Source organism: Mustela lutreola, chromosome 16, assembly GCF_030435805.1.
Source record: "Mustela lutreola isolate mMusLut2 chromosome 16, mMusLut2.pri, whole genome shotgun sequence".
Taxonomy (NCBI): Eukaryota; Metazoa; Chordata; class Mammalia; order Carnivora; family Mustelidae; genus Mustela; species Mustela lutreola.
In genome coordinates this window covers 49,295,315-49,365,839 of record NC_081305.1, presented here as the reverse complement: position 1 = coordinate 49,365,839, position 70,525 = coordinate 49,295,315, and the positions used below count along the sequence as shown (strand labels likewise).

Here is a 70,525-nt window from a genome sequence, read left to right as displayed (position 1 = left end):
GGGACACAGAAATTGTCAATGTGGGGATGAATGTGCAAGAATTTTAACCCTTGACAACATATTGTGTTAAAATGTTTTGTATATTAATATATATTAACACATTATAACATACGTGGTAAAACACAGAAATGGTGACACAGGTGACAAAGGATGAGAAATCAAGAAAGCTCAGCTGTTCCTTGATTCTTGTATTGATCAGTCATGACATCTCAGGCAAACCACTAGTCAGAGATAAATACTGAACTCTCTACAGTAACCACTGTAACAAGAGAATGTAAAAGAGAAAATACTCAATTTCTTCAAAAAACAACAAAGGAAGAGTAAAAACGTGGAAAACAAAGATCAAGAGGACATACCAAAACCCCAAGGTGTTGGCAATCATAGAAACATAAATGGGATAAATACTAACTCAAGAATGTGGTCAAACGGGATTAAAACTGAAAGGCACATGATAAGTATCAGGGCATAAGACATTTAGAGTAAGTTCATGTGGAAAAAATTCAGAGTTCACACCCTACCCAGAACAAGCATAGCTGTAACATTATCTAATTACATTTAGAGACAAAATTATCACTAAACACAGAGGACATTTTATAGTAGGACTAGTCCAGCAGGAAGACAGAGGAGCTCTGAAATTTTATGAAACTGGTAATACAGCTTCAAACTACATAAAGCAAAAATAGAAATAAAATGGGGATTAACTGGAGATTTAAGATTTAAGGGAACAGGTAGGAAAAAAAGTATAAGACATAGAACATTTGAGCCACATCATTAGCAGCTTGACCTAACTGAGGTATACAGAACACGGCCCCCAACAACTGTTACGAAAACATCCTAATTGTACCAATGCTTGGAACACTTCAAGAGGCATATCACACATGAAGTTCTTCAGATGGTGCATGAAGAGGACTCACCAGAAAATTTCCAATAGATCCACAGGGGAAGAGTTCTATACCCCCGCGGGAAGAGCTACAATGGTAAGGGCGGTCATCTAGCATTGTCACCAATATGGAACTAGAAAAACCACACCTTCCCTGGAGGAGTGTGAAAACATACAATCTCTGTGTACAGCTCACTGGCCACAAATCCTAGAGCTACACATGCACAGATCCAGCAATTCCCCTCCCAGGCACACATCCAAAAAGACATGAACAAGAATGTTTATGGCAGCTCTAGCTGATGATAGTCAAACACGAGGAGGCAACCAAATGTCCAGCAATGGGGAAATGGGGAAACACTGGCCTTCTAGACAGAAATAGCTATAAAAACAACCAACCTGTGCAACAGTATGGGTCAACTTCATAATTGTTAGGTCGAGCAGAAGAGACCAGGTCACAACAGTCACCACTGCATAGTATCCTTATATAAAGTTCAGAAATAACCGAACATGATAGAACCTAGAATAGAGGTTAGTGCTGGGGGAGCCTGGGAGAGGCACTGGGAGGCACCCTGAGCACTGGAGATATTAAGGGTCAAACAGGGAGAGGATGCATTTCGATGTATGCAAAAGGCATTAAGCTGCTATCAAGACAAGTCTGAATCAAAAGTTGATAAGGAACTGAGATGTCCTTCAAGAGAGGAATGGATAAAGACAACCTGATGTGACAGGCACTGGGTGTGATACACAACTAATTAAACATTGAACGCAACATCAAAAAATAATGATGCACTATATGTTGGCTAATTGAATTTACATTTTTAAAAGTTTTTTAGGGTGCCTTGATGGCTCAGTTGGTTAAGCAACTGATCCCAGAGACCCGGGATCGAGTCCTGCATCAGGATCCCAGCTCCACGGGGAGTCTGCTTCTCCGTCTGACCTTCTCCCTTCCCATGCTCTCTCTCTCTCTCTCTCTCAAATACATAAATAAAATAAAAAAGTTTTTTTTTTTTAACAATTATTAATTCTCACTCAGGTAAAGGGAGAAAGGATTTTCCTCATTCTAAAATTTGTCTCATTGAGGTATAATTGACAAAACTTTAAGGTATCTCAAGTGTATTTTGTGGTGGTTTGATCAATGTATACATGATGAAGCCCCCCCCCCCCCCACTGAGTGAATTAACACATCCATCCCCTCACTTACTATACACATGTGTGGAAACATTCAAGTTCTACTCAGCAAATTTCAATTATACAGTACAATGTCAGCAAGTATAAGCACCGTGTACATTAGATCCTCAGATCCTATTCATCTTAGAGCTAAAAGTTGTACCCTTCTATCAACCTTTCCCTATCTCCCCCATCTGCCAATCTCCTGCCAGAAGAATTTGCCTGGAAGACATTTTGCTAAGTGAAAGCAAGACAGAGGCAGATTCCACATGGTATCACTTACATGTGTAATCTTAAATTTGTCAATTTTTTTTGTAATTTAAGTTTTATTGAAGAGACTGTCTTTTTTCCCACTGTATACTTTTTCCTGCTTTGTCGAAGATTATTTGCCCATAGAGTTGAGGGTCCATATCTGGGCTCTCTACTCTGTTCCACTGGTCTATGTGCCTGTTTTTATGCCAGTAACATGCTGTCTTGCTGATCACAGCTTTGTAATAAAGCTTGAAATCAGGTAGCGTGATGCCCCCAGTTTTATTTTTGTTTTTCAACATTTCCTTAGCGATTCGGGGTCTCTTCGGATTCCATACAAATTTTTGGATTATTTGCTCCAGCTCTTTGAAGAATACCGGTGGAATTTTGATCGGAATGGCATTAAAAGTATAGATTGCTCTAGGCAGTATAGACATTTTAACAATGTTTATTCTTTTGATCCAAGAGCATGGAATGGTCTTCCATCTTTTTGTGTCTTCAATTTCTTTCATGAGTGTTCTGTAGTTCCTCAAGTACAGATCCTTTACCTCTTTGGTTAGGTTTATTCCCAGGTATCTTAGGGTTCTTGGTGCTATAGCAAATGGAATGGATTCTCTAATTTCCCTTTCTGTATTTTCATTGTTAGTGTATAAGAAAGCCACTGATTTCTGTACATTGACTTTGTATCCTGCCACGTTGCTAAATTGCTGTAGGAGTTCTAGTAGTTTGGGGGTGGAGTATTTTGGGTTTTTCATATAAAGAATCATGTCATCTGCGAATAGAGAGAGCTTGACTTCTTCATTGCCAATTACCTTTTATTTCTCTTTGTTGTTTGATTGCTGTTGCTAGGACTTCTAACCCCAAAGATACAGATGTTGTGAGAAGGGCCATCTGTACCCCCATGTTTATAGCAGCAATGGCCACGGTTGCCAAACTATGGAAAGAACCAAGATGCCCTTCAACAGATGAATGGATAAGGAAAATGTGGTCCATATACACTATGGAGTATTATGCCTCCATCAGAAAGGATGAATACCCAACTTTTGTAGCAACATGGACGGGACTGGGAGAGATTATGCTGAGTGAAATCAGTAAAGCAGAGAGAGTCAATTATCATATATGGTTTCACTTTTTTGTGGAGCATAACAAATAACATGGAGAACATGGGGAGATAGAGAGAAGGGAGTTGGGGTAAATTGGAAGGGGTGGTGAATCATGAGAGACTATGGACTCTGAAAAACAATCTGAGGGTTTTGAAGGGGTGGGGGGTGGGAGGGTGGGGTACCAGGTGGTGGGTATTATAGAGGGCATGGATTACATGGAGGACTGGGTGTGGTGAAAAAATAATGAATACTGTTATGCTGAAAATAAATAAATTAATTTAAAAAATAAAAATAAAAATTTAAAAAGTCAAATATTATAGCAGGAGTGTCCACAATTGCCCAGCTGTGGAAAAAGTCAAGACATCCTTCAACAGATGGATACAGATGTGGTCCATATACACAATGGAATATTACAGAGCCATCAGAAAGGATGAATACCCAACTTTTGTATCAACAAGGATGGTACTGGAAGAGATTATACTGAGTGAAAAAAGTCAAGCAGAGAGATTAAATTACCATATGGTTTCACTTACCTGTGGAGCATAAGGAATAACATGGAGGACATTAGGAGAAGGAGAGAAGTGAATTGGGGGGAAATCAGAGAGGGAGATGAACCATGAGAGACTGTGGACTCTGAGAAACAAACTGAGGGTTTTGGAGGGGAGTGGGGGGTGGAATGGGTGAGCCTGGTGATGGGTATTGAGGAGGGCACGGATTGCGTAGAGCACTGGGTATGGTGCATAAACAATGAATCTTGGAGCACTGAAAAAATAAAATGTAAAAAATTAAAATTCTGGAGAGCTAATATACACCATAGGACCTATGGCTGACAATACTGCATTTGTGCTTACAATATGCTAAGAGGGTGGGTCTTAAGTGTTCTCATCACAAAAATAAGGTGGGAGGATGTTTTGGGCAGGGAAGGACGTTTATGGCCTCAACAGTGGTGCTCATTTCAACATATATACCTACCCCCAAATGCACTGAATTGTGCACATTAAACATGTATTATTTACAAGTCAAAAATGCCAATATACGAGGGTGGTCACAAATCCAAGCAATGAAAAATCATGAGGCATCAAAGCGAAAGGATGATCTACTGAAAAATATCTCTAGTTCTATTTTGTTAATCTTACAAATGGGGTACCTGAGTGGCTCAGTGGGTTAAGACTCTGCCTTCAACTCAGGTCCTGGGACCAAGCCCCACATTGGGCTCTCTGCTCAGCAGAGAACCTGCTTCCCCCTTCTCTCTGCTTACTTGAGATCTCTGTCAAATAAATAAAATTAAAAAAAATAAACCCCCAAATATCTCGAAGCCTATACACAATATTTATACCCCTCCCTACAAAACACCTACTGCTATTCCCCTCGGAGCTTGGTTTAGCCCAGACACTGGTCATTTCAAGTCCCAGGGAGCACTGAAGGCAATAAAGAACAGGCCTGAGGCAACTGGTCTGCAGACTTGCCTCTCTGGCAAGGACATCCTCCAGATCAGGTGGCTATGAAAACCCATTCCAAAAAAAAGCAAAAATGAACTTTGGGGACTTCATCAAGTAAAAAACTTTTGCACAGCAAAGTTAACAGTCAACAAAACTAAAAGGCAGCCCACAGAATGGGAAAAGATATTTGCAAATGACACTACAGACAAAGGGCTGATATCCAAGATCCATAGAGAACTATCAAACTAAAAAAAAAAAAAAAAAAAAAAAAAAAGACTTATCAAACTCAATACCCAAAAAGCAAATAATCAAGCCAAAAAATGTGTAGAAGACATGAACAGACACTTCTCCAAAGACCTACAAATGGCCAACAGACACATGAAAAAGTGCTCAACATTACTCGGCATCGGGGAAATACAAATCACAACCACAGTGAGATCCCACCTCACACCAGTCAGAATGACTAAAATTAACAAGTCAGGAAATGACAGATGTTGGCGAGGATGTGAAGAAAGGGGAACCCTCCTACACTGTTGGTGGGAATGCAAGCTGGTGCAGCCATTCTGGAAAACAGCATGGAGGTTCCTCAAAAAGTTGAAAATAGAGCTACCCTACGACCCAGCAATTGCACTGTGGAGTATTTATCCTAAAGATACAAATGTAGTGATCCGAAGGGACACCTGCACCCCAATGTTTTATAGCAGCAATGTTCACAATAGCCAAACTGTGAAAGGAGATGAAACGTCCTTCAACAGAAGAATGGATAAAGAAGATGTGGTCCATATACACAATGAAATATTACTCAGCTGTCAGAGGGAGGAATACCCACCATTTACATCAACATGGATGGGACTGGACAGGATTATACAGAGTGAAATTAGTCAAGCAGAGAAAGGCAATTATAGGTTTCATTCATATGAATAATAGAAGAAATCAAAGGTCATAGGGGAAGGGAGGGATAAGGGAAGGGAGGGAAAATGGAATGGGAAGAAATCAGAGAGGGAGACAGGATGAGAGACTCGACTCAGGGAGACAAACTGAGGGTTGCTGGAAGGGAGATGAGTGGGGGGATGGGATATCAGGGTGATGGGCATTAAGAAGGGAATGAGAGGGGCACTTGGGTGGCTTGGTTGGTTAAACTTCTGGATCAAGCCCTGAATCAGGCTCTCTGCTTAGCAGGGAGCCTGCTTCCCCCTATCTCTCTCTGCCTGCCTCTCTATTTGTGATCTGTCAAATAAATAAAATCTTAACGAGATCCCAGGAGATGGGATGAACACTGGGTGTTATGTGTATAACAACTGATGAACTGAACAATACACATGAAACAAATAATGTACTAGAAGTTGGCTAATCATATTTAAATTTTTTTTTAAAAATTCCAGCAGCCCAAATTCACAGGACAGCACTGAAAATTGTTGGGAGCTCCTGGGGGAAAGCCCTCTGAGGTATTAAGAGGGAGGAGAAAGATCAGTGGAAAGTCTGAGCTTGGAAGAGCATCAGACTATCATCAAACAACTACAAGAAGCCAGGGCACGCACTGTACTAGAACTGGTGACCCAGCCTTGGCCAAGCAGATTGCATGAGCTTACAAACCAGCCACGAAAATGCATGTTGGTGAAGTCTGTGTGCGTCTTGTTGACTTCTCCACCCACTCTCCTAGTAAATGCATACCATCTGCTGTTGTAGGCACAGTCCATTCTCATTTGCAGTCATTACGTTCTGTAATGTCACCAGGAACACCGAATCAGCGATTACTAAACCAGGGCTGAGGCAGCAAATACAGGGTGAGTGTCCTGTAAGCCTCTGGTCACAGTGTTTTTGTCAACCCATCAATACATAGCCTTGTTTTATGTATGTCTGTTTCGGACATCTTGTTCAACACCAACCGTTGATTCATCTAGACTGACCTCACAGCCCAAAGTCCTATTATGCCTAAAGGAAAAAGCACCGGACACAGGTGTTTCTCTGTAGGGCACAGTACCAGGCTTCTTGAGCTGAAGAACACCAAATAGCATTTCACCAGTACACACAGGGCCCATTAAAGAGTCCTGTTATCTCAAATGAAAAAGCACAAAAATGCAAAAGACATGGCACCAAATGGACCAGCTAGAAGGACATCTGTGTAGAGGAGAGCTGAAGCAAGAATGCAGAGCACTGGCTTGTCCAAGCCCCCAGCTAGGAGCATTTCTCAAATCTTTCATGCTCTGTGCATGTCCAAGAAGGACCAGGAGAAAACATAGCAAGTACTGATTTAGCCGCAGGGGAAGGTTATAAATACATTTTAGCGAGCAGGTGAATTCAACAGATACAGAATCCGTGAATAATGGGGAAAGATTATAATTAATATTACAGTGTGCTGAGTCTGAGACAGGACCCTACAAGGTGCCATGAAATCACACAGTCAATGGAACAAGCAAGTGAGGAGGAAAGGGAATTGTAGGAGACTTGAAGACTGCATCAGATTGAACCAAGGAAGGGAGAAGGAGATATGGAGTCATGGTCAGCAAAAACCACAGGAGCAAAAAGCCCTGGAGATTATACTGAGTGAAATAAGTCAAGCAGAGAGAGTCAATTATCATATGGTTTCACGTATTTGTGGAGCATAACAAATATCATGGAGGACAAGGGGTGTTAGAGAGAAGGGAGTTGGGGTAAATTGGAAGGGGAGGTGAATCATGAGAGACTATGGACTCTGGGAAACAATCTGAGGGGTTTGAAGTGGCAGGGGGTGGGAAGTTGGGGTACCATGTGGTGGGTATTATGGAGGGCACGGATTGCATGGAGCACTGGGTGTGGTGAAAAAATAATGAATACTGTTATGCTGAAAATAAATAAATCAATTTAAAAAAAATCCCTGGAGGGAGAAGGTACAAGAACAGAGGAGCACAGCAGGAAGTTGTCCAAGAACGAAAGCATCTCCTGGGTCTAGAAAGAGAGGCGGGTCAAATCCAAGGACAGAGGTGCTAGAGACTTCGGATTAAGAAAGTGCCCACCGCAAACCCTGCCCAGCTCCCAGTAAACCACCATCCTAATCTCTGCCTAAGTCTGACTCTTCTAGATACTTCTTAGTCGTGGAATCCTGCAGAGCTTGTCCCTCTGGGGCTGGCTACCTTCTCTTAGCGTAACGTCCTCCAGGTTCATCCACTTTGTCCCAAATGGCAGGATTTCCTTTTTTTTTTTTTTTTTTAAGATTGAGTAAAATTCTGTTGCACATATATCCCACAGTCAAGTATCAGTTATGCAAGACTCAGTTCTAGAGGTCTGCTGTAGTCCGCAAAGTACAGTCAACAATTATGCATTGTGCACTTAGAATTTCACTAAGAGAGTACAACTTCAGTGTTCTCACATCATGGGCACACACACCAAAGGGCACACATCTACTACCTTGATTGTGGTGATTGTTTTGAGAGTGTATGCCTCTGTCCAAACTCCTAAAATTGTTAAGTATGTTCAGGGTTTTTTTTGTTGTTGTTGTTCGTTTATCAATCATACCTCAATAAAGCAGATCTTTTAAAAACAAGCATGGGATCCCACAGGAGGAAGAACACTAGACAAGGAGTTTTGGAGCCATGGAGAGAGGAGACATAACTTACCGATCAGACTTGTAATCTCAGGCAACTTCCCAGATGCCTCCGTTCAGAGAACCTCCAAGAAATAGCCAGTTGCACCCACTCCCCAGCCTGTGATTGGCCGCTCCTCAGCCTATCAAGTCTCTCTCCAAGCTCCTAGTTTACGACTTCCTTCTGACTCCCCCTAGCAAGTTCAAGAAGCCACTTAGGACCCAGCTGTCACACATAATCTCCAACGACTTCTCCAGGTGCAAATCATCACTATCTGGGAAAGGGGAGGCACAGGTGTGTTTCTAATTAAAACCTGTGCTATCCTGGCACCTGGGTGACTCAGTGGTTTAAGCCTCTGCCTTTGGCTCAGGTCTTGATCTCAGGGTCCTGGGATTGAGTGTCAGGCTCTTTGCTCAGCGGGTAGCCTGCTTCCTCCTCTCTCTCTCTCTGCCTACTTGTGATCTCTGTCTGTCAAATAAATAAATAAAATCTTTTTAGAAACCTCATGCTATCCTGACATGAATGGAGTCTTCTCCTCCAGCCAAAGGCCATTGACGTACCTCTCCTGCCATCTGAGAGGTCATGTAAAACAATGAGATATAAGGGGAAGAAAGAGCCCATAAGGCCTTAAGATAAAAGCACAGACGCAACCACATCTAGTGACCAATTCTTCTCCCAACACCAGGAAAACCACCAGCGACAACATTCCATCACACACATGAAGGCTCTTCCATGGAGTCGGGAGCACATTGGGACAGGTTGGTTTTATGTCACTGCAATTAACATTGTCTTGGTGGCATTAGATTGAATTCAAGAATTTAGCTAACTATTTTAAATTTGAATTAGCATTTTTAAATTGGAGATTAGGAAGCACTTAGAGGAAGGTGTAAGAATTGGAAAGAAACAGATAAAACCATATGTGCAAATGACTTGACTGCGTATCAGAACACCCGAAAGACTCAATGGGAAAACTACTTGAAGCATGGATATTTATGTCATTTTCCTACATGCTCTGTTTCTGGGTCTCTTTTTGATAGAACCCCGCATTGGGTCCTGGTGAAAGTGAGACCTCCCATTTGCGCAAATTCCTTTCAAGTAGGGGACATGGACAGGTACAAGATCATCCAATAAATTGCTCTAGATGTTTTCTTTCTTTTTTTTTTTTAAGATTTTATCCATTTATTTGACAGAGAGCGAGATCACAAGTAAGCAGAGAGGCATGGGGGAAGCAGGCTCCCCATTAAGCAGAGAGCCCAATGCGGGGCTGGATCCCAAGACCCCAAGATCATGACCTGGGCCAAAGGCAGAGGCTTTAACCCACTGAGCCACCCATTCACCCCTAGATGTTTTCAAATGGGAAGTAAGATGCTAGGACTGTCTCCAGTATCAGCCCTCTCCAAAACCAAAATTTTCTGCAGTGGCTTATTCTTCTGAATCTAAAAGGTTGGGGAGCATTTCCTTCTCAGATTGAAAGCACCTGTGGGGAACAAGTCTTACAGCCCATTACCTGGGACCTGGGATGCTAAACACTTTCCAAGCTGTGCGGTGAAGGGGATGATGGGACATGCCAGCCCCACCCAATGGGAGGGATGATGTTTACCAGCTGAAACCACAGAGCCTATTAGGGCTGGGGGCAGAGCAGACCCAGTGCTTTTCTTTCTGCTTTGGAAGATGGACTTTACAGGAAGGAGCCAGGGAGCCTAATTCCCTTCGGGGTGAGTATTGTGTTTTTTCTCTCCTGTCTCCAACATTGGCACCATCTCACTTTCTCAGTTACAATGACAGACACTCAAGTTCACCAAGTCCAGTTGGCCTGTATCGAAAACGCAAAGCAAAGCTGGAGAGTCGCCTTTGAAAACAACCAGCTCTGTTTCATTGATAAAATCCTTACCACTCTCTGAAACCAGTCTTCCCGTCTCTGAAGTGAAGTCCTAAGTTCTCAGTCTTTATTTTCCCAGTTATTAATAGCTGAGGGCCAAGAGACTGTCAGAGCTAACACAATCCTGAGACCAGAAGGAAATATCAGAAGGTCTCCAGGGACTCCATGGTCTATGATAGCCATTAGCTGATAAGATTAAAAAAAAATAATAATAATAACCCCAAAAAACACAAGAAAGCTGTAGTCACGAAGAGGAGACAGCTTTGACACCACCTCCCCACCTCCCCCCAGGTATTCCTTTTCAATAAAGACTATTATCATTCAGTCACATGGCTTGGTGTATAGGGTTAGGAAGGAGACTTGACTCCAACTGCTGGTTTCTGTCAGTTTTGGCCAATTTAGCTAACCTACGTAAAGCTCATTTTTCTCCTTTGTAAAATGGAGGAGAAAGGATCAACCTGATAGACTACGGTCACCATCTGTACATAAAATTCCCCCAAACTAATTATAACTGAAAGTTTGTACCCTTTGGCCAAAATCTCCCCATTTCCCCAAGCAACCCTTATTCTACTCTCTGGTTTTATGAATTCATCACTTCAGATTCCACAGATGAGTGAGATCACGTAGTATTTGCCTTTCTGTATCCGGTTCATTCATAGTGTTGTATGTTGTAAATGGCAGGCCTTCCTACTTTTTAATGGCTGAATAATAACCCATTGTATATAAACCACCTTTTCTTTACTCATTTGTCCATTGATGGGCACGTAGACTGTTTCCATATCTTGGAATTGCTGCGAATAATGTTTCAGTGAACATGGGGATGCAGATATATCTTCAAGATACTGATTTCATTTCCTTTGGATGCATACCCAGAAGGGGGATTGCTGGATCATAAAACAGTTCTATTTTTTAATTTTTTGAGGAGCCTCCATATTGTTTTCCATATTGGCTGTACCAACTTACATTCCCACCAACAGTGCACCAGGGTTCCCTTTTCTCCACATCCTCACCTGCTGTCTTTTACCTTTCTGGTAATAGTCATCTTAACAGGTGTGATATATCTCCATGGTTTTGTTAGCATTTACCTAATAAGTGGTGATGTTGAGCATCTTTTCATGTATCTTTTGGTCATTTCTACATCTTTGGAGAAATACTGACTTAGGGCCTTTGCCCATTTTAATGGGGTTTTTGCTTCAGTTTTATGTTGTTGCTGTTTGTTGTTTTGTTTTTGTTTTTCATTAGGTTGTATGAGTTCCTTATATATTTTAGATGTTAATCCTTATCACATTTATGATCTGGAAATATTTTAGTCTATCCTGTAGGTTGCCTTTGTTGTGTGTACAAGCCTTTTAGTTTAATATAGTCTCATTGTTTTGTTTTTGCTCTGTTGCCTGAGATTTGCCCAAAATCATTGCCAAGATTAATGTTAAGGAGACTTTCCCATATGTTTTCTTCTCAAAGCTTTACAGTTTCAGGCAATACATTTTAAGTCTTTAATCCCTTTGGAGTTAATTTTTGCATATGGTGTAAGTAATAGTCCAATTTCGTTTCTTTGTACATGAGTATCCAATTTTCCCAATACTTACTGAAGAGATTATCCTTTCCCAATTGTACATTCTTGCTTTCATTTTCTGCCTAGAGCAATATATAATTTTAATGCCATTCCGATCAAAATTCCACCGGTATTCTTCAAAGAGCTGGAGCAAATAATCCAAAAATTTGTATGGAATCAGAAGAGACCCCGAATCGCTAAGGAAATGTTGGAAAACAAAAATAAAGCTGGGGGCATCACGTTACCTGATTTCAAGCTTTATTACAAAGCTGTGATCACGAAGACAGCATGGTACTGGCATAAAAACAGACACATAAACCAGTGGAACAGAGTAGAGAACCCAAATATGGACCCTCAACTCTATGGTCAATTAATCTTCGACAAAGCAGGAAAAAATATACAGTTGGTTTCATTTTCAATTATTAGTTGACCATATATGCATGCATTTATTTCTGGGCTCTAGATTCTGTTCTACTGGTCTGTGTCTGTTTTTATACCAGTACCATACTGTTTTGATTACCATAGCTTCATAATATAGCTTGAAATTAAGAGGTGTGATGCCTCCCAACTTTGTTGTTCTTTCTCAAAATTGTATGTGTGTGTATGTATGTGATATATATATATATATATATATATATATACAAACACACATATATATATCACATATATACACATACATATGTATATATATACACATATATATGATTATGTTAGCTTTTCAGGGTGTTTTGTGGTTCCATACAGTTTTTAGGATTATTATTTCTATTTCTGTGAATAATGCCATTGGAATTGTGATAGGGATTGCACTGAATCCATAAATTGCTTTGGGTAGTTTGGACATTTTGACAATATTGAGTATTCCAATCCAAGAACATGGTATCTTTTAATATATTTGTGTCTTCCATTTTTTAATCAATGTCATATAGTTTTCCACATACAGCTCTTTCACCTCCTTGATGAAATTTATACCCAGATATTTTATTCTTATCTGGTTTTGGTATGAGAGTGATGCTAGTCTCATAAAATCAGTTTGGAAGTGTTCCTTCCTCTTCAATTTTTAGAAGAATTTGAGATTAGTATTACTCTTCTTTCCATATTTGGTGAAATTTACCAGGGAAATCATCTGGCTCTGGGTTTTTCTTTTCTTTTGGGGGAGATTTTTGATTGCTAATTCCATCTCCTTACTTGTTAATGATTTGCACCTGTTTTCCATTTCTTCATGATTCAATCTCAGTAGTTTGTATGCTTCTAGAAATTTATCCATTTCTTTCTCTTTATCCAATTTATTGATGTGTATCTGTTGATAGTGGTCTCTCATGATCCTTTGTATTTATGTGGTACCAGTAGTAATGTCTTCTCTTTTATTTCAGATTTTGAGTCCCCTCTCTCTGTTTTTGCATGGTTAGTCTAGCTAAAGCTTTGCCAACTTTATATTCTTCTTTTTTTTTTTTTTTACTATGTCATGTTAGTCACCATACAGTACATCATTAGTTTTTGACATAGTATTCCATGATCATTGTTTGCATATAACACCGCAACAACTCTTCGTTTCACTGATCTTTTCTAATGTCTTTCCTGCCTTTATTTCTGCTCTGATCTGTATTACTTTCTTCTTTATGCTAACTTGGGGCTCAGTTTGTTCTTCTCTTCCTAGTTCCTTGAGGTGCAAAGTCGGGTTGTTTGAGATGTTTTTTTCTTAATGTAGGTTTTTTTGCTCACCTATCAGGAATGACAGAATCCAAGAGTGGAGGTGAAAATTGAGTGCTTGCTTAAGCATCCGCAGGGGCCTTCAAAGGTTCAAAATCATTGCAGTGAGTCAAAGGAAATAAAAATCGAGTTAGTGCACAATACATGATGACTTAAGGGAAATATACAGGAAGTTCTCAGATGATGGGGATAAGGATTAAAAGATGGTAACAATGGAAATTCAGAGGAGCAATTGTATGTAAGCAGCAGGTTCACTAAGAAGTGAGTCTCTCTCCTGTTGGCAATGTCATTGTTTTCTTTCTTCTCCACATTCCACTTCTTGCTCATAATAATCACGAAGTAAGACAAAGGAAGGATGAGACAGTGGATGGAGAGGAACAACATGCCTTTGATTCCAGACACTTTTTATAAATTCCCGTTGAGTCTTTAAAATCATCATTAGCCATCACGGAAATTCAAATCAAAACCACATTGAGATACCGCCTTACATTAGTTAGAATGGCAAAAATTGACAAGGCAAGAAACCACAAGTTTTGGAGAGGATATGGAGAAAGGGGAACCTTCTTACACTGTTGGTGGGAATGCAAGTTAGTGTAGCCACGTTGGAAAATGTCGCAGACCAGCATGAGAAGTCCAAGGGAAGACCGAGAGAGAATGGTGGGGAATTAAGAAAGACAAGAGTCAGAAAGCTAGGATTGGAAAGTCTTCATGGGCTGATAACCCAGTGGACCCCCAAAATGCATGAGAGACCTTATTTTATGGTTCAATAACAAGGATGTTTATCAAGGAACTTGAGGTCAGATGACCACAAGTCCAATTGGCCGCCTTGCTTTAAAACAAAAGTTTATTCAAGCATATTTACAGAGGAACTCAAGAACCATGTCAGCTTGACCCAGAGTGCTTATGTAAGCCAAATCAAATAGTGAGTGACTTGCAGGGATTGCGAGAGCTAGCCCTTGGTAAAGTTCCTTTGACTGCAAGGACCGTGTCAACTTGCAGTCTGTTCCCCACAGGAAGACAGTGTCGAGTTTCCTCAAAGAATTAAAAATAGAGCTACCCTATGACCCAGCAATTGCACTACTGGGCATTTACCCCAAAGATACAGATAAAGTGAAAAGAAGGGCCATATGCACCCCAGTGTTCATAGCAGCCATGTCCACAATAGCCAAAATGTGGAAAGAGCCAAGATGCCCTTCAACAGATGAATAGATACAGAAGATGTGGTCCATATATACAATGAACTATTACTCAGCCATCAGAAAGGATGATACCCACCATTTGCAACGACATGGACGGGGCTGGAAAAGATTACATTGAGTGAAATAAGTCAAGCAGAGAAAGTCAATTATCATTTGGCTTCACTGTGTTGTGGAATATAAGGAATAACATGGAGGACATTAGAAGAAAGAAGGGGAAAATGAAGGGGAGGAAATCGGAAGAGAAGACCAACCATGAAAGACTTTGGATTCCAAAACACAGAGTTTTAGAGAGGCAGTTGGTGAAGGGATGGGGTTGGTATTAGGGAGGATATTAGTTTTGCATGGAGCACTGGGTATTATACGCAAACAATGAATCTTGGAACACTGCATCAAAAATTAATGACGTACTTATGGTGACTAATGTAACATAATAATAAAATAATAATAATAAAGTAACTGTGGCATACATGTAAGCCCCAAATAATTGTTAGCTATTATGTGCCTGGCACAGCTCCAAGTGTACCTATAGATTTGTCTCTTTCAGAATCCTCACACTCCCATCAACAGGTATGTTCTGGTCCAGGATCAAAGATCAAAAAAGAAGCAGAGAGGTGCTGTGATTTGGCCACTTACCTTGCTAATACATGACATCAAGAATAAAAGCTACAGAATGGATTTAAGTCCAAACCCTAAGCCTGAATACTGGACAGGTCCTTGGGTTTTTCCACAAGCAAAGAACCTTGAGGGGGAAAGGAGCAAAAGAGAATATCTGGTGCATTGTATACTCTACCAGATATGGATTAGATAAATCTGTCTTCTTGAGTGGGTTTTCATTTATTTATATTTTCATGTCTCCACAGGTCTTGTCTGTTGTCTCTTCCGACTGATTGTCGTCATCACTGGCACAAAGGTTCTACGTCTTGAGTGGAGATGAGTGATGTGAATCTGAAGTCTGTCCCTTTTATCTGCTCTTCCTCCAGTTCTTCCTCTCAGTTTTCCCCCTGTTCTTCCTCTTCCTCTTCTAGCACTCCTTCTCCTTGTTATTTAATCTCATCCTTGATGTCCTCTGCCTCCTCCAACTCTCCTTTTGAAAATGGAGTCATGCTGTACATGGCTTATTTAAGCAAGGAGGGGCTGCAAACATTCAAGCAGCTTTTAGTGGATGAGAACCCCAGGCCTGGATCAGTCCAGATCACCTGGGACCAGGTGAAGACAGCCAGATGGGGAGAGATGGTTCATCTCTTGGTGGAGTTCTTCCCTGGACGACTAGCTTGGGATGTGACTCATGACATATTTGCCAAGATGAACCAGACAGAATTGTGTCTTCGGGTACAGATGGAGCTAAATTGTGAGTGGTAATCTGGTATACAAAACGGGGCTGGGGGGATACCTGGGTGGCTCAGTCAGTTAAGCAGCTGCCTTCAGCTCAGGTCATGATCCCAGGGTCCTGGAATCGAGTCCCACATTGGGCTCCTTGCTCAGCAGGGAGCCTGCTTCTCTTTCTGCCTGCCACTCCCCTTGCTTGTATTCTCTCTCACTCTCTCTCTAGCAAATAAATAAATAAAATCTTTTAAAATTTTTTATTATGTTTATTTAGACACTGTATAGTACATCATTAGTTTTTGATATAGTTCAATGATTTATTAGTTACATATAACACCCAGTGCTCATCACAACACATGCCCATCACTCTCTTACCCCCTCCCCCCATTCCCCTCCCCTCTGAAACCCTCAGTTTGTTTCCCAGAGTCTCTCACGGTTTGTCTCCCTCTCTGATTTCTTCCCATCCCTTTCCCTCCCTTCCCTATGATCCTCTGCACTATTCTTTATGTTGCACACCTGAGTGAAACCATATGATAATTGTCTTTCTCGGCTTGACTTACTTCACTCAGTGTAATCCCCTCCAGTCCCGTCCATGTTGATGCAAATGATGGGTATTCTTCCTTTCTGGTGGCTGAATAATATTCCATTTTATATATGCACCACATCTTCTTTATCCATTTGTCTGTTGAAGGGCATTTCTGTTCCTTCTACATTTGGCTATTATGGCCATGGCTGCCATGGCCACAATAAACAAAATCTTTTTAAAAAATGGGAAAGGGTTTGAGTATTAAAGAATTAAATACTTTACTGAGTACCCATACTGGCCACCTGAACAAGAAGGCAAATAGTGGAGTATGATGATGACTGACCCCCAAACCCAAAGACCATCACATTAACATAGTTTTAAAAAACTTAACCAGATACTGCTTATCTGGTATGTGTATATACACTATCTTCATTATTGATGGATTCCATGTTTGTGCATTTGCCTATTCACTGAAACTTATTTTAACTCCAAAATCAGTCATTGTGGCACTTTTATAGTCATTTATGGACATGTAGGTTGGAGAAAAATTGGACACTGATGGTCCCAGCTGCAGCTGAATAAAGCAGTGCTCTGCCTTCTGACCTGTGCCCTCATCCTGTAAATAAGTGTCCTTTCCACAGTCTATTTGGTGTCACTTATTTATGTTTCTGTGTATCTCATTGGTGTTTAACCTGTCCCCCAAGTGTGGTGGTGAAGGGATGTTCATGAATCAATAATACATATTGAATAAGATTTCTTTGAACAAAAACACACGTAGACCATGGTTATCCATTGAAGAGCCGAAATGTTGTAAGCAGAGGCTACAGGAATCTAACCCTGTATTCATGGGGGTGCAGTATTGGTTATTTGAATATTCACAGTAATTTTATAGAACTTAAATAGCCCAAGTAAGAGGAGTTAGTGACTATGTATGTGTGTACACATATGATTATTTTTATATACATCTAAATATGTACATACACAGACACACGCACACATATATGAGCATACTCATAGATTTTAAAGTGTGCATGTATGTCATACACACATATGCATGTATGTTTGTGTATATCACTCCCTCTGTGTTTGGATGACCTATTGGTTTATGTTATTGAATACTTTTTCAGTACATCCTAAAACAGCACCATTTTCTTACTTCCTAGCATCATGGTGGAGCCTAGGCCATTTTCTTCACCCTGGACTAAGGTGGTGAGAGAATGGGACTCTGGGATCCTAACCTGAAAGGGCCTGTTGCTTCCATGTGGCTTTCCCTATCTTGTCAGTCATTCCAGTGTGACAGTCTCCTTTCTTGTCTGTTCCAGACATTCTACCCAACCTGGAGCTCGAGGACTTGAACCCAAGAGAAATGCCAGTGAATGTGGAGGAAGGAGAATCTGGTATGTGCTGGCATTTTGACAAAGCCTGGAGGAAAATGGGCTTTGGGTTGGGGTAAGAAGCTCCTTTCCTGGGGAGAGACTGATAGTAAATTAGTATGTCAGTGTCTGTTCAATGAATCAGAATTTTAAGAAAAAAAGAGTAGTTACAGACACACTTAACTCAGAAGTCCAGCCACTAGCCCAGCGAGAGGCATCGAACGATGTTAAGGAGACATCACTTCTGTCTTTCTCCTGGCTCCCTCTTTTTCCGTGGGACTCAGCCTTGAGTGGTCCCTCCTACTACAGTGGCCATCTTGGCCACAGCTACCTCACCCATACATTGTGCCTGCTTACCACCATTGGCAGAAAGAGGAATATTTTCTCATTTCTCCAAGCACTCATCCCTGAACTGATTCAGCTGAATGAACTGAGGTCATGAGCTCAACAATGAATGAAATGATGAAGCGCCCTGGTTGGTTAAGACTGGCCCACATACTTCAGAGAGAGCTTGGTGGTAGAGCCACCCACAGCCCAACAGAACAGACCAAGAGTGTCAAGGGGTGGTTTTCCAAAGAACCACTGGAGTGCTATTGCCAGATGGGAACGGTTGGTAGGCAAAAAATAAATAAGTAAGTAAGTAAATAAATAAATAAATAAAAATAAATTTAAAAAATACAGCAAATACCTTAAACCCTCCTCTTCTCCACTCCACCATCCTGAAGCATCAAAAGTTGGATTCTAGAAAGAATTATGTTCATGTAAATCAAGTTTGCACTTCCCAGTCAGGTTGTATGAACAGATGAGGTCAAAAGGAACTGAGGGCCCCAGGGCAACACTCTAATCTGTTAGGAAAGCACATGGAAAGTTGGGTATGGGATCCCCAGTCTAGCCATTCAACAATCACTAGAGGGATGATGGTTCTGACACCACAGTCTGAGCCAGAGTTGTGAAGTCTACTTATTTTGGAGATGGCAGGCTTGAGGCTTAGAGCTTCTGTGATTTGCTTACCCTCATAAACCCAATAAGTAAGTAGACCTGAACTTGCAGTAAGCTTCCTCCTATCTGTCAGCTGGAGGTGGAGGGAAGGAAGTCAGAGTCAGACATCATGTATAATTTGTAAAGTTTCCTGTTGATAGGAGGGGAGAGAGAATCACAGGTTGAGATAAAGGCTGTGACAGATCCTATTAACTCCCTACCCCACATCTCATGTGTTGACAGAATCCAATTTATTTAGGGATAAAGTGGACCCATCCCTAAGGGAAATACTTTTTCTCCAGGTTTCCTTAAAGTTGGGGTTATCCATCTGATGGCTCTAGGCCATGCGATACAAGTAGAAGCCTCCTGAGTGTTTCCGTTTGTACCGATGGAAGTATACATGAGCTGCGAACATGTCCCTTCTCCCCACGATTTCTGCTTTGAGTGCAAATATAACTCACAACACAATGATGACATAATTACAATAGCAATCCTCTCATCATGAGGCAAGAGGTGCAGAGGACGTACTTACAGAAATGTGGTGTTACTTGGCCCTGAAGCTACAGAACCACCCCGCCCATTTCAACAGCTTTACACACAGATCCCCCTATTTCTTAAGGAAAAAGCAGTCCTTCTCCGTTTAAGCCACTACGAGTTGACTTTTCTGATTACTCATGGCTTCTTTATTGGTGCAGGGCTGTCAGGAAAAGAGCATGGTGTGTGCAGGTGTGTTATGGGGCTTGATGTAGATGTCAAGGTTAGCTTTCTTCTCATTCAATTGGTTCTCATACACAACTCTGACCCTGTACTCTGTCTCTCTCCCACCCTGCTAATCTAGATAAAATACAGGAGTACAAAGTGCACGTGACGAATGAGTATTCCATGATGCGGACGATGACCACCTGGTCTGGGAGCCATGCAGACTTCTTCTACCAAGACATAGAGAGACACGAGAGGTTCTTACCATGCCTTTTTCTTCCCAAAAGACCTCAAGCCAAACAGCCCAAGACTGTGGTCCTACAGGGAGTCGCCGGGGTTGGAAAAACAAGTTTGGCCAAAAAGGTGATGCTGGAGTGGGCAGAAAACAAGTTCTACTGCCACAAGTTCCGGTGTGCTTTCTACTTCCATTGCCAGGAAATGGCTCAGGTGGATGAGCAGAGCTTCGCAGAGCTGATTGCCCATAAGTGGCCTGGGTCACGGTCTCTCATGTCCAAGATTATGTCCAAACCAGACCAACTTCTGCTCCTCTTTGATGGCTTTGAGGAAGTGTCACTGACCCTCACGGATAGACCAGCTGACCTGAGTGATGACTGGATCCAGAAATTGCCCGGGCCTGTCCTCCTGGCTAGTCTGCTGAGCAAAAGAATGCTTCCTGAAGCCACCTTACTGATCACCTTCAGGTTCACATCTTGGAGGAAGCTCAAGCCCTTCCTGAAACACCCCTCTTTCATAACACTCACGGGGTTTAGTATGGCAGAGAGAGCCAAGTACTTCAGGACATATTTTGGAAACAAGAGGGATGCTGATGAAGCCTTGAGGTTTGTCACGGGAAACACAGTTCTCTTCTCCATGTGTCAGGTCCCTGCAGTTTGCTGGATGGTGTGTTCCTGTCTGAGACAGCAGATGCAGAGAGGAGCAGACCTTGCACAGGCATATCCAAATGCCACAGCTGTTTTTGTCCAGTATCTGTCTGGCTTCTTTGCCACCAAGCCTGGAAGCCCTCCCAGAAACACTCATCAGACACGACTGGCAGGTCTGTGTTATTTGGCCGCAGAGGGCATGTGGAACATGAGATGGGTGTTTGACACGAAAGACCTTGAGCAGGCCAAGCTGGATGAGACCGCTGTTGCTACTTTTCTCCATATGAATATTTTTCAAAGGGTGGCAGGTGATGGAGACCGCTATGCATTTGCCATTCTAAGCTTCCAGGAGTTTTTTGCTGCCTTCTTGTACGTTCTGTGCTTCCCCCAACGACTCAGAAATTTCTGGGTGTTGGACCGTGTTCAGATCATACGCCTGATAGCATATCCCGGGAGAAAGAAAAACTACCTTGCTCAGATGGGGCTCTTCTTATTTGGCCTTTTAAATGAAAAGTGCGCTTCAGCTGCAGAGAAGTCATTTGGATGCAAGCTGTCCCTGGGCAACAAGAAGAAGTTGCTGAAAGTGGCAGCCCTGTTGCATGAATGTAGCCCACCCACACTGCACCACGGTGTCCCGCAGCTGTTCTACTGTCTGCATGAGATCCAGGAGGAGGCATTTGTGCGTCAGACCCTAAGCGATTGTCAGAATGCTACTTTGATCATCAGCAAGAAGAAAGACATGCAAGTGTCTGCCTTTTGTCTTAAGTACTGTCAACGTCTGCGGGCTCTAGAACTGACTATGACCCTGACTATCCCCCACGTGGGCACACTCAGCCTGGATCCCCTCCATTCTGCTGAGTGAGTGCTCTCATCTCTCCTTTGGCAACTTGTGTTTCCCAGGGATCTTGCCTACCATTCCCCAGGCATTCAGGGCGACCAGCTGTCCTGAGGTCATTCCTCACACACGGTGCTGCTAGGATGCAGATTTCCGTGCTAAAACTGGGAGAATCCTGGAAGCAAGATGATTTGTTGACTTTCCTTATCTCTATCCTGCCTGCCCTCCCCTCCCTTATATGTGGGGACCTTATTACACCTGTCATCCCCACTTCTGCATATCACCACCTTGCCAGTCCCTAGGGAAGTGCTGTCCAATGGGACTTTCTATCACGGTGGAAATCCACGAGCTATGTGACACCAGGAAAACTTGGACTACGGCTCTTGGGACTGAGGCAGTGCATTTCAAATCTTATTTAACTTCAATTAATTTAAATTTGAGCAGTCGCATGTAGCTAGTGGCTGCTGTATCAGGCAGTGCAGCTCCAAGGGAGATTTCCTTTCAATGCAAAAACATCACTTCCATCTTTAGATGGTGAAAAAAGAACTGAAAACCACTTGTCCTCATCAGGGGACTGTCACATCTCCCTTCTTATTTTCCTACCAAACACCTTGAAAACACCATTTCTAGTCACTGTTTCTTCCCTACGCCCCACTGTGATTTGGAGTGGGTGTCCTGGCTTCCTGGGCAAGAGTTTGAGTTCTCCATTTCCTCCCAGAACCAACTGTGCGTCTTTGGACAAGTTCACTTAATTTTTCTGGGTCGCTGTTTCTTCATGAGTAAATGATTTTTTAAAAATGGTGCAAGGTGAAAAAATAATGAATACCGTTTTTCTGAAAATAAATTAATTAATTTTAAAAAAGGTAAAAAAAATGGTACAAGGTTTTTTGAAGGTTAAGTGCATGCATGATATGCATGATACACCAAGCCTGTCCCAGCCTTTAGCTCCTACCAATAAAAACAAGATACAATTACTAATGTGATTTTTATTCCCACCATTCCACTGAAACTCTCACAGAAGATCTATATTTAAACAAGTATAGTGAATTTATTTTTTCTTAAAAAGTGACAGTTTGTACTGACCACTCATTTTTTCGTACAGTTCTCATACTGGTTCATATTTTTTTTTAGCCATTGCTCTATACCAGACACAGTGCCAGGTATTTTTACTTTATGTGAATTATTCCTTTTAACGTTGCCAATGGGCACCATGAAGTAATGGAGGTCAGGTAGATTTGTAACTTGTCCAAGGTCACACAGCCGGTTGAAGCTAAGACTTAAACTGAAATTGGACCTCTGATGGCTATGATGAAAAGCCAGAAAACTAGACTTAGGCTGGGGATTGGAGTCACAGGAGGGAGCACAATCCTTTTTGCTGCAAAATTAGAGTGCTTCTCTCATTCCCTAGTTGCTCTATGTAAAGAAGCCGTAGTCTCTTCCAGACACGTGGTTTTTTCCATGAAAGCCAGCATAACGTAAGTGTGTTGATGGGTTGTTGTCAGATTCTTTTTAAATATCCTCTAATAGTCTGATACATGGCTAGATAAATCAAATGGACCTCTTCTGAAGTTAGGGGACATCTAGGTTCTGCTCTCTTCGTTGTCACGTCAAACGGTGCCCCATCTTCATCAGGCACATGTGAGTGCCCGGTAAGCAGAGGTAAGCAAATTAAGCCTGGTCGTTTTTATAAATAAATCTTAATTGGATGTCAGCCATGCTTGCCTATGACATCTGTTCCAACTGCCACCACATGGCTATGCCAGAGTTGAGAGGCTTCCACAAATCGCTTGGGCTATGAAAGCCTAATATATTTGCTGGCACTTACAGAAGAAGTTTTCCGACCCCTGTGCTAGGGTATATATTTTTTTAAAGATTTTATTTATTTATTTGACAGAGATCACAAGTAGGCAGAGAGGCAGGCAGAAAGAGAGAAAGGGAAGCAGGCTCGCCACCAAGCAGAGAACCCAATGTGGGGCTCAATCCCAGGACCCTGGGATCATGACCCGAGTCGAAGGCAGAGGCTTTAACCCACTGAGCCACTCAGGTGCCCCATAGGGTATATTTTTAGAAAAGGAATTGCCCAATCACAGAGTGTACACATCACATCACATTAACTTTCTATCACAGATAGCCCCCAGTGGCTCTCCAGGGAGCCTTAGGGTCTCTTGCATGGGATGATCACATGGGAAAGACTACTCTGTGTCTTCTCACCACGTCCATGAGCAGCTCCACAGCTCCCTGTTGCACATGGTTGGTCTTCCCAACAAAGACCTCCAAAGTCTAACCATAATGTCTTGAGATATGTCTGAATAATTTTAAAACCTAACATTGGCGGAACTCTTAAAAGGTGAGAAATTGGGGCACCTGGGTGGCTCAGTGGGTTAAGCCTCTGCCTTCGGCTCAGGTCATGATCCCAGGGTCCTGGGATTGAGCCCCACATTGGGCTCTCTGCTCGGCGGGGAGCCTGCTTCCTCCTCTGTCTCTGCCTGCTTTTCTGCCTACTTGTGATCTCTCTGTCAAATAAATCTTTTTTTAAAAAAGGTGAGAAATTTCCTTCATGTTGGTCATCTGTTGATAACTTTTGGGACAGCTCTTGAAGAGGGTTCGTATACTTACCCCAGCTTTTTGGAGCTGTGATTGACATATAGCCTTGTGTACGTTTATGCATACAACATAGTGATTTTCTATATGTACACATCGCAAAAGGATTACCACAATAAGGTTACTTAATATATCCATCTCCTCACCTACTTACAATGTGTGTGTGTGTCTGATGAGAACTTTTATTCTCAAATGACTTTCAAATACACAATATGGTATCATCCCTGATAGTCCCAGCTGATAGTCACCCCCTAGAATATATTCATCTTATAACCTATCTTATAACTGATATACCTTTGACCACTTGTATCCACTTCCTCACCCCCATACATGGAGTTCGTATTTTTTTAATATCAATTTTATTGATTTTACTTAAAAATTATCTTTCCATAATTATAAAAATTGTTAAAGTATGTGCAAAATAATTTGTATTGCTTTTATGTGTTTGCATTTAAAATGGGTGGGAAAGGCACATGGTTTTATTTTATGGGATTTCGTTCTGAACGAAGATGACATGCTAGTGTAAGAAGTTTTCTGAAATTTTCTTTTTTCATCTAATACATCTTAGAACTATTTTAATGTGTGTGTATACCTTCTTCAGTGAGGTGTCCTACAGTCTTCTGGGTGCACTGGAGACTATTAAAGCAGTTCCCCCCTCATTTGCAACTATCTAATACAAACAGCATGAAAGAAAAATCCTCACAGAGTCTCTTGGCCAGTCTCTCTGAAAAGACTGCACAGGGGAAAATGAAGGGGAAAATTAGCAGGTTCTTCCAGAGTCCAGCTACATCTCATATTGGTCTAGCCGTGGATTTTCCTTTCCTGTGCTCACCATGCCAAAAGAAATTAATTTTTCCCTTATTCTGTTCCTACATAGACTTTTTTCTTTTTTAATAATTTTATAAGCAAAGAATAAGACTATAAGGTAAAGCTATAATTCAATCTCTGCCCCCATAGAAATCCTAAGTGATTAAAACAACTCTTTCTTCCTAAGTCATGGGGAAATCTAGATATTCTTATTTAAGACCACAAGTCTTCCTGGAATAAAATGAGAACTCTTGCAGTGGTATTCCTGGGCATTTTTTTTAATGAGAGAGACTTACTGGAATTGGAAAGACTCTGTGATCACAACCAGGGCTGGGAACATCAGCCCTGGGTTTACAAGTAAATTTTCTCAAGTTTCACCTCTCACAATAATTTGTGTTCTCTTTCTTCCCTTGCACATAGACCAGAAAGCAGTGACCAGTGTTTTCTCTGGTGGCAAGAATTCTGCTCCGTGTTTAGGACACATGAGAATTTGGAAGTCCTGACTTTGACCAACACTTCTTTGGAGGCTGAGTCAGTGAAGGTTCTTTCTGCGGCTCTGAGACATCCTGGGTGTAAACTGCAAAAACTCATGTGCGTACAAACAGACCTTGGCTGGAAGGAATTCCACCAAAAGAGTCTGTTCCCCATCTGGTTTTTCTACCCCCTCTCTGCTCACCTAGACTTGCAGAAAGCATCCATGTGTACTGTTTTCCCCTTCCAGTCTTACAGAGGCAGAACAGATGCACAACATTGAGGAAGTGTTCAGCTGTGCAGCATAATATCTTGACGTGCATGTATTGCAAATTGATCACCTTCGTAAGTTAATATTCATCACCTCCTAGAGCGGCCAAAGATCCTTTTGGTGAGAAGGATCTTCTCTCTTGGCAACTCTCAATTACACCGCCCAGCCATGCTGACGGCAGTCCTCAGGCCGTACAGCACATTCCCAGTGTTTTTGCATCTGGTACCTACGAGCTTGTACCCTTTGACCGCCCTCACCCAATTCCTCAACCTCCTGCCTCTGACACCACCACCACCAACAATAACCCTGATCTCTTTTTCTGAGTTTTGGGTTTGCTTTTTGAGGTTCCACCCATTAATGAGATCATTTTTCCGAAAAGGACATACAAATGGAGTTGTTTTCCCCATTTCACAGATGAGCAAACTGGGGCACAAGGTGATACTGTTGATACATACTTAAAATATGGATTTTTAAATTTTTTTAATTTAAATTCAATTAACCAACATATAATACATCACTAATTTCTGATGTAACATTCAATGATTTGTTATTTGCATATAATGCCCAGTGCTCATCACATCACGTGCCCTCCCTCATGCCTGTCACCCAATTACCCCAGCCCCGACCCACCTCCCCCAACCTGGAAACAACCCAGTGTGTTTCCCGGAGACAAGAATCTCATGCACATCTTGACTTGAGTCCATTCTCCTAGCCACTATACCATGCTCTCTCTTGCTCTCTGCTTTTTAAGATCCAGAAACCCAATAACTCATCAGAATTCCTTGAAATAGCCCACCAGACATCACGTGGTCCCTAGCCAGTATTTGACCAATTTTGTCTCCTGTTATTATGACGACTATTAATAGCACCCACATACTGAGTGGGCACTGTACACCAAGCCCCGTGCAAAGCCAATTATGGGTATCATGTACATTAGCTCTCACCCGCATCTTAAGGAGAAGGCATCAAGCACTCTCTAGTGGCCCTGATGCTGAAGCCTGGAAGGTACGTAACCCACATAAGGATCACCCAACCAGGGAGGCCGCACTAAGCTGAGGACCCAGTGCAGACCTCACAGGAAAGCCCTCATGTACTCCTAGATGAATTGAATCTAGAACTGATGAGCAAATGGGCAGGTGTTGGTCAAAAGGTACAGAGCTCCAGGTAGAAGTCAAATGAATTCTGGGAATCTGATCATCAGCATTGTGGCAGCAGTCAGCAATATTGTACGGTATCCTGCAAAGGATTCTCATCACAAAAAAAAAAAAAAAAAAAAGAAGAAGAAGAAATGATAATTTTGTGACAGGATGACGGTGTTACCCAATGCCAAGGCAGTCACCATTTTGCAGTATATTAATGGATCCAATCAACATGTCCTGCAGCTTAAGCTTACACATTATTATGTGTCAATCACACCTCAGTAAGGAGATGAAATCTGATTGTAACCAGGCACTGCTTCCCTCTCCAGCTTCAGACGTGTGCATCCCTCCATGCTGAATGAGGACTTAATCCAAGTTTTGACTGAAAACCAGTATCTGAGCTACTTGGAAATACAAGGCACAGAAGTGAGACGTGAGGCCATGGAGTTTCTGTGCACAGCCTTGAAATGTCCGCAGTGCTATCTGCAGTGTCTGAGGTAAGACAAGCCTTGGGTCTGGCGAGACCCTGGTGCCCAGACTGTTCTTTCCGAGGTGGGGTTACATGCGCAATCTTCCTATCATCCTTCTTTTGATCTCGTTGTTAGTTTTATTTGGCTTTTTTTCCTGAGGTGTACAATGTGATGACTTGATACACACACACATTGTTCTTAGTTCACAGGCTGTACAAAACCAGGTGGCCAGGAAACCTGGCCAACAGCCAAAGTCGGCCAACTCCCAGCGTGTGTTCCTGAGGTTGTTGCGTTTGTGCAGTGGGGTGCTCCCACTGTGTGTTCAACAACTCCATGTCGGTGAATCATGTGGGAGCATCACACTAGACATCGGCAAACCCTGCACATCAGGGCTTTTTTCTCCAGAGTCAGTAAACACTTACCAGCATCCTCACCAGACTTTCTGTGTGTTCCATCATCCTAATAAAGCTTGGGCAACCTCTTGTTTCCACCAGCCAACTCTGGTCCTTCACACCTGTCAAAGCTGAGTGGAGATGGAGACTTAGGTGGCTAGACCCAGAGGTGGCTCAGCACGGTAGTCGGGTAAAGGTCGATGTCAGGTGGAAATCTTGCTTAACAAGATGGCAGCTGTGATCTCACGGGACTGAAATCTCAGTTCTTTGTCTTGAAGATTGTTTGACAGAGAAATGTAAAATTTGTCCTGTTTCATAGATAGAGCCCAGTTGTAAGCCCGTGCCTGTTGGTTATGGCCCCAAGTGTCTATTATTTGATACTTTGTGACTAAGATGCTGAATTTGATGCACGCTTACCAGCTGGAGGAGATGAGCATCCTTCCTGGAGTTGCTCTTGCATGAAGAACAAAGATGTGGGATAGTAGACGGTATATATGCAGCTATGTGGGTACCATTTTCCCCAGGAGTTCAGGCTTGGGCATTTTTATGTGGACTCCATAGGCTGGAAGACTGCTCAGTTACCCCTAAAAGTTGGATTGATCTTGCCAAGGATCTTGGAAGTAACAAATGCTAATGCTAAGAAGTACCTGCCTGAGCAACATCTTCCTGGAAACATCACCGGTGGCCAGGGAAGCAAGGGCAGAAAGGAACTACTGGGACTTCATCAAGATCAAAAGCTTTTGCACAGCACAGGAAGCAGCTGACAAAACCAAAAGGGAACTGACAGAATGGGAGAAGAGATTCGCAAAGAACATATCAGATCAAGGGCTAGTATCCAAAATCTATAAGGAACTTAGCAAACTCAACACCCAAAGAACAAATAATCCAATCAAGAAATGGGCAGAGGACATGAACAGACATTTCTGCAAAGAAGACATCCAGATGGCCAACAGACACATGCAAAAGTGCTCCATGTCACTCAGCATCAGGGAAATACAAATCAAAACCAAAATGAGATCCCACCTCACACCAGTCAGAATGGCTAAAATTAACAAATCAGGAAATGACAGATGCTGGCGAGGATGCGGAGAAAGGAGAATCCTCCTCCACTGTTGGTGGGAATGTAAGCTGGTGCAACTACTCTGGAAAATAGCATGGAGCTTCCTCCAAACGTTGAAAATAGATCTACCCTACGACCCAGCAATTGCACTACTGGGTATTTACCCTAAAGATACAAATGTAGTGATCCCAAGGGGCACATGCACCCCAATGTTCATAACAGCAATGTCCACCATAGCTAAACTATGGAAAGAACCTAGATGTCCATCAATAGATGAATGGATAAAGAAGATGTGGTACACACACACACACACACACACACACACAGGAATACTATGCAGCTATCGAAAAGCATGAACTCTTCCCATTAGCAACGACATGGTTGGAACTAGAGTGTATTATGCTGAGTGAAATAAGTCAATCAGAGAAAGAATTTTCATATGATCTCCCTGATATGAGGAATTTGAGAGGCAGGGCAGGGGGGCTCGTGGAGGGTAGGGAAGGAAAAAGTGAAACAAGTTGGGATCGGGAGGGAGACAAACCATAAGAAACTCTTCATCTCACAAAACAAACTGAGGGTTGCTGGGGGGAGGGGGGAGGGAGGGGGCGGTGGTGTTATGGACATTGGGGAGGGTATGTGCTATGATGAGTGCTGTGAAGTGTGTAAACCTGGTGATTCACAGATCTGTACCCCTGGGGCAAATAATACAATATATGTTAATAAAAATAATTTTTTAAAAAAGAAGTATCTGCCTGGAGACATTTGAGACGTATTGCCTGCCAGTGGACCGACTAGAGAGGCTATCATAACTCTTGTTGTCATGACTGTTGTTCATGAGTTTGGTGAGTTGAGTGCTTCTGGGACAAGAGCATTAGTTGGACTACAGAGCTACAGAGAGCCTGGTTTATCTGTCCTCCCGCTTATGACCTAGAACCTCTCCAGCAGTTTTCCTTCCTCACCATTTGTATTGATCCCGGCCCCGCTCTTCACGATAGCCTCTTTCAGCTGGGCCGAGCAGGCCCCTCATGTGTATATTCTTTTTTATTAAGATTTTATTTATTTGTTTGTGAGAAAGAGAGAGGGAGAACACAGAGAGAGAGGGAGAAGCAGACTCTCTGTTAAGCAGAGAGCCCGACGTGGGGCTTGATCCCAGGAGCCTGGGATCCTGATCTGAGCTGAAGGCAGATGCCCAACTGACTGAGGCACCCAGGCCCCTGCCCACATGTACACACAGCACCACAGTTCCACATTGCTTTGAATTTCACACAAGTGGCCTTGGCTAGGACATGTTCTTTTTCTGATCCACGGACATTTTTGTGCTCAGCTGCTTCAGAACCTTGTTCCCCGTCACAGAGGAATGGTAACAATTGTGTAAATATGCAACAGTATAGATTTCTGTCCTACCTGCCACTGAGGTTTGGCTGTTTGCACACACGCACGCACACACACAGTCCATGCGTACACACTGTGATGCACACTCCAGCAGTGGGGTCTCCGTGTCCCGGAGAACATCCCTCCTCCATTTCACCAGCTCATGTCTGGCATCTTTGCACCAGCTTATGGTCGCACCAGCAGCTGGATGCCCTGTCCTGTACCTCCCAGTCCCCATTCAGCCGTCATTCCCCTCTGTATTCCCCCTGCTGGCCTTGCCAGTCGGCTGAGCAGGAGATAGCATCTCATTGTTTTAACCTCTATTTCCTTCATTACTATGAAAAGGTTTCCATGACCTCTACAGAGAATGCCTGCCCGTCTTTAAAGCAACTTTTAAAAAGCATATACATGTTTGTTTGTTTGTTTAGTGAGCATTGATTTTTAAAGCTTGCAAAAGTCTGTCTCTCACAGACTCCAGTGTCTGTGAGTCTGAATACTGCCCACCCACAGTACCCATTACATAGTCTTTAACTGTCAGTGGTCTCCTTCCCGTTCTTCCTATCCCTATAACCATTCTCCTGACCCACGTCTCCTCCACTCCCCTAGTCTCACAGGAAGGCTGCTATCCTCTTCTTCAGGACTTGTTAGCCCTAAGAGGGGGGTAACAGAGGTGTGATGAGGCTTTTCACACCGAAAAGGGGAGCCCAGATGGCAGTGTTCATCTCTCAGTGCGGGGCAAAGAAAATCTGGGCGGGCACATGAATTAAAGTGGATTCTGTCTGTGTGTTTCTGTCCCCCAGACTGGAGAACTGTGAGCTCGCACTGCTTACCTGTAAAACTCTTACCTCCTCCCTCAAGAGTAATGAGATGCTGACCCATCTGAGCTTGGCAGAAAATACCCTGAAAGACGAAGGAACGAAAGAGCTTTGCAACGCCCTACAGTGTTCTACGTGTCCTCTACAGAGGCTTGTGTGAGTCCCAGATAGCCTCTTCTTGAGGGTCCCTGGAGTAGAATTGGGTGATTGACGGAACTGGCTGTGTGTGTGCACATAATCTCGATCATGAATTCTTTTTTTTTTTTTTTTAAGATTTTTTTAAGTTTATTTGACAGAGAGCAAGATCACAAGTAGGCAGAGGGGCAGGCAGAGAGAGAGGGAGAAGTAGGCTCCCTGCCAAGCAAAGAGACTGATGTGGGACTCGAGCCCAGGACCCTGAGATCATGACCTGAGCCGAAGGCAGAGGCTAACCCACTGAGCCACCCAGGCACCCCTCAATCGTGAATTCTTTAAATGATTTCCCTTATGTGTCAGGATATGTGATATTGTGATTTATAACACAAGAAATGTGTATTTGGTCTTTGTCCCTGTTTCTGGCACAAAGCTCCCTAAACCCTTGGAAAGAGTGGTGAGAGCTATGTGGTGAGAGCTATGAAAGTATCTTTTATTATGTTAATGACATGACTTTGGGAAAGCACCCAAGGATGGGGTGTTGCTGTCCTAAGAACCAGCCTTGTGATTAGAGGGTTAGAACTTTAAGTCCTTCCCCATGACCTCTGGGGAGGGGAGAGGGGCTGGAGATGGAACCAGCCACCCATAGCGGATGATTTAGTTAATCATGCCTGTGTAATGCAGCCACCATGGAAGCCCCAAAGGACGGGGTCTGAGAGCTTCTGGGTGTGATGCTGGGCGAATGGCCCACCTGGAGAGGACCCGGAAGCTCTGTGTCCTCTCCCCATGCCTCCTCCCACGTGTCTCTCCCATCTGCTCTTCCTGAGTTCCATCCTTTTGCAGTAAAATGGTAATGTGACAAGTAAATGGCTTTCCTGGTTCCATGAGCTGCTTCCACAAATTAACCAAATCCAAGAAGGGGTTGTGGGAACCTGACTGGTGACTGGCATCCTGGGATGGGGCTGGAACCTGCAGTGGAAGGAACCGCAGCCTGGGCTTCGGGCCGGTGTCCGGGGGGAGTGAGGTGGGAGAACCTTCCAGTAGGACTAAGCCTTTAGCCTGCGCAATCTGGCGATTTGCGCATAGTGTCAGAATTGAGTTAATTTCTCTGATCCTATGAGTGTCTGGGAACTGTTTCTTAGTGTGGGGAGAACCCCCCCATACTCGTTGAAATGGGACTCAGAACATTGATGTCGGGTGCTTTTGTCCATTATTAACAGAAAATAAACTCAGACGGTCTTAAACCATAAAGAAATGTGCTAGCTCGTAAAACCAGAAACGGAGAAAGTGGCACGAAATATCCCCTGAGCCCATGACACTTTCAGCTTCCCGGAGAAGAGCAGGGAGCAGTGCGGGGCTTCTGGAAACCGTCCAGCAGCTCTTCACAAGGTTAAACGTAGACCCAACATGGGAGTCAGCGACTCCTCCGCAAGGTGCGGAGCAGAGCAGAGGTGCACAGCAGAAACGGGAACGTACGTTCCCACTGAAATGTGCCCAGATGTTCACAGCGGCATGTTTACGAGAGTCAGAAGGTGGAAACAACCGAAGCGTTGATCAGCTGAGGCGTGATTAGAGTGTGTGCTGCATCCGTGTGATGGAACTGATTCAATGGTAGAGAGGAACAGTGCATTGAAATATGCTACATATGGATGCATCTCAAATATATTACGGTCAGGGTGCCCGGGGAGCTCAGATAATGGTCTCAGGATCCTGGGATTGAGCCCCGCATCAGGCGCTCTGCTCAGCAGGGATCCTGCTTCCTCCTCTACCTACTGCTCCCCCTGCTTGTGTGCTCTCTCTCTTTCTCTAACAAGTAAGTAAAAATCTTTAGGAAAAAATTATGGTAAATGAAATAAGCAATTTTTTTTAGATCTCGTTGAGATTTGGATTTCAGTTCGTTTGGATGACTATCCAGAACCAGATAGAGACTGCTGGGGTTGGGGGGTAGGCTGGGGGAAGAAATTAGGAATTGAGAGGGTACAGGGTTTTCCTTCTTGGGGTGATGAAAATGTCCTAAAATTGTGACAAATGTGCACCTCTGTAAGTATACTAAAAGATGCTGATTTGTACAATCTAAATGGATGAATGATACTGGTGATATTAGTAATATCTTGATAATGCTGTTATACAAAAAAAAAAAAAAAGAAAAAAAAAAGAAAGGAGTAAAATCTAAAGGTGTTTTGGTTGGTTTTCTTGACACGTGTTTCTTTGCAGCCTGAGAAACTGTGCCCTGACCTCTGACTGCTGTCCGGACCTGGTCTCCGCTCTGGATAAAAACAAAAATTTGAGAAGCTTAGACCTTGGTTTTAATAGCCTGAAGGATGATGGCGTTATCCTGCTCTTTGAGGCCCTCATGAAACCCCAGTCTGGCCTCCAGATTCTGGAGTGAGTTAACCGGTCTCCACTTTTGTGACAATGGTCTGTAAAATTCTCTGAGCAGAATATGGGAAAGGGTTTTTGCATTTCTGGATTTTTTCCTCCATTTAGTTGGAGGACTGGGCAGCCTCAGTGCAGGGTTGGGAAAGGGATTCCCCAGACTGGGAACTTCTTCCCCTGGGGAGTTTTTAGAGACGCAAATCATTGCACTGTTATTTTCTCTGTCTGGCTTATTTCATTCAGCGCAATACCCTCCAGGTGCATCTAATGGGATTTCCTTCTTTCTTAGGGCTGGATAGTATCCCATTGTGTATAAATACCACATTTTCTTTATCCATTCACCTGTTGATGGGCAAGGAGGCCGTCTCTGTGTGGTAGCTACCGTGGGTCATGCTGTAGGGAATGAGATGCTGGTGTCTCTTGGAGACCCTGGTTCCAGGTCCTTAGATGGGGACACGGAGGTGGGGTTGCTGGGTCATGTGGAGCTCTGGGGGTGAGCCTGCTGAGCCCTTGACCTTCATGCCCAGGCAGCTCCCATGCATGGTGCACTTAGAGGACCCTTGTTCTAAGAAATGGTCTTCCATTCAGCAGAAATGTCTTTATTGGCTGTGGACCCATGCCTGACATGGCTGGTCTTCTGAAATCGACCTTTGTACTTAGGGATTCTCATATACATATAATTTTTTGTCTTCTTCTCCTAAATGGTCTCGGTGCTCACATGCACACCAGACAGCAATTTGATAAGATTCATCCTATTTTTAATTCGTATCATGGTTACATTAAGTATTTGGAAAAGATTTGGAAACAGCTCTTCTCTGGTGATCAGTGGATGAAACGGTTTTTGCCTCTTTTCTGCCCACATTTTCTGTTCCCTATTAGTGTAATCTGGGTTTGTAGACTAAATCATCACAATCATTGTTTTCTGTTACCTCTCTAGTTTCTTAGGTTCGTCCTGATAATGGATTTCATTTTTTTATAATTAGCTAGTCTAAGGATATTCAGTGTTCACTGTAACTCGTGATTTTTTTTTTTTTTTTTTTTTTATGACGCCTAGGTGGCTCAGTCAGTCATGCACCAGACTCTTGATTTTGGCTTAGGTCACGATCTCAGGGTCGTGAGATAGAGCCCCAGGTCGGGCTCCGCTCTCGGTATGATGCCTGCTGGAGATTCTCCTCCCTCTCCTTCTGCCCTTCCTCACACACTCTCTAGCTCTCTCTCTCCTAAGAAAAATATTTTTCAAGATTTTTTTTTAATTTTAAGTAATCTCTACACTCAACTTAGGGCTCAAACTCCCAACCCTGAGATTAAGAGTCCCATGTGCTACCAGCCAAGACGCCAGGCAGCCCAGGTCATGATTCCTTTTCTCCAGAAACTGAATCTTGGGTTTTAGACATTGATTTCTCTCTTAGATTGTGTGAAGTATATTTTCAAGAAGGAAACAAATTTCCAGATGAGCATTTATGTGGTGTCCTCTAAACCTTTGATCATGTGAGATGACTTTTTTAATCTGTGTTCACTGATGAGCAGTGACTTGGCTGAGTATAAAATTCATGGACCGTCCCCCACCCCAAGCTTCTTGATCTAAAAATCCCCTAGATTTCATTCTGTGGGATTCTGGTCTTGTAGAAAAGCCATCTACACTTTCCCCAAGAAGATCCCAGACTTCTGTTGCTTATTCTCCTCATTTAAAAAAAAAAAAAAAAAAAGGCCCTCACACCCCTGCAGGTCTTACTCATGGTTAGAATTACTTTAGAATGACTCTCCCTCCTCCTTCTGTTGAAGTGATTTGCGTGACTGATCAAGATTAAGGAATGTTTCCCCTGGTGTGCAGAGGGAAAAGCAGGTGCCTCCCTGGGGGGGGCAGGGTCCAGGCCATTCCTCACTAATGAGAAGCTGGTGCGTGCCCTTTTGGCTTGGGCAGCTGTTTCCAGCTTGTCACTTCTCAGCTAGCAGAGGTTCACAGGGCGGGGGAGGCCACTGGAAAGAAAGCCAAGGATGCACACACAAAAGACGTAGGGACCCCCAGGGGTCCCTCTGTCCTGTCTGCTTTACACTGCTTGTCATAGCCTTGCTCCGAGGGAGATTGTACTTTGTGTTCAAAAATGGGACCCGGGATGCCTGGGTGGCTTAATGGGTTAAGCGTCTGCCTTCGGCCCAGGTCATGATCCCAGGGTCCCGGGACCGAGTCCCACATAGGGCTCCCTGCTCAGCGGGAAGCTTGCTTCTCCCCCTGCTTGTGTGCTCTCTCTATATATCTAACAAATAAATAAATAAATAAATATAATATTTAAACAGAAACAAAAATGGAACCCCAAGTGCCCCCTTTCTGTACCTTTCGCTCAGCTACACACCACTTTGTCTTTTTTGCCCACTCTGGATTTCTGATAAGCGGTGCTCCTGTGGCCTGGCTCCTTTCTGGGCCGGCCTCTTCTGCTGAGCCGTGAGCACAGGGGGACCTGTCCACAGAGGAACCAGAACCCCTTGCACACTAGAAGAGTTAAATCAACTATGCTCTTCGAATAGATTTATTTGGTGACCTGCCTCCTCGCCCCACCCCCAATCACATATGCATTCCGGGAAGCCGGGGATGTTTTCTTTACTGTGGCATCAACAACACCCAGGGCAGAGCCTGATACACAGGGACTTCTAAATAAATATTTTTTAAATGGACAAAATTAATGCACGGTGACAATTTTGGAAAGAGGTAATGTGGCTCAACTTCTTGGAGTTGGGGCTTAGAGGGTTGGGATGGGCTGAGCTCTCAGAGGTGGGGCACAGTGACTCGTCTACTGTCTGCTTCCCCCGCTAGGCTGGAGAAGTGTCTGCTCACTGCTGTGTGCTGCCAGGCTATGGCTTCCATGGTCCTGCACAACCAGAGCCTCAGATACCTGGACGTGAGCAAGAATGACATCGGACTCAGGGGCAGAGAGCTCCTGCGGGAGGCCTTCCAGCAGCGCAAGGGGGAAAAGAAGGTTGTTCTGTAAGTCTCTGCTGGGCTCCCTGCACAGAAACAGCCACCCAAGCAAAGCTCCTCAGAAAGAGGGAGACTCTGGACCCAAAAGGCTGGTGCAGAAGTTGCTAGTGTCCCTTGTCTCATTTCCTTGGGGTTTAGAGTCTCCTTTAGTGTCTGATCAAACCCCTAGCTCCTGCTTCTGCCTGATGGGAAAATTGACCTGGATGCTCCCATTTGATTTTAAATTCTTCCTATCTTTCACTTTCTACCCTAGTCCTAACTGATTAATTACCACTCATCAGCCATAGGGCTCTGAACAGGTTCCTTTACCTTTCTGAGTCTGTTCCCGCATCTGTGAAATGGTCTGGCGGCTTCCTCAGTGGAGATGTGAGGATGGAAAGGAAGTGTGTCCATGAAGCCCTGTGCCTGAAACTGGGACCTTCTCAGTCAGCCGTGGATTCTGGGTGGGTGGAGGTTGTAATGATACCTGGTGTAGTCTTTGTCTGTTGCCCTGTGACAAAATACCTCAAAGTTTAGTCACTTGACACAACACATGATTTTCCTTACAAAATTTCTGAGGGTCGGAAATATGGAAGCAGTTGACTGGCTGGTTCTACCTTTGGTCTTCCCTGAGGCCTCAGGTAAGGGCCTGACTGGAGTTTGATGGAGTCTAGTTTCCACGCTGACCCATGTAGGGCTGCTCTTGACAGTGAACAAGGGGGGAGAAAGAGAGAGAGAGAGAGAACCCAAGAAAGACCCCGGTCTTTGATTACTTCATGTTGACCACTTCTGCCTTATACTGCTGGTCACACAGACCAACCACAGCCCGGTAAGGGAGAAGACTCCACCAGAATGTGAGTAATGGAGCTGGTGGGGGCTGCTCACCACTCAGTAAGAGGCTGAACCTTGGACTCCATCCCTGACTCCCCAAGAGCAGCATGGTTGGTCTCAGTCTGCTGTGGGGGACCAGAGGGGTCTCCGGGGTGGTGACTGTCCTTGGGGTTCTGTGTGCTTCTCTAGGACCACAAAAGAAAACTGAATGTGAGGGAACAAAGCCCCATTCTTACCCTTCACAGGGAGATGAAACAGAATTATGCCCCAGATATGACGACAAGGCTGGAGGGCCCAGTCGTGAAGAACACAGTCCTGAGGATCATACAGGACTGGAGCGCGGACGGCTGGGATAAGGCAAGATGGACAGAGTGATGTGGTGGCTCCCTGGATATTTTCTTCCTTTGGAAATGTTGGCCTTATTCTGTCGGCCATTCTGAATCTGGAATGGCCCAGTTGGTTCTAGAAAATGGTGTGAGGCATGACCTCCAAGCATCTCCAAGGGCCTATGTTAGACATGAATTAGTCACTGAATTGGGGGGCCCGCCCACCTCCCCCCTGCCCCTGCTCCCGTTTCTGAATCTGTCATGCTAACATTGTCTCTGGAAAATATCTGACTGGCCTTTAAGGATAATGGAAGAATTTAAATAAAATGTATACATGAATGTAGTTTGAAAAGTTTTCAAGTGTTACTTATTTAACAGTATATGAGACTGTTCAGAAGGAAGAAATCTCAGGGGCATTGGGCTGGCTCAGTGGGTGGAACATGCAACTCTTTATGTTGGGTTATGGGTTCGAGCCCCATGTTGGGTGTAGAGATTACTGAAAATAAAATCTTAAAAAAAGAAGAAGAAAAAATAGAATTCCTTGTCTGTAAAAAAGTGTCCAGGGGACATTTCCAAGGAAGATAATACAACAGTGGGATGGAAAAGGGAAATCACCTCATTTTTGGTTGTTTGGGTTTTTTTTTTTTTAAGATTTTATTTGTTTATTTGAGAGAGAGAGGGAACGTGAATAGGAAGGAAAGAATCTGTCAGTGCAGAGCCTGACATGGGGCTCAATCTCACCACCCCGAGATCACAACCTGAGCCAAAACCAACAGAGCCACCCAGGCACCCCTCACTTGGTGCTTATGGAACATTCTTAGGGTATTAAGGAGGGCACGTATTGCATGGAGCAATAAACAATATAAAACAAAACAAAATAAAATATAAAATAATATAATATAAAATATAAAATAAAATTTTTTAAAATGAAATAACTTTTTAAAATGGGTTTAGTCCATTAATACACTAGAACAAGTTAAAGGAGACGTTTCTTGGACACCCAGCAGACTGACCAAGAGCCTTGATCTAGAGAGTGGTCTGCTCTCTAGATGGTCTGTCTGTCTCGTGGTGGGCAGGATGTCCACTCCGACCCTATGGGAAGGGACTGTACATCACGGCACAGACTGAACTCTCAGGTCCAAACCCTGCTGTTCATGATTGAAGTATTAGGACAGCATTTGGAACTCAAAGATCTAGAAGCAGCCACACAATTTTTCTTTTGGAAAAAGCATCTTTTTCTACACAAAATGAGCAGGTACTACCTGTGTTGGTTTCTCTGCTCTCCAGAAGGGTTTCGTTACAAAAGTGAGAGCAGGTGGGATCCTCAGCCCACCCAAACCTCACACCATCCTTAAGGGGTAGAGAAGAACAAAAGTCCCTCAGAGTCAAAGTCTCATTTAATTTGTTCTCTAGAGCCCAGAATTTAATAGCTGGAGCTGATGGTGAGCCACCACCACCAGGATCCACAGCGAATGAGCCCCGGCTGCTCCAAAGGCCTTGTCTGGGGTCGGCAGGCTCAGAGATGGGCAACAAAAAGCCAGAGAATCTACCCACTGACATGTTCCCCGTAAGGCCCAGGAGACACCCCTTTGCAAAAGCATTAGGGGAATGCGCTTTGGGAAGAGCCAGGCTGGAAAGTGTGACAATGTCCCCAGGCTTTGTGGCACAATGTCTTACCTTGGGGGGCTTCAGACCTCCGGACTCAATTGGAACAGGGTGTGGCTCAGGCATTGAGGGTTTTACAAGCTCCCACCAGGTGATTCTAATCTGGGGGAAAGTTAGGGAAACTGAAGTGGGCTCTGTCCTTTCCACAGCTGGTAATCATTTTGCAGTAATCAGCCTATCAAATCAACACCTCGCAAAGCTCAAACTTAAACAATGCTGTCATTTATATCTCAATAAAGCTGCAATGGCGAGGACAGGAAAACTCTGGGGAACCACCATTCACGTGGAGACTCACGACACAAAGGGGCTGGTATTTCCATTACTCAGGATGGACACTGTAGACGGGCAGAATTCTGGAGAACTTTCTTCTGGCAACTAACAGGTCTGCTTACTGTGAGCTCACAGGGAATCCAAGTAAGAGTTTCACGGAGAGAGTGGATTGAACTGACATCAGCAACGGCATCAGACAGTGGTCAGTAAATACGGGTCGTGTAAGTAAGAACACACAAGCGATTATTGCTATGGGACGGCTCAGTGGAGGCTGCAGACGGCGGGCAGCGTCCTCACCAGTAGCATGGGTACAGGTGGGAGGGCAGTTCACACAGGTGCCAAAAGCAGCTGCTCCGCATCTGTCCTGGGTCTGGCCATTCCGAGGCCAGGGCAGCCAATGGGAAGCAACAACGTCACTGGCCCAGGATTCCCCAAAGACCCTCACTGTGCGGCTCCCGTGGGCTGGGGAGCAAGCTCTGGTTTGGTAGGTGAGGAGGCAAGGAGGTGAGTCAGTATTTTATCCCGTCTGGTTCCTAGTGCATTCCCCTCTCCTTTCTTTCTCTGTTACTGATTCAGGTCTATTCCTTGAGCTCTCCTCTGTGCCCCCAGGCTCTCCGTGTCCACTAGCCAGAGCCCAAGGACCAAAGACACCCTCTGAAAGAATGAAGTGCCCCATTTCCCCCATTTTAATAAAAGAGCATTTTCCACATTCACTTGGGTATGTTCCTCAATCCTTCCCAGCCTCTAGGTCTAAAATAAAGATCTTGACTCCAGGGAACAAACTGAGGGTTGCAGAAAGGGAGGTGCATGGGGGCATGGGGTCACTGGGGGGTGGGCATGGAGGGGGGCACGTGACGAGATGAGCACTGGGCGTTAGATGCAACTGATGAATCACTGAGAACTACGTAAAAAAGGAAAACAAAAAGAAAAAGGACAGAGTCGGGGAGCCCGTGGTTCCAGGTTCAAGGTGAGCTGACGTCTGGACTTGTGGGAGTCTGGGGGTGTCGCTGGGTTAATTATGCTAATTATATGTTAATTATGGCTTACGGTTCTCCTGAGGCTGTTCTTTGTTAGTGAGGAAACTGAGTCACAAATGAGTAGACCAGCTTTGCCTGGGGTAGCAGGGGGTAAATCCATGCTCAGAACAGCATGTGACTGATGTCCCGCTCTGCAACCGTGACTGCTTCTATGGGATCATTCAAGACCCCCAGGCAGAGAGCTGTTGCTGGTAGAGGCTACAGAGGATAGAGACCAAGGGAGAGCTTTGGTGTCCATGGTCATTCGTGTCCAGGAAATAACCTTAACCACCACTCTTGGTTTACGTTCTTCCAACCTACAGTCCTGCATCTACGGGAGTAACGTAACCTTCTCCTTAGTCCCATTGTGGTTTTACAGGGGACCGTGTCCCTCTGCCTCTCCCAGGCCAGTCCTCCCACCTGGGCTCTCCTCCTCTCTACTCCATTGGGTTTGGTTGACAGCTCCCTTGCTGGGATGTATTGGAAGACGGGGAGCACTTATAATCAGGTGTGAGTTAAAATGCTTTTGCCTAAAGCGCTTCATGGAGGCAACCATCTAGCTGAGACATCAAACGAAGTCATCACCCCTCCCAAAAGAAGCTTTTGGCTTCTTTTTTTCTTTCTTTGGTTTTTCTGTGTTCTCTCTGTTTATTTTTTAAATATTTATTTAGCTATTTATTTATTTATTTAAGATTTTATTTATTTATGTATTTGACAGAGATCACAAACAGGCAGAGAGGCAGGCAGAGAGAGAGGGGGAAGGAGGCTCCGTGCTGCGCAGACAGCCTGATGCGGGGCTCGATCCCAGGACCCTGAGATCATGACCTGAGCCTAAGGCAGAGGCTTAACCCACTGAGCCACCCAGGTGCCCCATACTTCTCATTTCTTTATCCAATTGCTTTGCTGCAGAATATATCAAACGGTAGTGGAGAGAGCAGGGAACGAGAAGCAACGCTCCATTTCCCTCCCTGGGCTCAGCAAACTGCCATCAAATGCAGCCCATCCCGTTTCACCGGAAACCGCTTTCCTGAGTCTCTGTTGTCAACAGTGCTAGCCGAGCTGAGTGGTTGGGACAGAGCACTAACGGCTCACAGAGCCAAAGGGAGCCAGCCCTTGGCAGAAAGTCTGACTTCTGCTGCGACTTTTCTTTCTTTTCTTTCTTTTTTTAAAGATTTTTATTTATTTATTTAAGAGAGAATGAGTGAGAGAGAGTATGAGAGAGGAGAAGGTCAGAGGGAGAAGCAGACTCCCCAAATTGCTGGGAGCCCGATGCGGGACTCGATCCTGGAACTCTGGGATCATGACCTGAGCTGAAGGCAGTCGCCCAACCAACTGAGCCAGTGGCTCAGTGTTTGTTTGTTTGTTTGTTTTTCTGGAGTTTTTACCAGCAGAAAATTCAGTCTGCTGTAGGATGCCTAGTTCTAGTTTGCAATGCTTGTCTCCATACCCTGTAAGCACTCACCAAGGCCATGTGATCTTGCTGCTTTGTTTTCCTGGAAATGTGGGGCTCAGGCTTTGTTGTGATACCAGCATCCCTCAGTTTCGTCAGGACCGTGCTCCGTTTCTCTGACTGCGTGGCTCTTTGGCTCTACTCTGCCTTAAATAGAATCCGTCTTCCGGTGTGTGTGTGTGCCTGGGTGTATTGTTTTTTAAGCCTTTTTCCAAATCTCATTCTCACCCACACCCACCCGCCTTTCTACTAGAGAATGAGTCTATTTCCCGAAACAAAAGAGCGCTTTTCTCATGCTGCAAAATATTGCTAAAAATTGATTACAATGCAAAGAGAGGCTGCAAATACTTCAAATCTGAGGTCGTTTGTGTCTGTGAGGAGCAGCAGAAACACAAACGAGACCGCCTTCCGTAAAAATTGTAGGATGTGGAGCATCTTTTCACGGGTCTGTTGGCCATCCGTGTGTCTTCTTTGGAGAAATGTCTGTTCACATCCTCTGCCCACTTTTAATTGGATTAGTCGGGATTTTTTTGTGTTGAGTTGTATCGGTTCTTTGTAGATTTGGGATACTAACCCTTTATCTGATGTGTCGTTTGCGAATATCTCCTCCCATTCCATAGGTTGTCTTTTAGTTTTGCTGATTGTTTCCTTTACTGGGCAGAAGTCTTTTTGTTTTTAGCCATACTGAAATTAAAAATTTAAAAAACCAGAAAAGCAAAACTCTAGGGGCTTCTTCTAGATTTGTGGAACAACTGAGGTTTCTGTTCCAGACTGGGAGGGGGAGCGATTATTAGCCACTCTTGTAAATGCTTTAGTCATGCAAGTAGCCCCTCTCAGAGGCTGTTACTTTCCAGGGGACATTCTTGATTGTCATGGAAGCAGAAATCGAAGCGGGGCTGTCACTTCATCTGGGAGCCTGTGCTTCTAATCACAGAAGCATACACCTTCTCAACATGCAATTACCAAAGTGGGCTCTTTTTATTTCCCATCTTTATTGAAGTATGATGTACTAATAAAAATTATATATATAAGGCGTTCAATGTAATGTTTTGATATGGTGTACATTACATAGTAATTACTGCCATCAAGCTAGTTAACCTACCCATTACCTGTATGTGGTTAGAGCCTACTTTAAATCAATAGAGTGACTAATTTTCCATAAATGGTGGTAGCTTTCTTGCCAGTTTCCATGAGTAGGACATATTAGCCAAGAGCATCACTGACAGGTGTTTCGAGGGGGTTTTGATTTTCTATTTTAATTCCAATATAGTTAAAATACGGTGTTACATTAGTTTCAGGTGGGCAGTATAGTGATTCAACACTTCCATACACCGCCCCGTGTTCATCAGCACAAACGCACGCCTTCCTCCGCATCAGTTGTCTCCCCCCACCCCGTTCCCACTCACCTCCCCTCTACTGAGTGAAGAGTCCATTGCATGGTTTGTCTTACTATCTCTCTTTTCATTTTCTCATTTGTTTTATTTCTTAAATGCCATGTATAACTGAAATCATGTGGTATTTTTCTCAGTCTGACTTCTTTCACTTTGCATAAAGCCCTATAGGCCTATCCATGTTATTGTGAATTGCAAGATTTTACTCTTTTTTGACGGAGTGATACTCCATTGTGCATATACCACGTCTTTTTTAGCCATTCTCTATCGATGGACAGTTGGGTTCTCTTCCATAATTTAGCTATTGTAAATAATGTTAGAATAAATGTAGAAGAGCACATGTACTTTCAAGTTAATGTTTTCGTATTCTTCAAGTGTTTTTAATCTGACTCTATGCCAGGTGCTGTTTTGGGAATGAGGGATAAAGGCAGCAAAACATCCCGGAATTTATATTCTTATAACAAGATAAATAGATATAATGTCAAGTGATTTAAAGTCTATGAAGAATTGTTACCCATGAATTGGGCTTCTCTGTGTGTTTCACAAAACAAACAGAAAGTGTTGTTTCTAGTGACTTGATGAGGTTGGTTGTATGAACCCGAGGATTTGATCCAAGAGTCTCTTTTGAATCTTATGAATCTTCCACAGGTACCATTTCTCCATATTATTAAGGAATCCACTTTTCCAGCAAAATCTGAGATCTCAGCCTTGCACGAAGATGAGAGAAGCCAAATTACCCTCCTTTTCCAACTATGCACTGCAATGGTGTTTCATGCAGCTGAGCAAGGAAGAGTTTCAGATGTTTAAGGGACTGCTCATGGAAAAAGCTTCCGAAGTGGCAGTGTGCTCCTTTCCATGGGTTGAGGTGAACAACGCCGACATGGAACATCTAGCCTCCCTCTTGCATGAGCATTATGAAGAATCTCTTCTCTGGAAAATATCCAATCACATTTTTGAAACGATGGGCCTGTCCACACTCTCTGAGAAGGCAAGGCAAGAGATGAAAAGTGAGTATGCCTTGGGGAAAATCTGGGGGCGGGATAGAAAGGAGGTTACCTCGAGCTCCCATGGGAATGAAGAGGGCATCCTTGGTCACTAATTGGGTCCATCTCCACAGCATGAGTCTGAACTGTGAGAAGTCCCTCCTTAGTTGTCCTGCCTGGCTGGAAATTAGAGGAGTCCCCACCCTATGGAAAAAAGAAGAAACAAGTAGACAGACCCTCTACCCAGACAGAATTTAGTTGAAGTTTGTAGACAGGACTTGGAGTCCTAAGTTCTGAGCTTGAGCTCTGGACCTTCTATGTGTTCTAAGTTTGACTTTGGGCAAATTTCTTTTTATTCTGACCCTTGGACTCCACATCTTGGAACAGTAACTTGGATTCTTACCTGTGCTCTTGCAAAGACTCAATAACGTAATGTATGCAAAGTGGTTAACAAAGCTTCATTCACTTTTTGAGAACACTATGGTGGTTGTACAGTGGGAGTCTCCCATATTTCCTGCCTGAGACTAAAGCCAAGGAACTCATCTAAGGACTGATCTTGTCAGACTGTTGGTGTCAATATCATAGCAACATGCTCTGATCAAATTGTGTGATTGGCTCAGGGTATTTAGGAGAAAGGTAGTGGAAGAAAATAGTCCTCCTTTATCTGGAAGAATTCTTTTCTTCAACCATGGACAGGAAAATTCGAGTCCCGAGGGTGAACAGTCAGATTGACCCTAAAGACTACAGGTATGGCCATCTCTAGGTGTAACTCGGCATCTATAGCTACAAAGGACTTTAAGAGAAGCTATCCCTCCCGAGCTTCCAAAAAGACCCATGTGGAAAACATGTCGATATTATTCACAGGAAATGAAGGTATAAAATTAAAATGATGACTGATATTTACTGAGTCAGTACTCTAGGTGAGGCACTATGTTGAAACCGCCCTGCCATCGAGTCAAACCCACCTGATGAAATGGGTTCCCCATGGCAGAAGCTAAAACATGGGTTCTACCAAGTTCTACATGAACTCATAGGTGACAAAGATGAGACTTATTATCTAACATGTCTTTAAATCTTCATGGGTTATGAGCCAGAGATTTATAGCTTCCAGTGCTGCAAGGAAGAGGGAAAGATGGGCGATCTTTTTTTAAAAGGTGTAGAGAAAGGAGAGGTTCCTATTCCAGACCAGAGAGAAATGAAGACTAGAATAACTTTACAGAAGAAGTGAAGTTAAAGCTGAAACACATATGAAGAAGAGGAGCTAGCCAAGCTAACTGTGGATGGTAGAGAAAACATGATGAGCAACAGAGATTGCATTATGAAACCTTTAACAGGGAGCTTGGCTAGACCATGGAGAACAGGAGGGAGCAAGGTAAGAGATTAATATGGGGAGGTAGACCACAAGTCCAACAACACAGTATCTTGAGGATAATTTTAACAGCAAAGCATAAGCAATTCATTTTGAAGGGGACAGGGGTAATAAATAATCCCATTGGCATTCCAGCATTGTTGCTGAAGTGTTGTGTGGTCCAGAAAGAGTCATGACTAGATGTGGGGAGACCAAGAGGAGGCCATTCTGGTACCCCATGGGAGAAATAGTGGTGTCTTGAGCCAGAGTGGCAGTGGCTGTTAAAGAAAGTAGAAATGCAATTGGAAGATGTTTCAAAAGCAGACACACTGGTTTTGTAGGACTTAATGCAGACAGAGGATATGCCTTAAGGATGACACCCTTGTTTCTGGCATGAGAAAGTAGGTGGGTGGGGTTCTTTTAAGATTTTTAAAAAATTCCTCTTGAGAAAGAGATAGCACAAGCAGGGGTAAGGGGCGGCGGGAGAGGGAGAAGCAGACTCACTGCTAAGCAGGGAGCCTGACATAGGGCCCAATCCCAGAATCATGACCTGATCCAAAGGCAGATGTTTAACTGACTGAGCCACCCAGGTGTCCTAATGGATGGGCTATTAGCTCATCCCAAGAAACACTGTAACAGATGTTTTAGAGCAAGTAGACTGGAGAAAGAGTGGCCAGTGTTAGCACTCGTAAGTTGGACACCAATATTTGGATCATTCACTACTCTAGTGAGTAGTCCACTAACTAGCTAACGTTCAAAAGAGGAGCTGAGGTAGACTCTTGAAGATAAACTCTTGATAAACGTAACACTCTGCCTCATGTTGTGCATTACCCAAGGCCAGACAACAAAAGTGGGACTGGAGTTCACAAGTTCAATATCCAAGCACTCTTCATGACCAATCTCTGCTATGTCACTGGGCTGGTGTCACTGGAGGATCTGACTCCATTGTCTCCATTATCAGCTGGTCATGGGACAAACTGAGATCCAGAGGCTTTCTTGGTTCCCCTCAGTAATTTGGGCAGAGGATGCTCTCATCCCTAGTCTGGGTAATTGCTGTGACTTTACTAAGACAGTCGTGTCATCTTCTCTCTGTTGCAGAATATTCACTGGCTGAAATACAAGAAAATTCTACACAAATGAAGAAAGAGGAACCAAGCATGAAAGAAGTGCCAGGTCAGTGTGGACATGCTGGGACAATGGGTACATCTAAAGCCACATGGCAGTTAGTTACTGGTACGCCCGGGACTCGAACCATGACTTCTGATGGTCCAGTGTTCTTTCTAGCCTGGCCCTGGGCCCTGAGGATCTAGTAATCATGGTCTGTCTTATTCAAAATCTAAGAGAACTCTGATCTTAAAGTTTTCTTATGACTCTTCGGGTTTCCATCTTCAGTTTTGGCAACTTCATGACCTTGCCAGGACAACATCCACCTGAGGGTCTGTTTTGGATGCTTTGGTGGAGAGCTCCAGATAGCATGAAATCAGACTCAATACAATTCCTGAAATATCTGTGTACTGGTGCCTGCCGGGCACTGTTCTGTGGAATTCTGTTACATCTGTGGACAAAGTACGTGCAAATCTCCTGCATTCATGTACCCCATACCTCAGTGGAGGAAAGGGAGACCAACAAAAGGGATCAAAGCAGTAAAGCCACAACATAGAGGGAAAGATGTAGGCTTTCATAGACAGCAAGCATTCCCCAATATTAACCACACTACCACTGGCACATCGCCAGTCTTCCAGCAGTCAACACTGACTGCAAAGTCTAACACTTTGGAAGAATCAGGACCAACTTCCTGTTGATGCAGCTTTGTCCGGGCTGCGGCTAGGAAAACCCCCTTCAAAACCAAAGTCTGAGCAGTTGCTGAGTCAGAGTCTCAGAATCCCAGAGGTTATCAATTGTTCCAACTTTTTTAAAAAGATTTTTATTTATTCAACAGAGAGATAGAGATTACAAGTAGGCAGAGCAGCAGGCAGAGGGAGAGGGAGAAGCAGGCTCTCTGCTTAGCAGAGAGCCTGATGCGGGGCTCGATCCCAGGACCTTGGGATCATGACCTGAGCTAAAGGCAGCTGCTTAACCAACTGAGCCACCCAGGTGCCCCTCAATCGTTCCAAATTTAATGTAAATGTCAGCTTAACCAGATGAGTCCTATATATTATCTTCCCATGGATAAAATTATATTATGCATTTATGGATTACTTAGGGATTTAGTGATGATGTGGAATGAAGACACGGCCTGACTAATCTTGGTAGTAGGAACAAAAAAGATGAAGCCTGGGGTCTTACCAGCCACATTGGGAAGCCCCTCTAAATTACTGTTGTCAGTCAGAACTACCACCTGTCAAGCATGGTGTCACGTCCTTTAATCTCACAAATCTCAACAGGATCCTGTGTGGTAGTCACTGTAATTCCAGCTGTCCAGATTCAGAGGCCAGATGGCTTGCCCAAACTCTGCATGTATAGACAGGCAACTCCACAACAGAGGAACAGTTCTCCTCACTTTACAGATTAACATACAGAAGCCTGTAAGCCCAGTGAGCTGACGAAGACCTCATAAGTAGGAAGTGACAGAATTCCCATTTACATCCTATGTCTTAATAGAGACCCCCTCGGTTCCTATCCACCAAGTTTTATCCCTCATGCTAATGATTTGCTTAGAGGTCTCCAATGAGTTAAAAGCAGAAATGAAATCAGAACCTCATAGCTTCGGATTTTAAATCAAGTGCTCCTTTTATGTACAGTTAGTCTGTCTCGCTGAGCCAGCAGCTGCCATTTTCAAACTGGTCCTGAGATGTGGGTCTGTGCCCTCTCTGATTCAAATACTTACATAAGAGGGGGGGAATTCATCCTTCTTCTCTTTTTTGCAGAAATTTCACAAGCTATAGAACAAGGTGGTGCCATATCAGCTGAGATCAAAGAACAAGGTAAAGAAAACTGATTGACTTTTTCCTTCCATCCTGGAATGGAGTTTGGGTGGTACTGTCCCTTCACTCAGCTGCACTCATCTCTGTACACTAGTCTCTTCCCCAAGAGCTCCTAGAATCATCACCAAGGACAGAGTCCTGTGTGTTCACTGTGATCATCTAAAGTCACAAAGAGAAATTCCAAAAACCTGTGATTCTGGTGAACTTGGGTGTCAAGCACAAGTTCGGTTGACAGAAGCTAAATATAGAGACAAGAGTAGGCAAGTTCTTTGTTCAAAATTACTTGGCTAGTGGTAATCCTTTTTTTCCCCTCAACTCCTTCTGCCAACCTTTATTTTGGGAATACCTACCATTTGAAGAGATGTGACAGGAACATAGTAAAACATCTACACATGGCCATGTACAGTTATGTCAATCAAACCAAACACGAAATGAAGATGAGATCCCAGGTGCCATGATTCTATGAATTTGTAGCTGACCCGTCAAGGAGGTGACAGCAGGCTCTCCTAAGTAATATTACTCGATTCTTTTTTTTTTTTTTTTTTTTTTTTTTGGAAATTGATGTACCAAAAAGCTCATCCGTTTAAAAAAATTTTTTTAAAGATTTTATTTATTTATTTAAGAGAGAGATCACAAGTAGGCAGGGAGGCAAGCAGAGAGAGAGGGAGATGAAGGCTTCCCACTGAGCAGAGATCCCGATGTGGGACTCGATCCCAGGACCCTGGGATTATGACCTGAACCGAAGGCAGAAGCTTAACCCACTGAGCCACCCAGGTGCCCTGCTTCCTGTGGTTTTAATACAGTCCCTGAATACCTGTCCCTGATACGGAATAATGAAGTTTAAGATGTAGAACTTCTCTGTAGAGATTTTATGTAGAGATAGTCATTGCCTTATACACCCGTACAGAGAGAGTCGTGCTGCCTTTTTTTTTTTTTTAGAAGATAATAGTATTACTGGCAAATGTAAAGACCCAGGATTGGAGGGGTTTCCCTCGTGTTACTGAGTACCTAGCAGATGGCAGAGACCGTTGAAGAGGCCAGAAGTATGGAGGTAAAGTTCTTTCACAGTCTAGGTGCTAGACAACAAGATGCATCAAAGTTGCCATTTAGGGAAAGTGCTGGGATAAAAATAAAACCAGATAATGTGAAGGAATTATGGTTTGTAATGACAGTAGTGGCCACTGGTCATTTTTGCCAAGCCCTGGACTAATAAATTTTTGAAGGCACATTCTCTCTTAAATATTCACTGCAACACTTTAAGAGGATGTTAATCTCCTCTCAGAGATGGGGAAACTGAGGCTCAGAAACTGACAGCATACAGCAGAATGTAGAATTTCAAACAGGATCTGTCTCACTTCAAGGGCCATGATTGACCTTTTGTGCAGAGCTGGACCCCCGCGTGGAGGGGGTTCTCCATGGGAGTCCAGAGCTGCTGGAGATGCACACCTGTCTCACAAGCCTTGAACTCAGGCCACGGCGCACACATCCTCCGCTCCTCCAAGCCTCTCTGTCCTTCAGAGACCATGTAGGACTGTTGGGCAAGGCTCATTCCTTTAACAAATACTTAGTGTCCACAGGGTGCCAGGCATCCTCATGAATAATGAAGATGCAACAGTAAATAATTAAGTCCCTGCACGGGGTCTACTGAGGGGACAAGGACAGGAAGCCAACAAAGACGTGATGTATCAGGTATTAAGTGCTGAAAAGAACAATCAAAGGGGACAGATAGAGCGAGTTTGTAGGATGTTCCTAAGCTTTGCGGAAGTGGTCTTTGAGGGACGGAGCTTGTCCTCAGTAGGAAGGAACACAAGAACCATGTCTCACTTAGGGCCACTGATTCTAGGTCCGGGGTTTGGAGGTTTGTTTTGGTTTTTCTTTTTCCCTAAATTCCAGACTTTCTTCAAATGTTGTTTCCTGTTTTTGTTCTCCCTTCCCCTGTCCAACTTGGGCCGTGGAGATAAGACAAGGGACTACAAGGGCTACGTGATGACAAAATTTGCTGCAAAGTCGGATGAATTCCATGGTTTTGAACACCTTGCCTCTGACTGTCCAGAAATGCAAATGTTGCTGGGAGCTTTTAATCCAGACCAGACGGGCTTCCAGCCCCGCACTGTGGTTTTGCACGGAAAATCAGGAATCGGGAAATCCGCTTTGGCCCAAAGGGTCCTGCAGTGCTGGGCGCAGGGTGAACTCTACCAGGTCAGGTTCTCCTACGTCTTCTTCCTCCGTGCCAGAGACATGCAGTGCATGAGGGAGAGCAGCTTTGCAGAGTTAATTTCTGGAGAGTGGCCAGACTCCCCAGTTCCAATGATGGAGATCATGTCCCAACCAGAAAGGCTCTTGTTTATTGTTGACGGTTTTGATGACCTGCACTTCGCCTTGCAAGATGACGATGCGAGTCTCTGTGAAGACTGGGCAGTCAAGCGCCCCCCGTCTGTTCTAATGCGTAGTCTGCTAAAGAAAGTGCTGCTCCCAGAGTCCTCGCTGATGATCACCGTCAGAGACACGGGCATAGAGAAGCTCAAATCCATGCTCACGTCGCCCTGTTACCTGCTCGTGGGGGGCATCTCCGTGGAGAAGAGGGTCCAGCTGCTCCTTCGGCACATGAAAAACGAGCATCAGAAAACACAAGCCTTGCATGCCGTGGCCGACAGCCGCTCGCTGCTGGACGCGTGCCAAGTCCCCGTCTTGGGGTCACTCATCTGTGAGGCTTTGAACCTACAGGAGGCGTGTGGAGAACGCCTTTCCCCTCCCTGCCACACTCTCACAGGCTTGTACACTACGTTCGTGTTCCACCAGCTCGGCCCGCGAGACGCCTCCCGGCGCCGTCTCAGCCAGGATGAGACTGCCGTCTTGAGGAGCCTGTGCCTCCTGGCTGTGCAAGGCGTGTGGCACAGGAAGTTTGTGTTCTATGCGGATGACCTCCGCGCCCATGGACTGCGGGAGTCTGAGCTCTCTGCTCTGCTTCACACAGACCTCCTCCTCCAGGACGGCCGCCAGGAGAGGTGCTGCTATTCCTTCCTGCACATCAGCCTGCAGGAGTTTTGTGCTGCCCTGCACTACGTTCTAGAAGGACTGGAGACAGGGAGTCATCCCTGCCTTGTGCTCATGCAGGGGTTGGCGGCGCTCCGACCAGCGGGCTCCGACTCCCACCTGCACCAGATGAAGCGGTTCTTGTTCGGCCTCATGAGCAAAGAGGGGACGGGGGCTCTGGAGGTCCTGCTCGGGTGCTGTGTCCCCCGGGCACTGAAGCGGGGGCTTCTGAGCTGGATCTCTCTGCTGGGGCGACAGCCAGGCACCTGCACCCTGCCGGACTTGCTGGATGCCTTCCACTGCCTTTTTGAGACTCAGGACGAGGAGTTTGTCCGCTTGGCATTGGACAGCTTCCAGGAAGTTTGGCTTCCGATAGGGCACCGGACGGACGTGCTGGTGTCCGCCTTCTGTCTGCAGCGGTGCCGGTATTTGCAGAGAATCCACATCGAAGTCCCACAGAGCCTCTCGAAGGATGAGTTCTCCGATGCACAGCCCCTCATTCCCCAAGGGTGAGTCTTTAATTTTATTCTTTTTTTTTTTTTTTTTTACCATTTAGTCTTTTTTTCTTCCTATCCTCATTGTTTTATTATGCTCAATCAGCCAACGTGTAATACATCCTTGGTGTTTGATGTCATGTTCAACAACTCGTTAGTTGAGTAGAATACCCAGTGCCCACCACCACACATGCCCTCTTTTTTTTTTTTTAAAGATTTTATTTATTAGGGAGGGCAATAAATTAGGGAAGGGGCAAAGGGAGAGGGAGAAGGAGACTCCCCACAGAGCAGGCTCAGTCCCAGGACCTCAGGATCATGACCTGAGCTGAAGGCAGATGCTTAACCAACTGAGCCGCCCAGGCACAGCCCTTCCTTCCCATCTTCATGGAGGTACAATTGACAAATGAAAATCGTACTTATTTAAGATGTACAATTTGGAAAATCATCACCATGATTAGGCTAATTACCATACCCACCACCTCACATAGTTACTCCTCATAGACCTCTGTCTCGTGTAACCGAAACTCCATAGTCTTCTACCAGCATCGCCCCCCACCCCCCAGCCACAGGCAACCACCATCCTCTCTCTGCTTCCGAGAGTTTGGCTATTTTAAATGTTAACATGTGAGACCGGATGCGTCTGTTACTGGCTTATTTCACTTACCATAACGTACTCTAGGTTCATTCCTTCTCCTGCAATTTCCTTCTTTTTTAAAGCTGAGTACCATGGGACGCCTGGGTGGCTCAGTGGTTAAGCCGCTGCCTTCGGCTCAGGTCATGATCTCAGGGTCCTGGGATCGAGTCCCGCATCGGGCTCACTGCTCAGCAGGGAGCCTGCTTCCTCCTCTCTCTCTCTCTCTGCCTGCCTCTCTGCCTACTTGTGATTTCTCTCTGTCAAATAAATAAATAAAATCTAAAAAAAAAAAAAAAAAAAAAAAAAAAAAAAAAAAAAAAGCTGAGTACCATTCCCTGGTGTGTGTGTGGTGACATTTTCTTCACTCGTCCGTCAGCTGTCTAGCGGACATTCGTTTCCGAATCTCGGCTGTCGGGGATGATATACTGCACAGATCCTGATTTCAGTTCTTTCCTACAGATGTGATTCCTAGATCATAGGGTAGCTTTATTTTTGCTTTTTTGAGGCAGTTCCATACTGATTTCCACAGTGACTGCGCCCTTTTCCATTCAAGGGGGAGCCAGAATCTAAGGGCAAACCCAGTTCAGGGGCTGGCGACTCCATGTTGTCTTCGTGTGTCCCCCCCTTGGAGTATTAAAATGTTCAGGGGGCGGGGTGGGTGTGAGAGCAGGTGATGAAAACACAAGGCGGCGCCACTAAGTTGACCTGAGCACCTCTGAAGCCATGCACGTCCTGCCGTCATACACTGGTTCTTCTCCTCTGACACCACTGGGGCAGTTGCTCGTGTTAAATCCCATCCTGTGGAAGCCAGTGTCTATTTCTTTCTCTGTTGTAGGATGCCAGCCAAGACCCTTGCTGCTGAGTGCTGGGAAAGTCTCTGCATCGTGCTCAGCACCCACCCAAGCCTGCGGGAACTCTACCTGAGCGGCAGCGTCCTGAATGAACAGGCCATGAAGACCTTGTGCATCAAGCTGAGGCAGCCAACATGTAAAATACAGAATCTGATGTAAGGCTGCCTGGCACCCCCCACATGTCCATGTCCCTTGGTGTGGCTATGTCACTGCTCTCTTTTCCACCTACCAGAAAAGATCCATTTAAGAATATAATCAGAGGGGATAGCTGTTGTGGAAGATACAGGAGCCAAGCTCCCAGAGGCACAAAATGGGGAGAAATTAAAGACCCTGTGAAGGGATTATGGAGGCAAGCTCATTCACTCTGGGTATTGAAGGATGAATAGGAGTTCATTAGTAGGGACAAAGGTATGGGGAGCTCCTTGTAGGCAAATTGCTGGAACATGAGGCCACTGCAAGACCAAAGTACTTGACTTGAGGGAGGCTTTAAATCAGTTCTTAATGCTTTTATGTTCATTAATAAGGTAACAAATATTTGAACCCCTGGTAAGGTCCTGGGTCGGTGGTAGACCTCAGGGTACTCCCCAGGCTCCTGGAGTAGGAGATGAAGTGCTAATTCTGCCACAGACAAAGGTTCTGCAGCGTTGCCCCTGGGAACCCCTGCTCTTAGCTCTTGCCAAGCAGTGATGAGCCCAAGTCTGTGTCATCCCTCTATCTGTAACACAGTAACCCATCATGTGTGTATTTGTAACTCAGCAGTAACCCATCACGTGTGGTAACAAGATTTGGATGTTACAGGGGTTTCCAGAAGAAGTCCTCTTCAACTTCCTACCTCCCTTATTAACAACTCCTAAAATTCCCATGCAACTATATGTATATATTGGCAAATGACTTTTTTAAATCCAAATGGTGTCACAATATACACGCTCGTCTGATATTTGACCTTTCTCTTCAGCCTGAACTTGACCATATCTGTTTATAGTTCTACTAGTCTCTCTTCTTTTTTTAAGATTTTATTTTTAAACAATCTCTATACCCAGCACGGGGCTTGAACTCACAACCCCAAGATCAAGAGTTGCCTTTTCTTCTGACTGAGCCAACCAGACGCCCCTGGAGCTCCATTCTCAATGGACTGAGTGTATTTCACTCATCAGTGTAACTCTCTCCTTCAGCTCCTTGTTGAGATCTTGGGGTATCAGCGTCCCTTGACACTGTTTCCAGAACCTGATGCCTCACACATGCTCATGAATTTGTTGCTTTAAATTAAGTAAGCGTGGGTCACCTGGCCAGCTCAGTGGGTAGAGCGTGCAACTCTTGATCTGGGGATTATGGGCTCGAGCCTCGCACTGGGTGTAAGATCACTTACACAATTTTTAAAATCTTTGAGAATACATAAATGCAAATGGTGAGAGGAAAACTGGGACACGGCTGTCACCCGGATCTCGTGCATATTTTCCGCTTTCTCTTGAGTAGATTTAAAGATGTGCAGGTTCCCCTGGGCCTTCGTCATCTCTGGATGGTTCTCATTACCAACCATAACATGAAATACCTGAACTTGGAGAGCACTCGCCTGAAGGAGGCCGACCTGATGATGGCGTGCCAAGCGCTGAGACACCCGAGCTGCTTGCTGGAGTCGCTGAGGTATGCTCTGGGCGTGGCTGCTGCATTTTCGGTTTTGCCCTTGTTGGCTTTCCTTTCTAAATGTTCGCAGCAAGCTGCAAACCCATGAGAGAGAAAGAGGGTGCCTGGAGATGGTGGTGGTGGATGGCGTCCATGGGCGGACCTCACGTGCCCCTCTGTGCACCTATGGGCAAGGTGGTAAACTTCATTATGCATATTTAACTATGATGAAAAGGTAACTTTCAGTTACCTTTTAAAATTTTATTTATTTTGGGGTGCCTGGGTGGCTCAGTGGGTTAAAGTCTCTGCATTCGGCTCGGGTCGTGATCTCAGGGTCCTGGGATCAAGCCCCACATCAGGCTCTCTGCTCAGTGGGGAACCTGATTCCCCCTCTCTCTCTCTGCCTGCCTCTCTGCCTACTTTTGATCTCTCTGTGTCAAATAAATAAAATAAAATAAGATTCCAACCTCTTTAGGAAAAAAAATATTTTATTTATTTATTCATGAGAGAGAGAGAAGCAGAGGCAGACGGAGAAGCAAGGTCCATGCTGTTCGAGGAGCCACATATGGGACTTGATGCTAGGACCCCAGGATCATGACCTAAGCAGAAGGCAGATGCTTAACCATCTGAGCCACCCAGACACCCTCAGTTACCTTTTAAAACAGATTAAAACTCTTCAGAGTACAGGGATAGAGGGAACATTCATCACTTCATAAAATCCATCTATGAAAGACCCACAGCGAATATCTTCCTCAATGGAAAAAAGCTCACAGCCTTCCCGTTGAGATCAGGAACATGAAAAGGATGCCCACTCTCACCACTCTTGTTCAACATAGTATTAGAAGTCCTAGCGACAGCAATCAGACAACAAAGAGAGATAAAAGATATCCATATTGGCAATGAAGAAGTCAAACTCCTTCTTCGCAGATGACATGATACTTTATATGGAAATCCCAAAAGACTCCACCCCCAAACTACTAGAACTCATACAGCTATTCAGTAACGTGGCAGGATACAAAGTCAATGTACAGAAATCAGTGGCTTTCTTATACACTAACAATGAAAATACAGAAAGGGAAATTAGAGAATCGATTCCATTTACTGTAGCACCAAGAACCATAAGATACCTGGGAATAAACCTAACCAAAGAGGTAAAGGATCTGTACTCGAGGAATTACAGAACACTCATGAAAGAAATTGAAGAAGACACAAAAAGATGGAAAACCATTCCATGCTCATGGATCAGAAGAATAAACATTGCTAAAATGTCTGTACTGCTTAGAGCAATCTACACAATCAAAATTCCACTGGCATTTTTCAAAGAGCTGGAGCAAACAATCCTAAAATTTGTATGGAATCAGAAGAGACCCCAAATCACTAAGGAAATGTTGAAAAAGAAAACCAAAACGGGAAGCATCACATTGCCTGATTTCAAGCTTTACTACAAAGCTGTGATCATCAGTGTTTCGTAAAGATAAGAAATGAGGTGATAGCAACCCTCCTGGCAGTTTCTCTCGGAGTTGTACCTTACGTAACTATGACACAACATCAAACTCAGGACACTGACACTGACCATCACATGGAGGTCCTTCTCTGCCTGCTGGTCACAGGTGGGGACTTATAAAACCACACCATACCCAAGATCGGGGGTCATCACCCTGTTCCCTTTTCCAGCCACACCATCCCTAATCCCTGAAAATAACTGATGTTTTCAATCTCCATAATTTTGGACATTTGGACAATGCTTTCTAAGTAGAATCCTATAGTATGTCACTGCCCCCTGACGGGCTTTTATCTTTATATATATGTGTGTGTGTGTATACACACACATATATTTTTTTCTTTATATATATATATGTGTGTGTGTGTGTATACACACAATATATATTTTTTCTTTATATATATGTGTGTGTATATATATACACACACATATACATATATACACACATACACACACACACACAAAAATTTTTTTAGAGCAAGAGCGGGGTTAGGGGAGGGAGAAGGAGAGAATCTTAAGCAGACTCCATGCTTAGTGTGGAGCCTGATGTGGGGCTCAATCTCATGACCCTGAGATCAGGATTTGAGCCAAAACCAAGAGTCAGATGCTTAACTGACCAAGCCGCCCAGGCACCTGTCCCCGAGATCGGCTCTTTTTCAATCAGCTGATGCCCCTTGGCTGCATCTGTCAGTGCATGCTCATTTTCAGGGCTGAGTACCACTCAGTAGGACGGATACACTGCAGTTAGCACAGCCATTCACCTGTCCGGGGCCATTTTGGTCCTTTTCAGTTCGGAGCTGTTACCACAGATTTGTAGATTCTGGGCATGTTTTGCTGATTAGATTAACTTGGTCTAAAGACGCTAGTACTGTATGCTTCTGCCGAGACCAAGAAACACAAGATCCGTTTTGAGCTTTAATGGACCCAGAGCAACTATGGATGAGCGTCTGGCTTTGCCCCACGTGTGTCTGCCATCCCAAACTAGGGTCATCGAGACACCATTCCAGAGAGGAAGACAAACCATAAACAAGTGCAAACAGTCCTGAGAAAGAAGGAAATCCTGCCATTAGCAACAACACGCAGGAACCTTGAGGACATCATGCAAACTGATACAAGTCAGAGAAAGACAGACACCCTATGATTTCACGTATCGAATCTTAAATAAGCGGAACTCCTAAAAACAGAGTAAAATGGTGTTTATCAGCCACTCTGGGGAGGAGGGGAGGGTAGAAAGTAGAAATATGTTGTTGAAAGATACAAACTTGCAACTAGTAGGTGAACAGGTCCTGGAGACCTAGCGCACAGTTTAACAGACAATGACATTGTATTATCAACATAAATCTTGCTAAGAGACTAGGTCTTAATTATTTCCACCATGAAAAGAATTACGTGGCCTGATGGAGGTACTCACTGCTGATACCACAGCAATCACATTGCAGTATATGAATGTTTCAAATCAACGTGCTTATACCTTAAACTTATACAATGTTACATGTAAGATATACTTCAGTTTTTTTTTTGTTTTTTTTTTTAAGTGCAAACATTGGCGATCCTTGCTATGCATGAAGTAATGCTGGAGAGAGGGGTTTTGGGTGAGGTGGGGTGGGCCAGCACAGTTAAGTAAGACTGGCTGACTCAGTAGAGGTGACACTGAATGAAAAACCGAACCACATAAAGATGAGGGGTTGGGGATGAGGAGGAGCAGTTCAAACACGAGGAACAGCAGGTGCTTAGACCCTGAGCCTAGAGCAAACCGTGTCCAAAAATCAGCAACATGGCCAGAGTAGCTGGCGCACAAGGAAATTTGCTTTGGGAGGAGAAATGAGAATGTTTTTCCCGTTGTTTATATCTGCAGGTTGGATCACTGTGGACTAACTCCCGCCTGTTGCCTGGTGATCTCCCAGATCCTTATTACATCCATCAGCCTAAAATCTCTCAGCCTGGTAGGAAATAAGTTGGCGACCCAGGGTGTAAAGGCTCTCTGTGAGTCCTTGACAGCCTCGCAGTGCACTCTGCAGAAGCTGATGTGAGTCGCATTTCTTTCCGGCAGGGATCCTTTCTCTTAACTGACTCGGCCCACGTGGTGGGGGAGGAGGGAGAGGAATTAGGGTGCCTAAGCCAAGGGTTACAATGGGAGTTCTGACCCCATGGGAGTGCCCTGATATTGAGGTATTTAAAAATTCAGTAAATAACATCTGGTTTTTGCTACCAAACTCTGAACAATACAAAAGTCTAGGGCAGAAGCCAAAGGTGTGGAACCAGAGAGAAGAATGTTGGCTGCCAGGGGCTGGCAGTTGAGGGGAGAAACGGGGAGGAGTTGGTTAAAGGGTACAGATGTACTGTTAAAAGACACGTAAGATCTGGGATCTAACATACGGCATTGCGCTCATAGTTAGTACTGCTGTGTTACATACTGGAAAGTTTCACCAGCACCAAAATCCCAGTCTTAGCCTGAGGTTGGAGTTGCCATCCATGAGGTCCTAGAACACCAGGCTGTGTGCTCAGTGTTCTCGTCCCATGAATGCCATCCTCACAGCCTGCTGGCTAGGAAGTATTTCCACCCCATTGGCTGATAAGGAAAATAGAATCCAGAAGAAGGGACATCTCTTGTCTAGGGCCACATAGGGAATAAAAAGCAAAACTATAACCCGAGCTCTGGTTTGACACTAAGGCTAGGAAATCTCCCCTTGACCTACAGTCTGGGCGAAGTTGTTTCCCACACCTCTCCCAAAGCATGTCATGTCAATAACATCCTGCTTTCATGGGGAGTTTGAGTCTAAAGTCCTAGAAAAAATTAAAAACAAAATGATAACAATTACCTTATAAAGTCCTGAGGGGGAAAGGATCACCTTTAGAAGCAACATATCTTCTCTCCCTCAGTCTGTAGAGGTTAGACGTTCCCTCTATCCTCTTACGCTTAGTGTCTGAGGCCTGCAAATTAAACTCATGACTGACAAGAGAAAGGGCACACATATTTTATTGGTACTACTTTTTTTTAATGGGCAAGGAGGCGTCACAGAAAAGATGTGAGAAACCCAAAGAAGTGGTTAGACTCAAGCTTCTATGTCATTTTACCAAAGTTACACTAAATTACAGAGAAGTGACTAGACAAAAGGTGTTTCGGGCTTTTAGGGGCTGATAAATTGTGGGTAGGTGACTAGTATATGAGAAGGAACTAATGGTAAGGGTTATATGATGACTCTTCTCCATGTCCTGTCCATCTCTGGTGCAAGGGTTATTCTCTTGCTGGTACCAAAGAGGAGGGACACATGTACAAGAGAAATCCATGCCCTGTTTTAGGCAGATGGGGGAGAACACAGAGCCCTTCCTGTGTCTGCTTTTTCTCAGCTGCTCTCAGCTCAAGATCATCCTTATGCCAAAGTGACGTGTTTCAGGCCTACATAGCCTGACCCCCTTCTAATCCAAGCCAGCCAGTAGTTCTTCATCCAAATAAGCCGCTCTCGGTAATATGGAGTAAATGCTTGTTTTTACATGATTTTAAGCACTTTAGATGTGTTAGTTCATTTAACTTTGACACAATCCCATGAGAGAAGTACAACGAACTTCTCGTTTTTAAGTGTTATTGTATACTGAGCTCTGAGATACAGATGGACTGGGAAGGTCACCTTCTAAATAAGGGGTCCCTCTTCTCAGCAACACCTCATGGCACATGTGAAGAGCAAAGACACCTGGAGGGGGAGCAGGCTGACCTCGTCCATGTGTTTCCCGTTGTGGGTGATGGCAGATCTCGTCACCCAGGCCACCCAGAACATCAGGGTTGGGTTTGCAAGTTAAATCCAAGACACAGTGTGACATCACCATATGTCTTTGAGGGCTGGCATTTCTGTCCCTTCCTTGGGAGGGAGGGAGGGAACCTTCAGAACAGACCTCATGCTCCCCACCCCCGGCTCTCTCCTTGCAGACTGGGGAACTGTGGCCTCACAGCTGCCGACTGCCGGGACCTGGCCTCCGCCCTCATCAGCAACCAGAGTTTGACGCACCTGTGCCTGTCAAGCAACAGCCTGGGGCGCGAAGGCGTGAATCTGTTGTGTCGCGCCATAAAGCTGCCCAGCTGCGGGCTACAGAGGCTGATGTGAGTCCAGCTCGCTTTCCTGGGGGGACGGCATTGCCTTTTCACAAACAGCATGTCCCCCAGCCAAGCTCAGAGCCATGGGAGCATGGTTACACAGTGAAGGGGACAGATGACGGCAGCGTCCCGTCCTGCCGATTCCCTCCGTGCATGGAGACGCCCACGTCTGCCTGTTTTCCTGCCATGGGAAGTCCTCGTTTATCCAAATCCAGGCGGTTCTCATTCTTTCCTGTAGTTCAGGTCTACTAAGTCACCAGCGCTCGCAGGGGAGCACAGGGCTAGGTTCCTGAGAGCCTCCAGTCTCATTTTCATCAATGAACCGGCGCCTAACCTTGCTTTGTGTGTTTCTGTTTGAAGACCCCTTATTGAATGCGTATCGCTGATTTGTTCTCGTGGCGCTCCGGGCCTACAGCGCCGTAACTCCCGGTGGAACAAAGCTCCTCTACGAAGCGCTTACTCCAGACACCAGCACAGCTGCGCACGCGCGCGCGGGAATGCAGGGCTGGACTTCAGTCCAGCCGGTGAGCGCCACAACATAAACAACCAAATCACCAACAAAAATCCACAAAAACGCAAAAAACGTGGCACTAACTGGATCATGGAAAGGAGATCTGTTGACAACGAATTTGAAACGAGTTCACCCTCTGTGGTGAGCGTGTACGTCGGGCGGCTTGAATATTGCTCTGCTGTGCACACACACGTGCGTCCGTGAAGGGCCATGGGGACGGATTCAGGCTGCAGTGAACAAATCTTAGCAAGCACACAAACGTGCAAATGCACATCCCATGAATAATGAGGACTAACACCATTAAGCACAGGAGACCAGCGAACATTCTCAGTTGTTGGTGATGCGGGGAGGACCAGTGCGGTCCCTGGGTTCACAGAGCTTAGGTTCTGGGAGGGGAAGCTGATAACTGAGATTTTCAGATGATGGTATTGGTGACCCAGGGTCAGCAGCCACAGAGGTGGTGTCCCAGCACTCCAGACAGTACCACACGCACAGCTAGGGGAGGCCATGTCCTCTAGGTAGTGGACAGCAAGCAGTCTCCCCAAATGCTTTAACAGCTGCCACCCCGTGGCCAGGGTCCTCTTCCAGCCCACATCTTTGGTCTGCTGGTGAGAACAAGAGACCAGTGTCACACCTGTTCCACACATCAGCTTGCCTTGCTGGGATCCCTTCCCTTTTTGCCATTTCACCCCCACTGACCAGTTAGCTCACCAATAATGCTGTAATTTTAAAAATCAACATAGGCTAATGGTCTATCTGTGGCCGTAAATTCTGTTAAAGAATATAACTTGAATGTGCTTGTCTACCTTGTGGGCTCCAAGGTTCCTCGGTGAGTAAGTTATGGAGAGATACTGAGGTTGGTAGACAGAAGAGTGACCCCCTACCCTAAAAAAGTCCATGTCCTGGTCCCTGTAAATATGTAAACTCACGTGGTAAAAGAAATTTTGCAGGTGTGATCAAATTAAGGGCTTTGAGATGGGAAATTATCTTGGATTATCTGAGTAGCCCTAATGTCCTCGAAGGGGTTGTTATGAGGGAAAGGAGAAGTGGAGAGGAGATACAGTAACAGGGGATGCTGACTGAAGACCAGGAACCAAAGATTTGAGCATCCCTATAAAAAGCCAGAAAAGGCAAGAAAACCAATTCTTTGGAGTCTCCAGAAGGAACACAGCCCTACTGACACCTTGATTTTTGCCTCAGTAAAAATCCACTAAACTCTAGAACTACAAGATGGGTGTGTGTGTTTTTTTTTAATATTTTATTTATTTATTTGACAGACAGAGATCACAAGTAGGCAGAGAGGCAAGCAGAGAGAGAGGAGGAAGCAGGCTCCCCGCTGAGCAGAGAGCCTGATGTGGGGCTCAATCCTAGGACCCTGGGATCATGACCTGAGCCGAAAGCAGAGGCTTTAACCCACTGAGCCACCCAGGTGCCCCCCAAGATGGATGTGTGTTTTAAGCCACTAAGTTCATGGTAATTCGTTACGGTGGTCATAGGAAAGTGACACATCAAGTACGAAGGAAAATTAAAAAGAGGATCTTGAACATCTGGTGTGTGCATTTGGCCAGACTTTGCCAAGCACTTGACGGTCATCCTGTCACCCAAGCTGAAACCTCCTTAAGTGCTCCCTTACATAATTCCCTCTTAAAGGAGGAGGAAGCTGAGGCCAACAGAAGTGACTTACCCAAGGTGACGCCAAGTCATGGGTATGACCTTCCTCTTTCCCTTGTGTGTGTCCTACAGACTAAATGAGTGCAACCTGGATGTCGCCGGCTGTGGCTTTCTTGCGTTCGCCCTTATGGGCAACAAACGTCTGACACATCTGAGCCTCAGCATGAACCCTGTGGAAGATGATGGGATGAACCTTCTCTGTGAGGTCCTGATGGAACCATCTTGTCACCTCCAGGACCTGGAGTAAGTTTCAATAGTGGTTGGGGGGTCAGCTCTCCCATATTGGGGCCTGGGGTTCCTAGCAAGTCCAGAGACATGAGTGGGAAGACTGGTACCAAAACTTAGTTCTTGGTAATTGGGTCTACTTGGGTCAACGGATGCTCCTGTTTTCCCAGGTCTGCCACAGTGAGGGTGGGAAGGACATGGGAAGGAGTCCGGACAGGAGCCCCATGATACCATTTTTGGAGCTTACATCACCCTCGATTTCCAAAACCCGCTCACCCCTCACAAGACCTCTGCTTGCCCTAAGTGACTCTTCAGCTGTTCATTCTGTATGTAGGGTAGAGAGGGAGGGCTCGCTCTCAACACCTTCTCCCTCTAGGGCTTCAATTTCTTTACCTTTTATTAAAATGTTTCTCTTCAATAAGAGTACTCTGTCCTTAAACAGACTACAGGAAAGTTAAAAGCCCTTGATGAGCAGAAATACATCCCCAGGCTAACAACTGAGCAGTTAATGTTGTTAATACTTCGGCAAATTCCTCCTGGAGGCACAATCATTACAAAGAAAGGATCCCAGCAGTTACCGCTGAGAGGGTTCTTGCCACATGGCAGGCCCAGCGCTTTCAACATTTCACGTGTCTAGACTCACGTAGTCCCCCTACCAGCCATTTCCAGGGGAGACCAGAAGTCCCTTAGGAGCCAAAACCTGGCCTTCTGGTCTCACTTGAGGATCTGCAGACCATAATCCTAAACTAGGTAAGGTATGGAATTCCCCTTAATGATGCATCATAACTTTAAAAATCCCCCAAAGCTGGACACTGGGCTTCTGCCCAATGTTTTAGTCATGCGTGCCTTCTAAATCTTTGTGTCCTTGGTAGTATCGTCTTCTCAGTGACAAAGGTAAAATCAGTGAACCAAAAAGTAGGACCATTTTAATATCTCTCCTTCTCCAATAATAAACAAAAGAAAGAAACCGGATAGAGATCGTAGCCCACAGATCTGAGTGCTCCCCACCCAAGCGTCCATTCCTACGTTTGTGTTCACAAACCCGTCATCTCAAGCTCTACTCTGGCATGGTGTAGACACTAAAGCTTAATCACTTGGAGGTGCCGCTTCTTTGGGGTCACAGTTACGTGCTGGGGGTCGTGTCCTCACTATCATCGCCGAACCTCGCTAGCATCTGAGGCTTGGCCACTCCACCTGGTGGGCAGGTGTGACCCTGGCAGCTGAGCTCCTGCTCACTCTCAGTGTGGACGCTTCGTGAAGCTGGGCGCTCTCATCCCCAGGGAATGGTTCTATTCTTAGATGAAGACAGGAGACCGAGGAGCTGTTTCCATCATCTACGCAGATGAGTCATCCGCTAGAGGCCTTCTCCGTCCTCATCTTCCCCATTCATCCTGGGAACAGAAGCACAAAACCCCTCTCCTTTTGGACCCCAACCCCATCTAGCATTTCGGTACCTTCTGTCATCTGTCCTGGTTTCTCACCCTCTCAGGGACTCTCCCAGCTTCTCCTCACTTGTGTTTTTCCCTGTCTCTTTCTCTCCATCCACCAGGGAGAATCTGTATCCCACCTGCAGGCGGGAAGCACCCTCTGGCAGGCTCTCTTCTTCTTCCAAAGATCCCTCCAGCCCCATCCCGTGAGCTCCCCGCCCGCCACTACCAGCCCTCCTCACCTGAGCCCCGGATGCTGCCCAGACTGAGCCATTCCCAGGGACGGACAGAAAGGTTCCCGGTGCGGAAGGAGTCGAGGAGAACTCCGCCGAGGCTTCTGGGCACCACCCCCCTCTAGCACGCTCCTCAAAGGACACGGGTTCTCCTCTTGCAGGATGGTTAAGTGTCACCTCACGGCCACCTGCTGCAAGAAGCTGTCCTGCGTGATCACGAGGAACAAACACTTGAAGAGCCTGGATCTGGCTGTGAATGCCCTGGGAGATGACGGCATCATGGCGCTGTGCGAGGGGCTGAGGCACCGGAGGGCTTCTGTGTGGAGGCTGGGGTGAGTGCGGCCTGAGGTCCCGGGCCCCCGGTGTGAGGGCTGGGGAGGGGGAAGGGGGAGCTGAGCACGCTGTTGCTGAACGAGGTGGTGTCCCCACTCTCACCATCCCGTCGGAACCAGCCGCGTTCTGCCGCGTTCTGCGGCTGCTCAAGAAACAAGCTCGACCCCTTTGCATCAACATAAAGCCATTTCCGGGGAAAGCCCTGGATGTTCCACCATGAAACCACTTGATATCTGTCCCCATGCTCCCTTCTTTCTGAAACAATGAGGGAAGGATCCCTACCCCTTTCAGCTTAACCTCACTCCCGTGGGGGATCCGTGCTGTGCCTTGTGCGCTCACGGAATTCCCTCCCCTTGCCTCTTTCCACAGTCTGCCTCATAGATACTTCCCGTTTTCACGGAGGTTTCGATAGTATTTTAGAAGCAAAACCAATAACAGTAAGCTTTATCCAAACCTACCTCACCATCCAACTATAGGCAGTTAAAACTATGCGAGCACACCCCACAACTTCTTACCCTATCAAGGAACATCCCAAACACACAAAGTCTAGAATGATTGGGACATTAAAAACCTGCTTGCTCATTGCCCAGTTTCAATGATGGCCAGTGTTTCACTCTACCTGGTAAACCGTATCATAGCTTGTTGTCCCCCTCTGAGTACCTCGACACGCATCTCCAACACAGGAGAACACAGCTGCCATCCAGTTACTACATCTCACGAAGCTGTCCAGCCATTGGCGGCTCCTAGGATAAAATCCTAAATCCTTAATGGGACCTAAAATGTCCAGCCTCCTCTCGCACAGGGAACCTCTGGCTCCCCTGTGGCCATCTCCCCTGTGGTTCACTGTCCGTGGCTCAGATGTGTCCCAGTTTCCCTCCTACAAGGGCCAGCAATTCCCCACCCCTATAACTACTTCTTGCCCCGTTCATCTGGCTTCCTTCTTGTCTCTCCAGTTCCGGGTGAAGTGCAGGTTCTCAGCAAGTCTTTCTCCGTGTTTCTTGTTTTGTTTCCTGGTTGCAAGCACTCTCGCCTGACATTTTGCATTCTTTACACAACTGTCATTAAGTCACCCAGCGCCTCTTAACAGGAAAACCAGCAGCTGTGGTAGGTAGCATCATTGCCTGGGAATCGTCAGAAATGGAAATGTCCAGGTTCCTCCCCCAGAACTGCGGGACCAGAAACGCCAGGGGTAGAGCCCACCACCACCCCCATCTTAAACATTGTCCTGGAAGTCCAATGGGTTGAAGGGTCAGTCACTGAACTTTGGAGGCATTTCTTGGCGTGTTGGCCCTGCAGGTTGGAAGCGTGTGGACTGACTTCTGGTTGCTGCGAGGCCCTCGCCACGGCCGTCCTCGGCAGCCAGTGCCTGACCAGCTTGAATCTGATGCGGAACGATCTCAGCCCTGAAGGAATGACAACGCTGTGTCTGGCCCTCGCGCAGCCCACATGCAACCTACAGATAATCGGGTGAGTCCCTGGCAATTATCTTCCAAGACACACACCCCCTTCTGCTGCAGGTATGCTGGTCGGAGGAGGAACCCCTTATCCTGAGGCTCGACAACCAGATCCTTGTTCAACCAGTAAGCACCCACTGTGCTCCAGGCACCGTCCTGGGGATACAGGGGTAGAGACAGAGGCAAGGTGCCTGATATCACGGGCCTTACTTCTGGAAGGTCTGAGGAAGAACAGAGAGACAACATGCAAATAAGATGTTTATCCTTCAGAAGTAGAATTTCTGTATGACCCAGCAATTCTGAGCGCACCCCCAACAGGACTGAAACCAGGATCTAGAAGAATTACTTGTTCACCCGCGTTTACAACAGCATCATTCACAGATGTCCAGAGGTGGAAGGAACCCAGGTGTCTGCTGTCTGGCGAATGGGTGAATGAAGCGTGATCTGTCCACACAGTGGACTGTCTCTCAGCATTAAAACCAAAGGACATCCTGACACCTGTTGTAACAGGGACAAACCTCCCTGTTATTATGCTCAGTGAAGTAATCAGATGCAGGAAGAGGATAGTGCAGGGTCCTACTTGAGTGAGGTCCCCAGAGCAGGCAAAGTCATAGAGACCAATGGTCAGCGGTGGCGCCAGGGGCTGGGGAAGGGGGGTAGGGAGTCGGTGTGTGATGGGCACAGAGTGTCAGCTGGGAATATGAAAAGTCATGAGGACAGATGGTGGAGATGGCCGCCCAACCACCCACTGAAAAACGGTTAGGACGGACAGCCTGCGGAGGCTGGCTGATCTCTGTTGGTTTCAAGAGCAGACGGTGGCTGGGGTCCTACAGCGGTCAGTGTCAGTGTATGGACGTAACAGGGTGGTTGTAGTGGGGGATGTGAGGGCCAGGACGGACTGGAAGACAGACAGAGCTCTGCAGACTCCGAGACCTCGGTGTGGGCAGGGGAACTCCCAGTGACATCTCAGCAAATAGGCTGCAAAAGCAGGAGACTGGGCCGAAAGAGAGCATATTTGTATCAATGACTCACAAAGCAGTGTAGCTTTGGGCAAACTGAGCCCGTGATCATGGGACTCGGCAGTTGAAGAGTCAGACCTGGATTTTACTCAGGGACCCTCTGGGAGCCAATTTCCCTGTCTGTAAGACGGAGACGACGCTGTGTACCTACTGAATACCTCCTTCTCCTGCCCACCACACATGCTTCGCGAGGGCAGGCACTTAGCCTTACTCACCACCCTGCCTCCACACCCTGTCACAGGACCCGGCACAAAGCAGGTTCTCAGGAAGGAGTTCACAGATGGGTGAGTGATCGTGCCTGTCTCTGGGGACCATGGTGAGGGGCTGATGCTTACAGAAGCTTGGTGCAGCACAAATACATCCCAGCACACCTTCACATGCAGGGATCTATTCTTCTATGGAGCGCCTCAAGAGTATGAGAAGAGGGGTGCCTGGGGCGCTCAGTGGGTTAAAGCCTCTACCTTCTGCTCAGGTCATGACCCCAGGGTCCTGGGATGGAGCCCCGTATCGGGCTCTCTGCTCGGCCGGGAGCCTGCTTCCTCCTCTCTCCCTGCCTGCCTCTCTGCCTGTTTGTGATCTCTGTCTGTCAAATAAATCTTTAAAAAAACAAAAAAAGAAGAGTACGAGAAGAGTCTTCAAATCCTTGGTGGGGTTTTCAGGACTTTTAAGGAAAGGAGAAGCAGTCAGAAGCAAATCCCCAGAGTAACGTGTCCCCTTTCTGCCTCCCCAGGTTGTGGAAATGGCAATATCCCACTCAAACAAGGAAGCTGCTAGAGGAGGTCCAACGACAAAAGCCACAGATGATAATTGGTGACAGCTGGTATTCTACCGATGAAGATGACCGGTACTGGTGGAAAAACTGAAAACAAGAACTGCCCCCCACCGACACACACACACGCGCTCTGATGGAGGAACATAAAAGCAGTCTTCTGGGGCAAGCTGTACCCAGGAGCTCCCTCTCAGAAATGGAATACGAGTTCCGGTTCTCACGAAACCCTCACTGGTGACCATTCTCATATGTCCCATGTAATTCACTTATTGCATTTGCCTCCAACATAGGCTTTGATGTTCTGACCCTAGGATCTCAGTGTCTATGACATGTCTGTCCTACCTCAGGCATGTGAAGAAAACCAAATAAAATAAGCACTGGGCGCATTTAGGGAATAAGCACCTCATGACCTTGAGCAGTGGGGATATGATCCAGGGGAAGAGTGGGAGGACTTAGGTCCTAAGAGAGGCCCCCAGATGTGGCTGATACAAGCCTGTTGGTGTTAGAAAAAATTAAAGCACAATCTGAAAGGCAAAGGGTGGTGTGAGCATCACTCTCTCGACATAAACGAATGAAATGCTTAGCGTCCTGCAGAACTGGTCTACCACGGTCTCAGAGAAGCGCAGGCTGATCTTCCGTAGGCTGGGGTTTGGGGGAAGCATGGAGTTCAGGGATGGGTGAGTCTCTGTGGGGAGTTGTGACCTGCAGTTCCTCAGGTAAGACTGCGTGGCATGCACAGGTGTGCTCATCAGAGTGAACCCCTCCTGACCGGCTGAGTCCTCAGAAGCTGAGGGGAGTCCTTCGTTGGCCTGTCAAAAATGTTCCCTGGGGCAAGCTGTCTTGGACCCATTTAACGGGTTTACCCCTGGCTGGGTAGCTGCTTGTTACCATGGCTACAGAGCAGTCTCTTCCTAGGAAGGTGGGAAATTCTTGTGTTCTCACCAGTGTGTCCTTTCCATCAGTCCTTCCGTTTATGGCTCTGGTCTATGACAATGGTAGCTAACACGGACCTTCCTGTGTGCCAGATTCTACACAATGAACAATCCACACATTAACTTATTGGTTTTAGAATTCATGCATTGTTTCCGCAAACCTGGAAACGTTTAAGGCTGTTCCCTGTGGGCTCAGGTTACAAGGGCTCTGCCTGCTGCCTCTCAGCCCTGTGATGCGGCTGATGGAAATTCAGACCAAGCAGAGGAGAAAGGCCAGCCTCGAAGTTTCCTTGGGCTTCTGTTGCTAGTGTTATCTTCCATCTCTGATGTCTCTCCAGGAACAGTGTTTAAATGCGTGTTCTGGAAATATTCACATTACATAATGCTTGTGCCTTGGACCCACGGGGCCTGGTCTGTGTGATGGGAATGGGGGAGTGATGTCACAGTTATGCCTCCTAATTAGAGACGTCCCAGTCTTAAGAGCACCGGCTCTCCCACTCGGGACATGGGACCGGCTGGCCTACAGAGCCAGTGAGGCAGCCCCACTGATGTTGGGGTCAAATGCTAATAAAGCATACTGTTCCAGTCTTTTAAAAAGAAATACCACCTTGGGCGCCTGGGCAGCTCACTGGGTTAAAGCCTCTGCTTTCGGCTCAGTTCATGATCCCAGGGTGCTGGGATCGAGCTCTGCATCAGGCTCTCTGCTCAGCAGGGCGCCTGCTTCCCTTCCTCTCTCTCTGCCTGCCTCTCTGTCTACTTATAATCTCTGTCAAATTAAAGAAAAAAAATACCACCTTACATAGACCTAAAAATACCTATCGCCTGCCTTCTGTGTTTCATGGAGTCTCTTGACCACTGTCTGTTCCTCTCTCCCCTGGACGGTTCCTAGGTCCCACTTCAGAAAATCGCTGCCCGAAAAGGAAGATCCACAAGAAAAGGCAACGAGTTTTTAATTCAGACCTGTGTTGGCATCCTGGCTCTCCTAAATTATTCTGATGACCCGAGACAAATGCCAGCCTCCGTTAGCCTTTGTTCCCATCTCTTGGAAAATAAGGAAAACAGCACCCACTTCTTATGGGCATTTTGGGAAGCTGAATTCCTGGAAAGCTCACAAAGCCAGAACACTCATCCCACAGATACATGATTAAATACCTACTTATGTCATCTACGGCCGTTCACAGTATGGGTCACAGACTTAGCAGCTGGAAACACCTTACCTCACAGTGTCTGTGGGTCAGGAGTCTGGGCATGGCTTAACTGGGTCCTCTGCCTCGGGATCTCACGAAGACATGATGAATGTGCTCGGTGGGGTCATGGTC

General features: G+C 45.2%; 2 protein-coding genes across 2 annotated transcripts; both read left to right on the top strand.

Annotated features, from left to right (window-relative positions):
* Positions 1–15,794: 15,794 nt before the first annotated feature.
* Positions 15,795–36,239, top strand: NLRP8 (NLR family pyrin domain containing 8). Its single transcript, XM_059151201.1, has 10 exons — positions 15,795–16,083; positions 17,907–17,981; positions 19,774–21,373; positions 25,179–25,349; positions 26,969–27,136; positions 28,063–28,121; positions 28,396–28,443; positions 30,735–30,903; positions 33,094–33,264; positions 36,065–36,239. The coding sequence occupies exons 1-10, from the start codon at positions 15,795–15,797 to the stop codon at positions 36,237–36,239; spliced, it is 2,925 nt and encodes a 974-aa protein (XP_059007184.1).
* A 362-nt stretch (positions 36,240–36,601) lies between these two features.
* NLRP5 (NLR family pyrin domain containing 5) lies at positions 36,602–68,854 on the top strand. The gene is made up of 11 exons (XM_059151200.1): positions 36,602–36,672; positions 43,806–44,145; positions 50,306–51,954; positions 53,409–53,579; positions 54,898–55,065; positions 58,401–58,571; positions 60,468–60,638; positions 62,887–63,057; positions 64,861–65,031; positions 66,329–66,499; positions 68,236–68,854. The coding sequence occupies exons 1-11, from the start codon at positions 36,602–36,604 to the stop codon at positions 68,366–68,368; spliced, it is 3,387 nt and encodes a 1,128-aa protein (XP_059007183.1). The 3' UTR covers positions 68,369–68,854.
* The last annotated feature ends 1,671 nt before the right edge of the window (positions 68,855–70,525 follow it).

What these genes read in the sequence shown, in the direction of transcription:
- NLRP8 (XM_059151201.1), top strand. Translation starts at nt 15,795, where the DNA reads ATGTCCTCTGCCTCCTCCAACTCTCCTTTTGAAAATGGAGTCATGCTG. An exon ending in TGTGGAGGAAGGAGAATCTG is followed by an intron (nt 17,982 to 19,773) that starts GTATGTGCTGGC and finishes CTGCTAATCTAG; the next exon opens with ATAAAATACAGGAGTACAAA. An exon ending in TCTGCAAAGAAGACATCCAG is followed by an intron (nt 28,444 to 30,734) that starts ATGGCCAACAGA and finishes TGTCCCCCAGAC; the next exon opens with TGGAGAACTGTGAGCTCGCA.
- NLRP5 (XM_059151200.1), top strand. Translation starts at nt 36,602, where the DNA reads ATGGAAAGGAAGTGTGTCCATGAAGCCCTGTGCCTGAAACTGGGACCT. An exon ending in TGCGGGCTACAGAGGCTGAT is followed by an intron (nt 60,639 to 62,886) that starts GTGAGTCCAGCT and finishes TGTGTCCTACAG; the next exon opens with ACTAAATGAGTGCAACCTGG. An exon ending in GCTTCTGTGTGGAGGCTGGG is followed by an intron (nt 65,032 to 66,328) that starts GTGAGTGCGGCC and finishes TTGGCCCTGCAG; the next exon opens with GTTGGAAGCGTGTGGACTGA.